The 72089-nt window shown below is 42.5% G+C and overlaps 1 pseudogene; it reads left to right on the top strand.

The window, feature by feature from the left end:
* The first annotated feature begins 31802 nt into the window (after positions 1 to 31802).
* On the top strand, positions 31803 to 64984 carry LOC147722681 (uncharacterized; annotated as a pseudogene).
* The last annotated feature ends 7105 nt before the right edge of the window (positions 64985 to 72089 follow it).

The raw sequence follows: 72089 nt of genomic DNA, 5'->3' as shown, positions 1-72089 counted from the left end.
ATTTATTTACATTTATTACCTCCTTACTACCTGTTAGGTTTGGAGTGCTTTGCTTTTGAGACTGGCCATTGGGTACTTCACTAGGTGTCATAGGTCCACCCTCATTTGATTTGAGTACTACTTTTTCCTTTTGCGCATCTCTAGCATCTAAGGTTTTTACAGGAATAGCTGTTATCAATGTTGGTTGCGAGTCAGTACTGGACTTTCTCAGTTGAATATCTATTTTCTCCTTTATGTCCCTCTCTATACGTTTAAAAAATACCTCTATTTTACTTAATCTCTCCTCTAATGGGTGGAGCATGTAACGTAGTGCTTCAAGTATAACAGTGGAGGCAGAGTCTACCCCCTCTGCGCCAATCCCTGTTGGATCCTTGTTTGTACCACCAGCCCCTTCCCGGCTAGTGTTAGGTGAGACAGGATGCTTAGGGCCCTTCCTTCTCTTGCCACTAATATTGTTTGCAGGCCCTTGTTTATTCTTTGGTATGGCCCCTGCGTTCACCCCCTTTTGCTGTCTGGTATTGTGAACTTTGGCTTGTTCGACAACTACCGGTGCAGCACGAATAGTAGGTAGATTATTAGGAGATTGTAAAATAGAGTCGGAGACAGTTAGAGAACTACTCTCTGTGACATTTAGTATATCATTAGCAATAGTTATATCCACATTAGTACCATTACTTTGAGGACCATTAGAACTCCCAACTATTTCAGTTCTGTCTTTAGTAATAGGTGTTTGTACATGTGCCAATGGCCCAAGAGAGGATCTTCTCGCAATGTCCAATTCCTGCGAGACCCTCCTTTCCATGATGTTTATGCTTTCGTCCACCACACAGTTCATTCTTTTAAGAAATTGGTCCATTGCTCCCGTAAAGGCAACAGTATCACTCTTCCCTTTGCTTTCCTTTGGCGGCATTATACCAATGGCAGTGGGGTTGGGGTGGCCCGCCCGGCCACTGCTGTCCACTGACGGCCACAGACGGCCCTGCCCTTGTCCCGGGCTTCTCCCGGTTGCTCCCGCGCGCGACTCGCGGGGCGATAGGGGTTGTCAGCCTTTTAACAGGCGCCTCCGGGCGCTCTCAGGCCGTCAGCGTCGTCGTGCCCCGCCCCAGGGGCTGCTGGGGATTGTAGTGCGCGGTCGCGCTATCTCCCGGTGGTCCTTGGCGCTGCTCCGCCGTTCCCCTCACGGCTCCTGGACACTCAGGTGAGTTCTGGTGCTTTGGTGTTCCCCCACTGGGCTCCCGGGGGGTCAGCCTTTTAACAGGCGCCTCCGGGCGCTCTCAGGCCGTCAGCGTCATCGTGCCCCGCCCCAGGGGCTGCTGGGGATTGTAGTGCGCGGTCGCGCTATCTCCCGGTGGTCCTTGGCGCTGCTCCGCCGTTCCCCTCATGGCTCCTGGACACTCAGGTGAGTTCTGGTGCTTTGGTGTTCCCCCACTGGGCTCCCGGGGGGTCAGCCTTTTAACAGGCGCCTCCGGGCGCTCTCAGGCCGTCAGCGTCGTCGTGCCCCGCCCCAGGGGCTGCTGGGGATTGTAGTGCGCGGTCGCGCTATCTCCCGGTGGTCCTTGGCGCTGCTCCGCCGTTCCCCTCACGGCTCCTGGACACTCAGGTGAGTTCTGGTGCTTTGGTGTTCCCCCACTGGGCTCCCGGGGGGTCAGCCTTTTAACAGGCGCCTCCGGGCGCTCTCAGGCCGTCAGCGTCGTCGTGCCCCGCCCCAGGGGCTGCTGGGGATTGTAGTGCGCGGTCGCGCTATCTCCCGGTGGTCCTTGGCGCTGCTCCGCCGTTCCCCTCACGGCTCCTGGACACTCAGGTGAGTTCTGGTGCTTTGGTGTTCCCCCCATTTGGATGGTATGTATCCAACATGTTTGTCTTCAAAATATCTGTACTATTTGGTTCTTTCTCCGCCAAATACTCAATTTCTTGTACAGATTTCAAAACTCGGTTTTGTGTTGCAGCAAGACCTAGACTCACCCAAATGATTGTTCTCGATTTGGCATAGAGACTTGCTGATGATAACTGATCAGAACATTCATATGCTCCAATTTCTCGATGCGACAACATCTTCAGACTGTAACTGTATAATTTTTTGCTTAGACTCTCTTCATGTGAAATGTCCTCCCACATTTCCTTTAGTTCTGTCTTTTCTTTTTTTGTGATGTAAGATGTCACATATCGAGCCACAGCAATAGAGTTGTCAGCAATGAACTGAATATCCATGTTAGCATTCCACATGGACAAAATCAATGGGTTGTAGTCTTTGATGTACTTGGACTCTTCATTTCTTTTTAAATTGTATGTATTTTTGGGTGATTTCCTCGTCACAGTATGTCATAGAGATGACATCAAATTCTTTACTCTGCCCTTAGAAATCACTGGTCGTGGAAAAGCAAAACAACATTTTATGTAGAACTTTTCCTTGTTTTTGAATTTTCGACGACAGTACTTCCCACAACGATGGGATTGGAAGCGTAAAACTTGTTGCATTACATTGTTTTCTTCAGTACTTTTAGGAACAGCACATGTTGCATAATCTTCAATGAAACTCATCACTGTTTCATCCGAATCTGATCCAAATTTGGGTGCATCTTTAATCCACATTAACATATGTATATGAGGAGCACCTCTCGCTTGATACTCCTTTCTCCAGAAGAAATCCAAAACCTCTCCAAGAGGAGGATTTTTTTTATTGGTAATAACAGACATCATAGCTACAAATCTATGATTGAAATATCTGCATACATTCACTGGATCCAAAGAACACAGTTCTCCTGGTATTTTCAATTCTATATTTTGTATATTAGCATTTGCCTCGCGTAGAAATTCAAGTAAGTCGTCCCATGCATACTCAGCACAGCTAAGAGTGAGGAACCATGAAGGAGTTCCTAAGTTTCTTAGCATACATTTCAATTCCCCATGACAACGGTACCAATACTCGTTTGTACCACGCTGACATGCCATGAGATTGATCAGATGAGATTCAAAAATATTATCTTGCAGATTGACTTTTTCCATAAAGTCCCTTGCCGAAACATTTTGCAGATGTGCTCCACTTCTTAGTATATGATTTACTGCATATGAAAGTCCAGACAAGTCACTTTCATAAAGTAGATGAAACAAATATGGAATGCATTGACGAAACCTTGAATCTTCAGCATATAATCTTAAAGTCCGGTATTCAGAAGCAGGAATTTGAACTGGTCGATTGTCATATCGTCCACCTCGACCTGTTGGAAATAGCTGTGAAAAACAACGAGCTTCCAAACTTTCTTCCCATACACTAATGGGACTTCCTTTTGCTGCTTTCATTTGAAACAAGTCAATTGCATTCCCCATTACTTCTTTGGGATGCAAAGGATGAACAGTATAATGTTCATATATTTCCTCACCTCTAGACACATCAACTTTTTCAATTTGGCCGAGTGAACAATCACTGTCTTCTTCGGCAGCTATTTCCTCTGCTTCAACACATACATGTTTGTAGTACTCATTGTTATTGACCAAATACAACGTTGCCTTTTTGACTTTCCTAACATCCACTAAATCTTGCCAGATTTTCTTTCTCTTTGTTGGAACCCCATTAACTAGAATAACTAAAGGTTCCTCTTCCACTTTTTCTACACCAATAATATCAATATTTTTCTTGAAATCTAGAGGCAAATAAACAACTCTTCTCTTTAATCCTCTCTGTAAATCTGAAGGAGGCAATTTCCCTGTTTTAGGCTCCGTGTGAACAATTGCCTGAAAAGGATGGACACATTGAATCCAAATAGATTCATATGTATTTAAATCCATAAATTCAGAAGGAATGTCTACCAACTCCAGATTATTATAAACAGCTCTAGCAGGCATTCTGTTTTCATTTAATTTATTATAACAATATTTACAAATATGCTGATCAAAACTTAAATCAAAACAATTCTCCACCAACAAATAAGTTGCAAAATTCCTCCATTCACTATTATTTTCCATTTCACTTTTTGCATATAAATCAACTAACCTAGTCTGAATCTTATAATGAGTCCGTCGACAACACACACAAGTAAAAATAGGCCTTTCACTTGATTTCAACTGAAACTTGCTAATTTCCTGGTCAAACTTTTCTGTACTTGAAATCTGTACATTGTCTACCACATTATCTTGTATTACTGTGTCAATTTCTACACTGTCCTCTTTTTCACAAAAATAAAAAATCTCAATTTCTTCACAAATCTTCTTCACATCTAATTCAGTTCCATGCAAAAGAGCACTGTTTAACTGTTTAAGCTTAAGTGCTGGACTTTTTGCAAAATACAACCTTCTCACTAATTCCCTCATTTTGTTATGATGCACTGCTAACATCCTAAAATGATAAAAAACACTCTGACACACTTTTCAAGAAAGACAAGCCAATGAATGTCCATGCAAACCTGTGTTTTCTCTCACTCTGCAAGCATCTAAGTCTTGCAATATCTTAATTTTTTGTTTTAGACTTTTCTTACTATATGTACGTAAGAAATTACGAAGCACATAGATAGAATCCTGTCACACACTACAAATACTACTACATTTCCAATTGTGCACTGGACCCTTAGTACGTCTTCCTACAACTTCATCACTTAATACCTCTTCTACATCTCTAGACACAAGTTTCTCTTTTTCAATCGGACAACCAACTTTCACCTCATATGCTCGACCACTGGTGTCAACTGCATGCACTGAATCATTCTCCTGGAAATAACTCTCCTCATTAAAAAATGGCTCACAACTTGAACTATGCATCCATTCTCCAGAAAAAACTTTACAAAAATTAGTTCCATTAATTACTCTTTTGAATCTACTGTTTGATTTGAAAATATCAATTGTCTTGTTAAGTGTCCTAATTCTATTGATTACTAAAATAAATAATTTGTTCTTAACTTCAAAAGCTTGATCAACAATCTTCTCTACATTTTTCTTTTTCTTATAAAAAGCAGCTCTCTGTGTACCTTTCTTAATGTTTTTTAATAAATTTAAAACTACCCTATTGCTAAACATTCGTTTACGTATGTCCCTAAATTCATTTAGTCTTCTATTCCTATAAATATTATTTTCTCCTGCTGCAGTAGTAAGATTTTGGGGAGACCTCTCCTTTCTCTTCAAATTTCCTGTCTCCTTCTGTAAACTTACATGTATATTTACATCTTTTTTTAATCTATAAATATTCTGAAGAAAGGACTTTGTTGTCTTACCAGAAGATTTTTTCGCATTTTTTGTAGTATTTGTTGTAGGACACTGTTTTAATTGCGTTGCTGTTTTTTTTTCGCATAGCATCTTTCCTTTTCCTCTGGCTTGTGGGCATTTTGCCTTAATATTGAAATGTTGATTTTAATCTGTGGTAAAAAAACAAAAAAAACACATTATAGACCACAATTATCAAACAATAAAGCAATGACAATAAGTAAACAATATAAACACTGTAATACTTATACATATAACCTTATCTCTGTTTTTTAAATGTTATTCTAAAAAAATATTTGGAGCACATGAATTGGTTTTACATTATTGACAAGGATTAGACAGTACCATTGATTTGCCCCCAAAATTGTTTTGTTGAATAACATTTTACCAACACAGCGCAGGTCCTATGTACAAGCATTCAATTTCAGTAGTGAAACCTCAGTGTTTCACAAAATGCAAATCCTCTATCTTGCAAATGTTGATAGCAAACATTATCAAAAAGCAAGACACAAACCTACAACAAAGAAACTCAGGGCCTTATTTAGGAAGGCCTTGTGCCACGGGTGAGTCATTTTTTTCCCATGTTAAAAGTGACGCACCTGCGGCACAAGGCAATCATAAATAAGGCCCAAATGTAAATACCTTTGATTTGCCACCAAAATCATTTTTTGAATAACATTTTACCAACACAGTGCAGGTCCTATGTACAAGCATTCAATTTCACTAGTGAAACCTCAGTGTTTCACAAAATACAAATCCTCTATCTTGCAAATGTTGATAGCAAGCATTCACAAAAAGAAAGACACAAACCAACAGCAAAGAAACTCGGGGTCATATATATGAAGGCCTTGCGCCACTGGTGCATCATTCTTTTCCCATGTTAAAAGTGACAAACCTGCGACACAAGGCAATCAAAATTAAGGCCCAAATGTAAATACCATTGATTTGCCCCCAAAATCGTTTTTTGAATAACATTTTACGAACACAGCGCTGGTCCTATCTACAAGCATTCAATTTCACTACTAAAACCTCACTGTTTCACAAAATACAAATACTTTATCTTGCAAATAGTGATAGCAAACATCATCAAAAAGCAAGACACAAACCAACAACAAAGATACTCAGGGCCTTATTTAGGAAGGCATTGCGCCACTGGTGCGTAATTTTTTCCCCATGTTAAAAGTGACACACCTGCAGCACAAGCCAATCATAAATATGACCCAAATGTAAATACCATTGATTTGCCACCAAAATCGTTTTTAGAATAACATTTTACCAACACAGCGCAGATCCTATGTACAAGCATTCAATTTCACTCTTGAAAACTCAGTGTTTCACAAATGACAATTCCTCTATCTTGCATATTTTAGTATCAAGCATTTCCAAAAAACATACCACAAACCAACAGCAAAGAAACTCAGGGCCTTATTTTTGAAAGCCTTGCGCCACCAGTGGTCATTTTTTCCCATGTCAAAAGTGATGCACCTGTGGCACAAGCCAATCATTAATATGACCCAAATGTAAATACCATTGATTTGCCCCCAAAATCGTTTTTTGAATAATATACCAACACAGCGCAGGTCCTATGTACAAGCATTAAATTTCACTAGTGAAACCTCACTGTTTCACAAAATACAAATACTTTATCTTGCAAAAGTTGATAGCAAACATTATCAAAAAGCAAGACACAAACCAACAAGAAAGAAACTCAGGGCCCTATTTGGGAAGGCCTTGCGCCACCGGTGCGTCTTTTTTTCCCATGTTAAAAGTGATGCACCTGCTGCACAAGCCAATCATAAATATGACCCAAATGTAAATACCATTGATTTGCCACTAAAATCGTTTTTGGAATAACATTTTACAAACACAGCGCAGATCCTATGTACAAGCGTTCAATTTCACTCTGAAACCTCACTGTTTCACAAAAGACAATTCCTCTATCTTGCATATTTTAATATCAAGCATTTCCAAAAAACATACCACAAACCAACAGCAAAAAAACTCACGCCTTATTTTTGAAAGCCTTGCGCCACCGGTGCGTCATTTTTTTTCCATGTTAAAAGTGACGCACCTGTGGCACAAGCCAATCAAAAATAAGGCCCAAATGTAAATACCATTGATTTGCCCCCAAAATCGTTTTTTGAATAACATTTTACCAACACAGCGCAGGTCCTATATACAAGCATTCAATTTCACTCCTGAAACCTCACTGTTTCACAAAAGACAAATCCTCTATCTTGCATATTTTAATATCAAGCATTTCCAAAAAACATGCCACAAACCAACAGCAAAGAAACTCAGGGCCTTATTTTTGAAAGCCTTGCGCCAACGGTGCGTCATTTTTTTCCCATGTTAAAAGTGCTGCACCTGCGGCACAAGCCAATCATAAATATGACCCAAATGTAAATACCATTGATTTGCCACCAAAATCGTTTTTGGAATAACATTTTACCAACACAGCGCAGGTCCTATGTACAAGCATTCAATTTCACTCCTGAAACCTCACTGTTTCACAAAAGACAATTCCTCTATCTTGCATATTTTAATATCAAGCATTTCCAAAAAACATACCACAAACCAACAGCAAAGAAACTCAGGACCTTATTATTGAAAGCCTTGCGCCACCGGTGTGTCATTTTTTCCCATGTTTAAAGTGATGCACCTGCGGCACAAGCCAATCATAAATATGACCCAAATGTAAATACCATTGATTTGCCACCAAAATCATTTTTGGAATAACATTTTACCAACACAGCGCAGGTCCTATGTACAAGCATTCAATTTCACTCCTGAAACCTCACTGTTTCACAAAAGACAATTCCTCTATCTTGCATATTTTAATATCAAGCATTTCCAAAAAACATACCACAAACCAACAGCAAAGAAACTCAGGGCCTTATTTTTGAAAGCCTTGTTCCACCGGTGCGTCATTTTCTTCCCATGTTAAAAGTGACACACCTGCGGCACAAGCCAATCATAAATATGACCCAAATGTAAATACCATTGATTTGCCCCCAAAATCGTTTTTTGAATAACATTTTACGAACACAGCGCATGTCCTATGTACAAGCATTCAATTTCACTACTAAAACCTCACTGTTTCACAAAATACAAATACTCTATCTTGCATATTTTAATATCAAACATTTCCAAAAAACATACCAAAAACCAACAAGAAATAATCTCAATCTGCTTCCTAATTTGAGTTAACGCAGGTAACTTAATTCTAAAACATTCAAATATATTTCTTTACAGAGGCAGACACTATTAATTGCTTCTCAAAAAAATAAAAGCCATTCTTTTACCCCAAAATCGTTTTTTAAATAACTTTTTACAAACACTGCACAAGTCCTATGTACAAGCATTCAATTTTACTACTGAAACCTCACTGTCTACTTCCAAATCTTCTCCATAGAGCAAATAAGTCTCTATCTAAATTAAATAAATCATTACTTACCTTTACAAATGTTTTTGGAGATTGAGAACAGTGTCAGACACACACACCAATTTTTCTTTAGCAGAGCAAAAGGTATGCATTCAATACACTGAAACCAAGACTGGCACAGAAAAGCTCTAAATTAACACACATATGCCTCATTTCAACCAATCAAAACTCTTCCCTCACTATTTTCAAACCAACACCCATCCCCCTCTGAGACCTTTCTACCTGTTACCATAGCAACTCCCTCTAACTGAACTCTCATGTTCAAAAGTTTATTCTACAATGTTGCAAATTAAGTCAGCAAGGATGTTTGAGCTCTCAAAACACCAGCTTATCCAGAACATTATTGCTTTAATTGACTTTTTTTTAACCATTCAAAATGCTTCTTTCACACAACACAACCATGCACCCTAACTTTCAGTTTTCAACTATCTGAATCCATCAATCATTGCTTGTGATTCAAGAGCAGGAAAACTCCACAATTTGTTTGGGGGTAAACTCCTATTGTTCCAACTGCCATTTCATTCCCACACTTCATCTGACTGCACCAGAACCTTCTCTCAGCATGTATTCTGTGTGGATTATTGGACATAGCTACATCCACTGGGTTCAAAGGTATGCTGCTAGCAGAAATTTTCACAACCTTGATTTATCAAATGTGGAAATCAAGTGGAGTGGCCAGAGAGGATTGAGATGTCACCAATTGATACCATTGGTGAAAACATTTATGCATCTGCCAGAACCTGACCTTATAATTGTGCACTGTGGTGGGAACGATCTAGGCACATTGACTGGGTAGGTCTGAAAATGCTTTTAAAGGACACCTTTGATCAATTGATGACACTTTTTCCACAAACTGCCTTGGTATATTCCAATATATGCCAAAGGCAGAAATGGAACTGGTCCAACCAATTTTGTCCACAATTTGAGAAAGCACGGAAACATGTGAATAAATGTGTTTCTGCTTACATGAGAGACTATGGAATGGGTTCAATATACAACAATAACTTGTGTTACAACTTGCAAGACATCTACAGAGGAGATTGTGTGCACTTCTCAGATGAGGGGAATAGAATATTCCTCCTGAATTTAAGACCGTGCATTGGAACCTACTTGTAGGTACCTAAATCAGCCACAGAACCCAAAAGCTCTTTACAGAGCTACCCTACCTCTGATCATTCAAAACGTTTATCTTTTTCTAACTTTTTTCACTATTTTTCACCAGGGTACGCTCCCCGGTACGCTCCTCGGTGCGCGTACCGGGCGCTCCCCCCGCGAAATTGAAAACATTTTTTTTTTGTCATATATGCCCCTCCTAAACTCCCCTCAGAAAACCTAGAGGGTCAGGAAGTGTCTACCGTGCCCCCTTCTACCCATTCCCAACGTTGTTTGTCCTCCATCTTGTGTCTCAATTCTACAGAAACACAAAATGGCGGACTCCCGTAGCGCTTACCGGTGCGCGTACCGGGGCGCAGAACCGGGAAGCGCTCCCAAAAAAAATGTGGGAAATGAAATTACATAAAAACCACTTAACAGACTTTCACCAAATATAGAATAGGCCCTACTACATACCAGTCCCTACCATTTTCCCAAATTTGATTAAATTCCATTGACGCATTTAGGCTGTAGCTCTGTCTAAATATCCTGAGGTAAATTACATGACAAAAACACATATGAAAGTGTTGGAATTTACAACCAATTAAAATGTTCCTTACATTTTTTACTTTTATGTGCTGACATTTGATTGGTTATGTACATGAATATATATGAAAAATGAGAGGGAAACACAGCCATTTTGACTAATAGTACCTTAGGGACATTTCAAAAGAATTTTCACAGAAAACTTCAATTGCTTTTAAAAAGGTAAGTTACTATTGTTGAAGGGGAACTATGTTGTGCACTTCAAGTTAATTTGACAAAACGTTTTCAGATAGTTATATACTGTCCCTCTGTAAGAGTTAGAGATTGAGATAGGCTTCACTGTTATAATTATGGATTGAGTTAGGCTTCTCTGATATCATTATGAATTTACTTAGGCTTCATCACAGGCACTTTTTAATAGTTCTACTTCCTGCCTGAAACCATACACTGCCCAAAGATAACTTCACTGTTAAAAACTCACAAGTACCTGTCTGATCTTAAACCCAACAGTGCCCTATCTCTACTGATATATTTATTTTTTATGCAATTTACCGCAAGAAAATGGAAGAACAACAAAATAAAATGAATATTTCATTTGAAATTAATATGCAAAACAATCCTAAGGGAGACAAAGATGAAATAGACTTTTTGGATCACTCTCTGGACAAAGACTTAATTAATTGTGTAGAAGAAATTGAATCATGGAATGAAAATGAGGACATACCTGATGAATGAATGTTGCAAATTCTTTTAGATTTTGAAAAATCACAACAATAAATTTTTATTTAAAAATTATAAATTGTTTGAGACAATATTCTTTTTTATATGTAAATTATGAAATAGTACCAACATAGATATAATATAAAGTGAGACTTAAAATATACTGTGCAACTTTTTTATGTTACAAAGTAATTTTGCTCATAGTTACTTCCATTCTCCCACTATATTATCTCCAATGTGTATTTAACATCTCTTTATCATCTCCTGCCTCCATGTTGTCTCTGCTTTCCTGACAGACTATGGTATGAATTCCATATACCACAATACCTTCTGTAACAACATGCAAGATATCTACAGAGGAGACGGTGTATATTACATTTTAGACTCTGTATTGGTACCTACATGTTGGTACTGAATAATAAAAACAAAAACAACAAAAAGAACAATTAATAAACATACAGTGTTTGAAGAGTCTGTCATTCTTTTTTCTCCATGGTACGCTCCCGGGTGCGCTCCCCGGTGCGCGTACCGGGCGCACCCCGCGAAAATCGTTTTTTTTTTACCCCGCGGGCCTTTTTATGGCTCCCACATCAAACTTAGGGGGTCAGGGGGGGTGTACCCTGCCCCCTTATGGTCAATTCCCCCCTTTGTTTTTGCCACCTCTTGTGTCTCGATTTTACCGAGAGACAAGATGGTGACCGCTCCGGACTGTTTCGAATGTTTTCAGACACCCAAAAACCAATCAGCTTTCCCCACGCTAGTCGCGTAGTGCGCCCGGTGTGCGCACCAGGGCGCGTATCGGAGCGCTGCCATAGATATATATATATTTTTTTAACCTAAATTACTCAAAATCCACTGGAGCACATATCTTGAGACATAGCAAAGGCACATCAGGCTACCAGTCCCTACAATTTTGCCAAGTTTGGTTCAAATCCATTCAGCCGTTCGAGCCAAAAGTGTCACTGACCGACCTATGGAAACTAACATGGGGAAAACACGTTTTGGGACTCCCCTTTTATCTCGGCCCCCACTTGACAAATCCCCCCCAAACTTTCAGGGAAGTAGTGGAGCGGATCGGGCAATTTTCTTGGAGAAATTCGCGAAGATTCGTCCACCGGCGCCAAAGTTATTCCCAATAGAATGTTGCGGATTTCCTATGGAACGTAGATCTTAACTATAACTACCTACTGGCGACTGTATTTCGTATAATCTTATTCTATTGAGGCTCCAAAATCCTGTAATTGAACTTCTTTTATTCTTTGGAAACTTTACTGCAAATAACTCTTGTGACATGTGTATTTACTATGCAAGACGCTATGGTTCGGGTATTTACACCGACATTTAAAAAATTGTAACATATGTGTCTGCCACACAAAAATGTTATGGCTCGGGTATTTATACCGAAATATGTGTGACTCTTACTGCGCATCATATGCAACCAATTTTGGGCTCAAAATTGTAGAAACTCTTGTAAACATCATAGCGCACCTACTAATTTTATCCTGTCTTTTGCACTTGCACGAGCACTTTTTCAAACAAGGTAAATCAAGTTTTTAACCTTGTTTATATATATTACTGCACTTTATCACGTTTTTTTAAACCAGGGTTTTATGTATCGTTTTAAATTGACATATTTGATCAAGCAATGATATGAATTGTGGTTTTTGTTCCATTGGAACTCTTTTATGTCTATGGTACTATGTTGATGTCATCATTGCCAACAAAGCATTTAAACCCATGTGATCTATTACACTGTGTCATGTGATCAAGGTCCAAGGTGGGACCGAAACGCGTCGTGACGCTTGAGCACCGAAAATAAAACTTAAGCACTGAATTGAGGACCGTGTCTGTATCTTCCTCACCATGGGGATTGTGGTTTTGTGTCTTTCGATACGGAATCTGCACAAATATATATATATATATATATATATATATATATATATATATATATATATATATATATTACCTACTGGCGATAGCCAGTAGGTATATATAGTTAGGATTTTTTCTCTATGGGACTTTTGAAAATTCTATGCCTAATAACTTTGGCGTTTGTGGACGGAATCGGCTGAAATTTTCAGGAAAATGGCACATTTTGTTTCTGAGCAGCTCCTGGAAATTTGGGGGGGGTTCGTCAAGGGGGGGCTGAGAAAAAAGGGGGGTCCCAAAACGCGATTTTCCCATGTTAATTTCCATAGGGCGGTTGGACTCACTTTTAGCCCGAACGGCTGAATGGATTTACACGAAACTTGGCAAAATTGTAGGGACTGTTAGCCCGATGTGCCTTTGCTAGGTCTCAATATATGTGCTTCAGTGGATTTTGAGAAATTAACGTTTAAATCAAGATATATATCTGTAACAGCGCTCCGGGCAGCGATCCGGTTCGCGAACTTTTCGCGTATCGGAACTTTGCGATGCGAAGCTGATTGGCTCTCCGGTGTCTGTCAACATTCTAAACAGTCCGTAGCGGCCGCCATCTTGTCTCTCGGTAGGATCGAGAGACAAGAGGAGGCCAAAACAAAGGGGGAAATGTAGGAAAGGGGGCAATGTAGACCCCTTCTGACCCCCTAGGATTGATGAGGGGGATATTATAGAGCCACGCGGGGCAAAAAAAAAAAATCCGATTTTTTCGCCGTAAAGACGCGTCTTGGTTCGCGAACCGGGCAGCTAACCGGGCAGCTAACCGGGCAGCTAACCGGCAGCGTAACGTGAGTCGGAGGAGTAGCTGATTGGCTGTCAACATTGTAAACAGTCCGGAGCGGCTGCCATCTTGTCTCTCGAGAGACAAGATGTGGTGAAAAACGAAGGGGGAAATGAAGGAAAGGGGGCAAGGTAGACCCCTCCTGACCCCCTAGGATTGATGAGGGGGATATTATAGAGCCACGCGGGGCAAAAAAAAAAAATCCGATTTTTTCGCCGTAAAGACGCGTCTTGGTTCGCGAACCGGGCAGCTAACCGGGCAGCTAACCGGGCAGCTAACCGGGCAGCTAACCAGGCAGCTAACCGGCAGCTAAGCTAAAAAAAAAAAAAAAAAAGATTCGATTTTTTCGCCGTAGAGACGCGTCTTGGTACGCGAACCGGGCAGCTAACCGGGCAGCTAACCAGGCAGCTAACCGGCAGCTAACCGGGCAGCTATATCTGTAACAGCGCTCCGGGTAGCGCTCCGGTTCGCGAACTTTTCGCGTATCGGAACTTTGCGAAGCGGAGCTGATTGGCTCTCCGGTGTCTGTCAACATTCTAAACAGTCCAGAGCGGTAGGGATTGTTTGTTTGATGTGCCTTTGCAAGGCCTCAAGATATGTGCATGTGTGGATTTTGTCTAATTAAGGTTAAAAAAATATATATATCTGTAAGCGTGCTCCGGCGCGCTTACGTTACGGGTTTGGTTTGCGCTGCAGAGGCGACGCGTCATGAGGCGTCTCACGTGGCTACGTGATACGTCACGTAATAAAGAGTATATTTTACAGCTACAGATATTAGCTTTTAAAAAACCAATGAAATTCAATGAAAAAACCACAGGTTATAGACTATATATAGTTAGGAATTAGCATTTACAAAACCTTGAAAATTCACTGAAAAAACCATAGGTTATAGACCATATATAGTTAGGAATTAGCATTTACAAAACCTTATTTTACTCGCACAAAACCATTGAAATTCCATATATAGTTAGTTGCACTAACTATATATCGCGCACCCGCAATCCACTGCTGATGATGTCACATATTACATCATTCATGACATGGTCAGTGACATCACTGATGACATCACTGATGACATCTCAAATGACATCACTGATGACATCACTGATGACAACATCCAGTGACTGTATGTTTCTGTAAAGTTAAAATATGTCTTATATTTTGAAGAATGAGTGGATGTATAAGTGTCTGGATGAAGGATTTAGTAGGTGCATGACTGACTGATTGAGTGAGTGATTAAATGTGTCTCACTGAGTGCATGGGTTAGTGACTAAACTGTTTTAATTTGTGCATCATTATATCTGTTGTTCTACAAACTGCTGCATATGTTGATCAGTAGCTATATGAGTAACTGTATGGGTTGATTGGTTGTCCAAGTATTTGTATGGGAAACTGAGTGTGTGTGTATGGGTGGCTGGAAGGTGTGTGACTCTGTACATAGATGTGTGAGTAGTTGATTCACTATATGTATAGATTCAAAAGTGCATGTGCAAACAGCTGTATGGGCGGTTGACTGTGCATGAGTGTATTAGTGAGTGAATGGATATCTCAGTGCTACATGTCAAAATAAGTACATATGTAAAACACAGTACATGTGAGAGTTGACATCTATAAATAACTGTGCATAAGAGCCAGTGAATGTGTGAGTGGCTGTATGGATCATTGTGAACATGTATCAGAGATTGTATAAGAGAGTAAAGTAAATATGTGTTAGTATATGTTTGAATAAGTAAGGTGTGTATAACTGTATAGTTGAGAAAATGGAGGTGTGATTGATTTTTGGCATAACTGACTAGGTGTGTGAGTAACTCCATGGATGAGTGACAGTCTGTGACTGTCTGTTTACACTGATTGTATCTAAGGTTATATTAGAGTCTGAAGAGGTTCATGGTATTATCACATGAATGATATCATCAGTGATGTTATCAGTCATGTCAAATGAGATGTTTTCAGTGATGTCATCAGTGATGTCATTTGAGATGTCATCAGTGATGTCATCAGTGATGTCACTGACCATGTCATGAATGATGTAATATGTGACATCATCAGCAGTGGATTGCGGGTGCGCGATATATAGTTAGTGCAACTAACTATATATGGAATTTCAATGGTTTTGTGCGAGTAAAATAAGGTTTTGTAAATGCTAATTCCTAACTATATATGGTCTATAACCTATGGTTTTTTCAGTGAATATATATATATATATAACATTTCTATGGCAAAATGAAACCCCTCATTTTGTTCCTTTTCAAATTAAATGTATTAAGTGTTACCACTTTATTCCAATCAAGATGACTTCAGGTGTGCCATACTTTTGTCATAAGTAAGACTGTTAGCGTTCTAGTTGTTCTTTAGAACACTCTGGGACATTCTGTCATTGGGCTATAGTTGGGCTACATCTAGCTGATATTTGGGCTACATTTGGGCTCTTTTGTCTCTGGTGGCCATCTTGGGAGACTGCATATCAGAATTTTTTTAATGAAATATAAGAGGATTTGAGAAGTCCCTAAATTTTCTTTCTTCAGCACTAATCATAATTTCTATGGCAAAATGAACCCCCTCATTTTGTTCCTTTGCAAATTAAATGTTTTAAGTGTTAACACTTTATTCCAATCAAGATGACTTGAGGTGTGCCATACTTTTGTCATAAGTAAGACTGTTAGCGCTCTAGTTGTTCTTTAGAACACTCTAGGACATTCTGTCATTGGGCTATAGTTGGGCTACATCTGGCTGATATTTGGGCTACATTTGTTTTTTTTGTCTCTGGTGGCCATCTTTGGGCTACATTGGGCTACATTGGGCTACATTTGGGCTCTAACATATATATAGCCCAATGTAGCCCAATATATATTTTTTCAAAGTTAATTTTCGTAAAAACCACTGGAGCATATATCTTGAGACATAGCAAAGGCACATTGGGGTACCAGTCCCTACAATTTTGCCAAGTTTGGTGGAAATCCATTCAGCCGTTCGGGCTAAAAGTGAGGTCGACCGCCCTATGGAAATTAACATGGGGAAAACACTTTTTGGGACCCCCCTTTTATCTCGGCCCCTGCTTGACGAATCCCCCCAAACTTTCAAGGAAGGACCGGAGCTCCGCGAGGCAAATTTGAGGAAATTTTCAGGCAGATTCATCAACCGGTGCCAAAGTTATTCCAAATAGAATTTTGAGATTTTGCATTGAAAAAAATCCTATCTATAACTACCTACTGGCGACCGCCAGTAGGTAATATATATATATATATATATTCACTGAAAAAACCATAGGTTATAGACCATGTATAGTTAGGAATTCGCATTTACAAAACCTTATTTTACTCACACAAAACCATTGAAATTCCATATATAGTTAGTTGCACTAACTATATATCGCGCACCCGCAATCCACTGCTGATGATGTCACATATTACATCATTCATGACATGGTCAGTGACATCACTGATGACATCACTGATGACATCTCAAATGACATCACTGATGACATCACTGATGACAACATCCAGTGACTGTATGTTTCTGTAAAGTTAAAATATGTCTTACATATTGAAGAATGAGTGGATGTATAAGTGTCTGGATGAAGGATTTAGTAGGTGCATGACTGACTGTATGAGTGAGTGATTAAATGTGTCTCACTGAGTGCATGGCTTAGTGAATAAACTGTCTTAATTTGTGCATCATTATGTCTGTTGTTCTGTAAACTGTTGCATGTGTTGATAAGTAGCTATATGAGTAACTATATGGGTTATTGATTGGTTGCACAAGTATTTGTATGGGAGACTGAGTGTGTGTGTGGGTGGCTGAGAGGTGTATGACTCTGCATAGATGTGTGAGCAGTTGAATCACTAGATGTATGGTTTCAAAAGTGCATGTGGAAACAGCTGTATGGGCGGTTGACTGTGTGCATGAGTATATTGGTGAGTGAATGGATATCTCAGTGCTACATGTCAATGTAAGTACATATGTAAAACACAGTACATGTGAGAGTTGACATATATAAATAACTGTGCATAAGAGCCAGTGAATGTGTGAGTGGCTGTATGGATCATTGTGAACTTGTATCAGGTATTGTATAAGAGAGTAAATATGTGTTAGTATATGTTTGAATAAGTAAAGTTTGTATAACTGTATAGTTGAGGAAATGGAGGTGTGATTGATTCTTTGCATGACTGACTAGGTGTGTGAGTAACTCCATGGATGAGTGACAGTCTGTGAGTGTCTGTTTACACTGATTGTATCTAAGGTTATATTAGAGTCTGAAGAGGTTCATCGTATTATCACATGAATGATATCATCAGTGATGTGATCAGTAATGTCAAATGAGATGTCATCAGTGATGTCATCAGTGATGTCATTTGAGATGTCATCAGTGATGTCATTTGAGATGTCATCAGTGATGTCATCAGTGATGTCACTGACCATGTCATGAATGATGTAATATGTGACATCATCAGCAGTGGATTGCGGGTGCGCGACATATAGTTAGTGCAACTAACTATATATGGAATTTCAATGGTTTTGTGTGAGTAAAATAAGGTTTTGTAAATGCGAATTCCTAACTATATATGGTCTATAACCTATGGTTTTTTCAGTGAATTTTCAAGGTTTTGTAAATGCTAATTCCTAACTATATATGGTCTATAACCTATGGTTTTTTCAGTGAATTTTCAAGGTTTTGTAAATGCTAATTCCTAACTATATATGGTCTATAGCCCATGGTTTTTTCAGTGAATATATATATATACATACATATATAAACATATATCATCTGTATATCTATATAAATACAAACATAAATGCATGCATACATATACTTATATGCATACAGATGCATGTTATTTACATGAAAGTTGAAAAAACACTAATAAAAGCAAAGCTAAAAAGCCACCTCATTACAAACAGAATGGCTTTAACTTAAACGAGGGCGAGATCTATTGCATTTTCAATGCTTGTTTACTTTGGTTCCATCAAGAAGGCATTCAGATGTGTCACACATTTGCCATAAATTCTGAATGTTAGCACTCTAGTTGCACATTAGATCACTGTAGTAAAGCTACTGCTCACCAGGGACGTCTGCTGCTGGTATTCAAAGTGCATGTTTCAGTATGCATGTCAGAATTTTTTTAATGAAATAGAAGAGGATTTGAGAAGTCACTCAAAATGATCCCTAATTTTTCTTTCTGAAGCACTAATCATACTTTCTATGGCAAAATTAACCCCCTCATGTTGTTCCTTTTTAAATTGAGTGTTTTCAGACTTACCACTTCATTCCAATCAAGATGGCTTCTGGTGTGCCATACTTTTGTCATAAGTAAGACTGTTAGCGCTCTAGTTGTTCTTTAGAACACTCTGGGACATTCTGTCATTGGGCTATACTTGGGGTACATCTGGGTGATATTTGGGCTACATTTAGGCTCTTTTGTCTCTGGTGGCCATCTTGGGAGACTGTATGTCAGAATTTTTTAATGAAATTGAAGAGGGTTTGAGAAGTCACTCAAAATGTGCCCTAATTTTTCTTTCTGCAGCACTAATCATAATTCATATGCCAAAATATACCCCCTCATTTTGTTCCTTTTTAAATTAAATGTTTTAAGAGTTACCACTTTATTCCAATCAAGATGGCTTCAGGTGTGCCATACCTTTGTAATATGTAGGACTGTTAGCGCTCTAGTTGTTCTTTAGAACACTCTGGGACATTCTGTCATTGGGCTATACTTGGGCTACATCTGGGTGATATTTGGGCTACATTTGGGCTCTTTTGTCTCTGGTGGCCATTTTGGGAGACTGCATGTCCGAATTTTTTAATGAAATAGAAGAGGATTTGAAAAGTCACTCAAAATGTGCCCTAATTTTTCTTTCTGCAGCACTAATAATACCTTCTATTGCATAATATACCCCCTCATTTTGTTCCTTTTTAAATTAAATGTTTTAAGAGTTACCATTTTATTCCCATCACAATGGCTCCAGGTGTGCCATACCTTTGTAATAAGTAGGACTGTTAGCGCTCTAGTTGTTCTTTAGAACACTCTGGGACATTCTGTCATTGGGCTATACTTGGGCTACATCTGGGTGATATTTGGGCTACATTTGGGCTCTTTTGTCTCTGGTGACCATTTTGGGAGACTGCATGTCAGAATTTTTTAATGAAATAGAAGAGGATTTGAAAAGTCACTCAAAATGTGCCCTAATTTTTCTTTCTGCAGCACTAATAATACCTTCTATTGCATAATATACCCCCTCATTTTGTTCCTTTTTAAATTAAATGTTTTAAGAGTTACCACTTTATTCCCATCACGATGGCTCCAGGTGTGCTATACCTTTGTAATAAGTAGGACTGTTAGCGCTCTAGTTGTTCTTTAGAACACTCTGGGACATTCTGTCATTGGGCTATACTTGGGCTACATCTGGGTGATATTTGGGCTACATTTGGGCTCTTTTGTCTCTGGTGGCCATTTTGGGAGACTGCATGTCAGAATGTTTTAATGAAATAGAAAAGGATTTGAGAAGTCACTCAAAATGTGCCCTAATTTTTCATTCTGCAGCACTAATCATACTTTCTATGGCAAAATATACCCCCTCATGTTGTTTCTTTTTAAATTAAATGTTTTAAGAGTTACCACTTTACTCCAATCAAGATGGCTTCAGGAGTGCCATACCTTTGTAATAAGTAGGACTGTTAGTGCTCTAGTTGTTCTTTAGAACACTCTAGGAGGCTGCAGTAGAACACAAAGGAATCAACTGACAGTCTCTGTCCTTGTTGGATGTACATGTTTTACTGAGAATGTCAGACTTCATTTTCACATGACTGAGAAAGATAATGTGAATTTACAGAAAATATGCTTTCAGTTTAGCTTATAGATCCCCTTCCAAACCACTGTGGGAAAATCATGAGATATTAGTTTTCTTTCAAACAATATTCATGATATCACAGCAGAAGGTTTTTTCACATGGTAAAATCACCTTAGAACCCACCACAATTCCTAAAACGAGTATGGTACCATCAACAAATGATTTATAATGTAACTAAAGTCCTAAAACCCTCTATTAACTACAATGCTTTTTAATGAGGTGCTATCATGTATATTGGTCCCAAGATGGCTGCCAACACTTCTTGGATGAAGTGCTGACAGCCAATCAGATCAGATGTGTGGTTAGGCTCCGCCCAGATATATATCTTTTTTTGAACCTAAATTACTCAAAATCCACTGGAGCACATATATTGAGACCTAGCAAAGGCACATCGGGCTAACAGTCCCTACAATTTTGCTAAGTTTCGTGCAAATCCATTCAGCCGTTCGAGCTAAAAGTGAGGCCAACCGCCCTATGGAAATTAACATGGGAAAAACGCGTTTTGGGACCCCCCTTTTTTCTCGGCCCCCCCTTGATGAAACCCCCCCAAATTGTCAGGGGCTGCTCAGAAACAAAATGTTCAATTTTCCTGAAAATTTCAGCCAATTCCATCCACAAACGCCAAAGTTATTAGACATAGAATTTTCAAAAATCCCATAGAGAAAAAATCCTAACTATATATACCTACTGGCGACCGCCAGTAGGTATATATAGTTAGGATTTTTTCTCTATGGGATTTTTGAAAATTCTATGTCTAATAACTTTGGCGTTTGTGGACGGAATTGGCTGACATTTTCAGGAAAATGGAACATTTTGTTTCTGAGCAGCCCCTGACAATTTGGGGGGGTTTCATCAAGGGGGGGCCGAGAAAAAAGGGGGGTCCCAAAACGCGTTTTTCCCATGTTAATTTCCATAGGGCGGTTGGCCTCACTTTTAGCTCGAACGGCTGAATGGATTTGCACGAAACTTGGCAAAATTGTAGGGACTGTTAGCCCGATGTGCCTTTGCTAGGTCTCAATATATGTGCTCCAGTGGATTTTGAGTAATTTAGGTTCAAAAAAAGATATATATCTGGGCGGAGCCTAACCACACATCTGATCTGATTGGCTGTCAGCACTTCATCCAAGAAGTGTTGGCAGCCATCTTGGGACCAATATACATGATAGCACCTCATTAAAAAGCATTGTAGTTAATAGAGGGTTTTAGGACTTTAGTTACATTATAAATCATTTGTTGATAGTACCACACTCGTTTTAGGAATTGTGGTGGGTTCTAAGGTGATTTTACCATGTGAAAAAACCTTCTGCTGTGATATCATGAATATTGTTTGAAAGAAAACTAATATCTCATGATTTTCCCACAGTGGTTTGGAAGGGGATCTATAAGCTAAACTGAAAGCATATTTTCTGTAAATTCACATTATCTTTCTCAGTCATGTGAAAATGAAGTCTGACATTCTCAGTAAAACATGTACATCCAACAAGGACAGAGACTGTCAGTTGATTCCTTTGTGTTCTACTGCAGCCTCCTAGAGTGTTCTAAAGAACAACTAGAGCGCTAACAGTCCTACTTATTACAAAGGTATAGCACACCTGGAGCCATCGTGATGGGAATAAAGTGGTAACTCTTAAAACATTTAATTTAAAAAGGAACAAAATGAGGGGGTATATTATGCAATAGAAGGTATTATTAGTGCTGCAGAAAGAAAAATTAGGGCACATTTTGAGTGACTTTTCAAATCCTCTTCTATTTCATTAAAAAATTCTGACATGCAGTCTCCCAAAATGGTCACCAGAGACAAAAGAGCCCAAATGTAGCCCAAATATCACCCAGATGTAGCCCAAGTATAGCCCAATGACAGAATGTCCCAGAGTGTTCTAAAGAACAACTAGAGCGCTAACAGTCCTACTTATTACAAAGGTATGGCACACCTGGAGCCATCGTGATGGGAATAAAGTGGTAACTCTTAAAACATTTAATTTAAAAAGGAACAAAATGAGGGGGTATATTATGCAATAGAAGGTATTATTAGTGCTGCAGAAAGAAAAATTAGGGCACATTTTGAGTGACTTCTCAAATCCTCTTCTATTTCATTAAAAAAATTCTGACATGCAGACTGAAACATGCACTTTGAATACCAGCAGCAGACGTCCCTGGTGAGCAGTAGCTTTACTACAGTGATCTAATGTGCAACTAGAGTGCTAACATTCAGAATTTATGGCAAATGTGTGACACATCTGAATGCCTTCTTGATGGAACCAAAGTAAACAAGCATTGAAAATGCAATAGATCTCGCCCTCGTTTAAGTTAAAGCCATTCTGTTTGTAATGAGGTGGCTTTTTAGCTTTGCTTTTATTAGTGTTTTTTCAACTTTTATGTAAATAACATGCATCTGTATGCATATAAGTATATGTATGCATGCATTTATGTTTGTGTTTATATAGATATACAGATGATATATGTTTATATATGTATGTATATATATATATTCACTGAAAAAACCATAGGCTATAGACCATATATAGTTAGGAATTAGCATTTACAAAACCTTGAAAATTCACTGAAAAAACCATAGGTTATAGACCATATATAGTTAGGAATTAGCATTTACAAAACCTTGAAAATTCACTGAAAAAACCATAGGTTATAGACCATATATAGTTAGGAATTCGCATTTACAAAACCTTATTTTACTCACACAAAACCATTGAAATTCCATATATAGTTAGTTGCACTAACTATATATCGCGCACCCGCAATCCACTGCTGATGATGTCACATATTACATCATTCATGACATGGTCAGTGACATCACTGATGACATCACTGATGACATCTCAAATGACATCACTGATGACATCTCAAATGACATCACTGATGACATCACTGATGACATCTCATTTGACATTACTGATCACATCACTGATGATATCATTCATGTGATAATATATGCAGTCATTTACCCATATTTTATCGTAAATGACTGCACCCGGCTCACTGGAGCATGATTATGCAGGACTTCCGTTCCCACAATGCAACTTGAATGTATACTCACCTGTGCGTGATTGTAAGTTAAATAAAAGGAGGGTTATTAACGCAAGCCTGATGGAAGCAGTCTTTTCGATAGCAGAAACACCTCTGACGAAGGGCGCATGCCTGAAACGCGTTAGGTCTCTGCTGACGCTGAGTGACCTGGCCTCTTCCTTGACCTGATGCAAGCCGGAGGGAGAGTGAGCCCCGAGCTGTGAGCACAGTGTGATTTTTGGATATATATATATATATATAAAAAAATATATATATATATAAAAATATATATATGAACATAATATTAACAAAAAATATAAAATATTTTTACCGTAGGATAGCGAGAGGGTTACATTTACTATTACCACTCCAGTGAGTGCAACAGTAGAGAAAACATTGGATAGCGTAGGGATAAAAATTACTATTCACACTCCAGAGAGTTCAACAGTAGGGAAAGCGTTGGTTAACGTAGGGGTAAAAATTACTATTCCCACTCCAGTGAGTGCAACAGTAGGGAAAGCGTTGGATAGCGTACGCATACAATTTACTATTCCCACTCCAGTGAGTGCAACAGTAGGGAAAGCATTGGATAGCGGGAGGGTAAAATTCCCTATTCCCACTCCAGAGAGTGCAACAGTAGGGAAAGCATTGGATAGCGTAAAGGTAAAAATTACTAATCCCACTCCAGACAATGCAAAAGTAGGGAAAGCGTTGGATAGCGTAGGGGTAAAAATTACTATTCCCACTCCAGTGAGTGCAACAGTAGGAAAATCATTGGATAGCATAGGGGTAAAATTTACTATTCCCACTCCAGTGAGTGCAACAATAGGGAAAACGTTGGATAGCGTAGGGGTAAAAATTACTATTCCCACTCCAGTAAGTGCAACAGTAGGGAAAGCGTTGGATAGCGTAGGGGTAAAAATTACTATTCCCACTCCAGAGAGTGCAACAGAAGTGAAAGCGCTGAATAGCGTAGGGGAAAAAAATACTATTCCCACTCCAGTGAGTGCAACAGTAGGGAAAGCGTTGGATAGCGTAGGGGTAAAAATAACTATTCCCACTCCAATGAGTGCAACAGTAGGGAAAGCGTTGGATAGCGGGAAAGTAAAATAATAATAAGATCATTTTTACCTGAACAGCAACTTCTGTCCTCTAGTAACTTCCAAAATTCGTATTCAGAAAAAAAACGTAAGCGATATTTTAACCCCTTCGGTGCTCATGAAGGAATGGGTCCATCATGAGCATCTGTTCTCCTGTGCTCATGACGGGACCATTCTGTCATGTGCACAGATACACAAAATCCTTCTACTGCAGACAGCATAGGGATTGCCCTTTTTTAAAATTGTTTCCTCTGGAGGTGGGAAAGAGCTTCCCTAACCTCCTGAGGCTTTTATTTTTCAATGTAATGATGATCGCTTGCTGACGTCATTACATTGAAAATGAAACTAAAGCTTAGTTTCAGTTTCATTGTTTTGGTGCTCAGCCGAGCACCAAATTGCATGTGAGAGGTATTGTTGGAAAGGGGAGAATCCCCCTTTCAAATGATAGCCTACATAGTGGATCCCTGCTTGGGGATCGCCCCAGGAGGCGATCCCCAAGCAGGGATCCACCCACTAGGCACCAGTTAGGAAGAGGGCTTCCCCTTGGGCAAGTGCCTTTGCTCCCCCATAAGGAAGTTGCATGTTCAGTCTTTCTGCCTACCCTGGGGAAAGATGGGGGCACTAGCCCAAGGGGCAGAAAGCACCCTAGATGCCAAGGATTGTTTTTTTAGGTCAGGGATGAGGGCTGCCCAGAATGGGCATGCAATGCCCCAACCTTTCCCTCCCAAAAAGGGCAAAGTCTTTCTGACCCCTCTAGGAGGCAGATGGGGGAAAAAGTCCCTGATCTTCCCCCGAGGGGGGAAGAAAACCCACTAGGTATCAGGGATTAGTTTTTGTAATTTATTCCTAGGGGTGGGGGCTGCCCACAAAGGGCCTGCCAATGCCCACACCACAAAAAAATTGCCACAGTCTTCCTGCCCCACAGAAGGCATATGGGGCAATAGCCCTTTATCTGCCCCCCCGAGAGGGCAGAAATCCCACTAGGCACTAGTGATATTTTTCTCCAATGTTCAGGTGTGGTGAATGCCCCCCGGGAAGGCAGAAAGCCTACTAGGCACCAGGGATTATGTTTTTTACAAAGTTCAGTGGTGGACACTACCCAGAATGGTCATGACAATACCCCCACCCCCCCCCAAAGAAAATACTACAGACTTTCTGCCCAGAATAGGCATGCCAATGCCACCACCCAAAAGGAATGGCACAGCCTTTCTGCCCTCCGGAGACAGACGAGGACAATAGGCCCTTATCTGCCCCAACGGGGGGGCAGAAAGCCCACTAGGCACCAGGGATTATTTTTTTTTACAAAGTTCAGTGGTGGACACTACCCAGAAAGGTCATGACAATACCCCCACCCCCCAAAAAAATACTACAGACTTTCTGCCCTCCCAAGGAGCAGATGGGGACTGGGGGGGCAGAGAGCCCACTGAGCACCACGGATTACGCTGGCGTTTTTTATATGTAGGGGTGGAGGCTGTCCAGAATAGGCATACCCATTACCCAGCACCCTAAAATATCAAAATAATAGCCACAGTATTTCTGCTCACTCCACCCCCCTTCGGGGCATAACAGGGCAATAGCCCTTGATCTCTACCCTCAGGGCAGCAGTAAGCCCACTCCGTACTGACTTTTTTTTAACAATTTGCCATTTTGGGCTCTAGCGCAGCCGGCACCTAAGGGAAACCTAGCAAACCTGTACATTTTTTAAAAGTAGATGCCAAGGGGAATCCAGGATGGGGGGACTAGTGTCCCTCTCACCAGGTTCTGTTATCCAGAATCCCTTGCTAACTTCAAACTTAGTTTTAAAAAAACACATTTAACTCACATTTCTGTGATGAAAAGTTCTGGAATCCAACAGGAGTACTCACTTCCACCAATCCAGCATTCCCCCAAGTCTCCCGACAAACATTGCACCTCACTTGTGTAGGTAGGCTTAGTGCCAGCCACAGGAAATGGCCCAAAATGCAACGTAGACATATACCATTTTTCCATTGAAAACTGACCCTTTTTTGCAATGTGACTAGCTGTGGATTTTGAACCCTTACTCTGCCAGCACCTAGGGAAACCTATATATTTTTTAAATCTAGACACCCAGGGAAATCCAGAATGTGGTGAACTGAGTGGCTCTGTTATGTTATGTTATGTTAGACAATTTGTAGAGCGCATGGCTGTCCCAGCAAAGGGACGTCCCACCGCTAAGGTAAAGAGGGAGGGTGCATACAAGGCATCTGCTACTGTAGTATGTCTTTACTGCCTTTCTAAAGGCCAGGTGATTGGGGATGATCCTGATGAAGAGAGACAGCGAGTTCCAAAGGGTAGGTGCTTGTACCTTAAATGAATGACCCCCCGTTCTTGCTCTGTGGAAACATGGCACCAGCAGCAGGTGGTGGCCTGCAGATCGCAGAGCACGGGTAGGAATGTATGGAAGACATAGATACTGAGAATCTTAGGACCGACGTCTGCCAATATTTAATGCGTGACACAGAGTGCTTTGAACCTGATCCTCTGCTAAATAGGCAGCCAATGGAGATGTCGCAGAACACTAGAAGAGGAACAGTGATTTGGCATAGAGGCGAGTAGAATATGGGCTGCAGCATTCATGGTGCACTGGAACCTATTAGTCACCGATTTATTAGCGCCAAGCAGAAGACTATTGCAATAATCCAGTCTGGCCAGAATTGTGGCTTGAACTGCCAACTGGCGGGTGTGGGGGTTGAATAATCCCAAGATAGGTTTAAGGCCATGCAGAATGCCAAAACAGGTTCCTGCCACTGAGGTTCTTTACAGTGGTTTTTGTCACAGAAAGGGGACCCAGCTCCCGAGGCCACCATCTGTTTCCCCATATATGGGAGTATCTGCCCAACAAGAGGCTCTCTGTTTTAGACACGTTAAGCTGGAAAAAATTAGCCTCCATCCAGCCTACTATAGCGGACAGGTCCTCCGGGAAATTAACCAACCTCCAGGCTGGGAACCTTTTTGCAAGAAAAGACTAGCTGCGTATCATCCGCATAAGATACCAAAGACATTTTACTGACTTTGACCAGCAGGGCCAATGGTCAAACATAAATATTGAACAGGGTCGTGCTCAATTCTGACCCCTGAGGGACCCCACAGCACAAAGGGTGACTCTGGGAGTGGAAGGGAGGAGAGATAATCTGAAAATACCTATTCTGCAGGAAGCACACAAACCAATCAAGGGCACTACCCTTGATACCAATCTTCTGCAACCGACTGATCAGGATTTTGTGTGAGACCATATCTAAGGTGGCGGTAAGGTCCAGCAGGATGAGTGCCGTCATATTGCTTTCATCCATGGACCATCTTAGTTGTTCTGTAACAGCTAATAGAGTTGACTCTGTGCTATGCCTGGTGCTGAAGCCGTTTTGAGATGGATCCAGTAAGGAGTTGGACCCCAGGTACTGCATCAGAAGGCCGTTCACAAAGGATTCAATGACTTTCGCCAGGAAAGGTAGCAGAGAGATTTGGCGATAGTTCTCCGGTCTGGAAGTATAGAGAGGACTTCTTCAATAGGAGAATAACCTTGGCGTGTTTCCAGGCTAGAGGGATCTCAGCATCATCGCCCTAAGGCCTTCTATCTAGGTTCTGTTACCCAGAATCCCTTGCAAACCTCAAACATTGTAAAACAAAAACACATTTTACTCACATTTCTGTTATGGAATCTGTGCAGATCCACAAACTTCCAACCACTCTACAATCCCCCTAGTCTCCCGATAAAAATGAAATCTCACTTGTGTGGGACCCACAACAGGAAACGGCCCAAAACGCAATGTGGACACATCACATTTTTTCACTGAAAACTGACACTTTTTTCCTAATGTGTCTGGCTGTGGATTTTATGCTCTAGCTCTGCCGGCACCTAAGGAAACTTAGCAAACGTATACATTTAAGAACTGGACACCCAGGGAAATTCAGAATGTGGTGACTTCTGTGTCTCTTACCAGGTTCTGTTACCCAGAATTACTTGCAAGTCTCAAGTTTTGTCAAACAAACCACATTTTCCTCACATTTCTGTGATGGAAGGTTCTGGAATCTGCGCAGATCTACAAACTTCCACCCACCCAGCATTCCCCAATAAAAATGGTACCTCACGTATGCGGGTAGGCCTAGTACCAGCAACAGGAAACAGCCCAAAACGCAATGTGGACATATCACATTTTTCCAGTAAAAACTGACCCTTTTTGTTCCATGTGTCTAGGTGTGGATTTATATATTTATTGTAAAGGTTAATGGATTTTGTGGCCAACATTATTATCGACGACAGAGACTCTTCCATATTTGAATGTTAAAATGTTTTTTGCTAACATTTTGTCAGACATTTATATACAAGAATGTTGTGTGGCATATTGGTACACCTGGGCACTTTTGACAGATTTATCCCCAAACATTTTGCCTCCTATTTTTCTGATCCTGTTTTTGTTGGCTATAGGATTAAGGGCACTCAACCACTGCTGATCAGTGCTAAAGTGCATATGCTTTCTGTATAAATTATGACAATTTATCCATGATTGGCATATCTGATTTACTGGTAAGTCCCTAGTAAAGTGCACGGTGTGTGCCAGGTCCTGTAAATCAAATGTCACTGGTAGGCTTGCAGCACTGGTTTTGCCACCCACATGAGTAGCCCTGCTATGTGTCCGAGACCTACCACTGTAGTGTCTGTGAGCACAGTTGTAAACTGCTGTGTTGTCTTAGCAAATGAACCCACTTGGTACCCCCGTGGGCAGGGTGCAGTGTATGTGAAAGGTAGGACATGTACTGGTATGTGTGACATGTCCTGATAGTGAAATACTGTGTATTTAGTTTTTCACTATTTAAAGGCTGTTTGTCCCATAGGCTTATCATTGGGATTGCACTGTAACATTTTTACATGTGTAACTTGTAATAGGAACAAGATAAAAAAACTTGAGTTTAGGCTCTTTTGATGAAGGTAGTGTTTAAATTCTGTTTTTGAAAATACCACTTTTAGAAAGTAAACACAAAGAGATGATTGACAAAACGCAGAAACTTTTCAGACACTCACCCCCAGTCACATATCTGGGTTAAATCCATCATCATTCTTTAGCTCACTTCATGACCTAAATGTATGACATTGTTCTGCATTCTGTCCATCAATTATTCTTTTTGCATTTGTCACCCCAAGTGGGACAGGTATGCCCAGACGTGGGTCCCATGCTCTCTGCCACTGGAGTCAAGCTATTCTGGCTGATAAGGGCTGAAAGCCCGAAACCGGTCCAAGGATGCTTGTTTTTAGTCCAGGGAGGACCTGGCGGGTCAGTTTGGGCTGCACTGTTCGAATTGAGTGCAGGGTCAAGACTGATTTGCATATGGCTGGGTACAAACCGGAATGGCATGGTGAGCAAAAAAACGATGGATTTAGGCCTAGATCTATGTACTGGGGTGAATGCATTCTGTCCATAAATTGTTCTTTTTGCATTTTTCACCCCGAGTGGGACGGGTATGCCCAGACACGGGTCCTGTGCTCTCCATGCCAGTGGAGTCAAGCTCTCCTGGATGATGAAAGCTGAAAGCCCAAAACTGGTCCTAGGATTCTTCTTTCCAGTCCTGGGAGGACCTGGCCTGGCAGTTTGAACTGGACTGTTCCCATTGAGTGCAGGGTCAAGACTGATTTCCATGTGGCTGGGCCCAAACTGGAATTGCATGGTGAGCAAAAAAACTATGGATTCAGGGCCAGATCTCTGTACTGGGGTGAATGTATGACATTGTTCTGCATTCTGTCCCTCAATTGTTCTTTTTACATTTGTCACCCTAAGTGGGACGGGTATGCCCAGACGTGGGTCCCGTGCTCTCCATGCAACCGGAGTCAAGCTATCCTGGCTGATGAGGGCTGAAAGCCGGAAACCAGTCCTAGGATGCTTGTTTTCATTCCAGGGATGACCTGGCCTGGCAGTTCTGGCTGGACTGTTCCCATTGGGCGCAGGGTCAAGACTGATTTGCATATCATTGGGTCCAAACTGGAATGGCATGGTAAGCAAACAACTATGGATTTAGGCCCAGATCTCAGTACTGGGGTGAATGTATGACATTGTTCTGCATTCTGTCCATTAATTGTTATTTTTGCACTTTTAGAAAGTGGCCATTTTCTTACTTTACCATTTTGTGTGCCTCTGGCTGTTTGTGTATTCAGCGTCCTGGGTTTCTGTGACAGGAGCTGAGATGTGCATTCACTCTGGACAGTCACTAGGGTGGTTGAGGTGTGCCATGCCTTGCCTAGGTGACTCATCACAGGGCTGAATAGACCTGGTCTGCATTTAGAGAGGTAGGAGGAGTTTCGCTTGCACCTGAAGAGACTGTGCCTCCTTTTTCACAATGCTGTCTCGGCCCCCTTGTGGTCATGCTGCACCAGGGAGCACAAGAAGACTGGTTTGGACTAGGTTCAGAGACCCTTACAGCAAAGAGAACAATGACAATTTGGGGTATATGTATTACACCTAAAACCCCAGGACATTAGATTACTTCAAGAAACAAGAGGACCCAGCCAAGAAGAAAAGTGGAAGGACTGTACGAGAAGTTCTGCGTTTTTTGTGTGAGGGGATTGTGGCCTACAGATACTGCTTCTGTCAATGGTGGAAGAAAAGGAATTACTTGTTTGCCCTGCTGTGGTATCCTGCTTGTGAGAATCTCTAACGGTTTCTGTGTGCTGGCCTTCTTTTGGTCAGATAAAGGTCTATACTATATCTGAAAAGAGTACCCTGCCTAGTAGGAGAGCTGGAGGAGCTCTGTCAGGACTGCTGCCCCTAACTTTAATAGGACGGTCTGCAGTGGTTCCTCCTGCCTGGGGCAGGGGAAGGACTGCACAGTCCTTGTGACTTTTTGTTGGGGTGAAGGAAAGAGTGAGGGGAGCACTTTTGTTTTTCAGCCCAGAGCCTTCAAGTACTGCACTGGCCTCATGTTGAAAGGAGTGTGAGGAGCGCTTTGCTTCTTTGTACACATGAAGTTAGATGGTTAAAGGCCCTTTATCCTGGTCTTGGAGCCACCGGACAGGAGAGCATCAGCAATTTGCATTGGCCACCGGGGCTCTGCTTAGTGGCCCCAGCCTGCCAATCATTGCGGCACCCCAGCAGAGAGGAAACCTGGCCAAGAGTTCCTCTGCATTGCCAGAGCAATGCCGACGACAGATGGGGGTCGGGCCAAACCTCAAGAGGATGCTCTCACTAGGCACCTCGGGCCGCACCCACAGGGACAGACGAGGCACCATTCACCACAAGACACCTGGGGGCTCCAGGCACTGCTGCAGTTCCGTGTCATTGGGGAAGGTACAGCGACGGCCAGCTCAACCCCATGTGCTCGGGGAGTGGGGATGAGCCAGACCAGGTACAGCGCAGCTGCCCCACGCAGTCATGGGCAGCTGCTGGGTGCATTACATGTGGGGGACCTAAGGGTTGTCCTCTTGCTGAAGGCACTCAGGTGTATGCCGGTCCCAATTCATGCTGCCTTGGTGAGGCAAGAGGCCCTGAGAGGTCTCCCCCCCAGCCTAAGCTGAGGGCAAGGTCCCCGTGGGGACTTGGGTAGGAGGGCAGATCTTTGGAAGGGGATTAAGTCCCTGCAAGAGTTAACAGCTTTACCGCATGACTACAGGCTGCTGCAATATTACATATTGGTTGGGTCATTGTTTTTTCATAGCTGCATTAAATGTGGTTACCTTGGGGGTCTTTTGTTTCTTGTTGACCTTATGGGGAAGTATCTTGACGGAGGTCCCTGCTGCATTTAGTTTTTACTGTACTAACTGTAGTAGGCACACAGGCGCTCTTGTGGCCTACAGTGGGTGCTCTTATTACTGCATAACAGGTAACAGAGGCGCAGGTGCACTGAATCTATGTATTTCCTCTAATGGTAGGTGACCTACCATGTGTTGATGATGGTAATTAGTAAACTATGCCCTAATATGGTTATTTCGGTACAGTGATATTTTGGGATTAATATGTGATCTAACTGCTGCATTTCCATGCATCACAGTAACTTTTCAGGAACTGCATATTATGTACAGTAATGATATTTTATGACCGGTGCAAGTTAGAGTATTTAATCATGTGCACTACCTACACTGGTATGACCATTAACTTATGGCAACGTGATACATGACCTAAGTAGTGTCATGACAATTGCCTGGTTAGTGAAGTGATTTATGTGAATGTGGTCTAATATGATTGATTCATAATACAAATGATATTTTTATATAATCTGGAGTGAAGTCTCTATTGTGGTATGTCTAGTGTGTCACTGGTGTGTGTGTGTGTGGTATGCAAATGCTTTACACATTGCCTCTGGGATAAGCCTGACTGCTCTGCCAAGCTACCAAGGAGGTAAGCAGGGGTTATCTTGGGTGTGTAACTCCCTTACCATGACTAGAGTGGTGGATTCTGCCTGGCTTAAGCGCATACCCTAGCCAATCAGAAACCCCAGTTCTAACACATATTCTTTGACATGTTAATCAAGTGACTTGGCTGAATATCAATAGCTTCTGACACCCCATTATTCAACTGAATGCGTCTGTGCTGTGAGTGTACTTACTCAGAAACTGTTAACCTGAAATCTCTGTCTGTGCTTGTGATGTATAGATTTTACTTACCTGCTATTCTATTGTGTGAGTTACTCCTTATAGCCTTGCCATGTTGTTTTAAAGGTAGTTTATATGAATCTAACAAGTATGTTGACAACAAAGAGTGTGAATACAAAAGATAAATGATAGCCTGATTTAGGAGACTCCTGGGCCTATCTTCAACAGAATTGTGAGTCAAATATATAAGATTGTCTAGGAAGGGTCGGAATTGTCATGTAGAGCCACCATAGAGGCATTTCTAGAAATGTAATTAGAATTTTCTCAAGTTAAGGACACATGTCAAGTTTGCACTGGACCTTCTTAAAACCCTGATGTTGGCTTCAGCTGTAACTATTGGTCTCCTCTAAGTGAGCTCATATGGATAATATGGCCCTCAGACAATTGTTATAAGTTTTCCTTGTGGCTAACCCTTAAAGGTTGCTTTTCCATATTGGGTTATTGGTTGAAGTGGGTGAGAAACCACCTCAGATATTATTCACAATTATTGTCAGGGTGAACCACAAAAGTAACTAAATTAACCTGTGCTTAACCCTCTGGTGCTTGTCACATAAGCAGTCAGGCTTTACTTAGTGCGATGTATGAAATCTCTTTGCAAGTCGCAAACAGTAATAAAATGAAAAAGTAACACAAAGCAAACCCCAAAACAATAAAAAGAAAAAAGGGAATATTTTAAGAAATAAAATGACAAACAAAAATAAACAAATCCTGAAGATATGATTTTTTAAACGCAAAGCACCAACCAGCATCATCTGGTTGTGCTAGATTGGGGCATAGTCAAATGTTACAGCCAACCATGAAGGAGTGCGGGTTGGATACTGGTGCCAGGTTGAGTTCAGTCAAAAGTTACCTTCTGATAATTTTTTGGTAGTCATAGTTCTTCAACGAAACGGGTCTGCAGGCTGTCAATGATGAGGCCCAACATATGTTTTGGGCGAAGTAGTCCAATTCAGATCCTCACCAAGGGTTCAGGACCTGGGGTGGATCACATAGGGGGAAGGGAATGGGACTTACTTCCGGTGAGGCATGAAAAGAGTCCAGTGCAGGCCCAGTTGGAACTGGTCAGCTGGGCATGTCACAGGACAGGCTTGAAGTTGACATAGTAGCATGAATGTTAACCATATGTTTGCAAATGTTTTGGCCCTATAGACTTTTGCTGTCCCTGTAGCTCACACAGGAGTCAGTCAGCTGACCCTTTGGAGAACCTCCTGAACACAAGGCAGGCAGGTCTATTCTTCCTTCTAGGTTTCAGACAGCATGGCCTTCCTTCTTCTTGTCTTCACACAGGGCCGGACTGTGATCGCAACCCAGCCCTGGCAATTACGTCCAAACAGCCAGGGAGGGTTTGGGGCTGGTGGGAACACTGCTGCTGCACTGTTACAAGGGGCCATTTTTTGCAGCACTGCTGCCAAACATGCCCACAGTAACAAAAAGAATGTCCTGCACTGGTTTAAAACTGCCCCCACCCTTTAGGCACACAAGGGAAACGCCCTGTGCCTGCATCAGCCAGTCCGACCCTGTCTTCACATGTCCAGTAGTGTTCTGAGTTCAGTTTCTGAGGGTGTAATCTTTATACCCAGTGGCAGCCTAGTTGTGGGGGAGATGCCTCTTTGTCCCCACAAAACTTGTCTGGTGAGGTCTGTTCTCCTTTCTAGATGTATCTGTAGCCTGTCTAGTGAGACTCAGAGGAGCATCCTGATGCAGGGCAACATAGTCCTCAAAAATAGGGAGTCAGCCCCAGCAACTTAAGGTAGCAGGAGAGGGAGAGGGACCCAATATTGAAACACACAAGGATCCCAGGCGTTTTAATTATTTGCACTCTCCATGTAATGCTATAAGGCCAGTGCAGCATCTTCAACATAAGAGTGAGAAAAAAGTGCTTGCTTCTTTTAGTCTTAGCAACTTTAGTTAGTTGCAAAGGTGCACAATCATGATTTCAGGAGATGTTAATTTTAGCAGCTTCTGCTTAGACATCATTTTGCAATATATCAATTTAGAAATGTGTCTTAAGTTAGGATTTTTTCCTAAATTAAGATTTTGTCTTAAGTTAGGATTTTGCCTTAAATTAGGATTTTGTCTTAAGTTAAACTTAGGTTTAACTTCAGTTTGTCTTAAGTTTAAATTAAGACAAAATCCTAATTTAAGACAACATCTTAATTTAAGACAAAATCCTAATTTATGACAAAATCCTAATTTAACACAAAATCCTAATTTAGGACAAAATCCTAATTTAGGAAAAAATCCTAATTTAAGACAAAATCCTAATTGAGGACAAAATCCTAATTTAGGACAAAATAAATAAATCAATCAATCAATACATTTGTAGAGCGCGCTACTCACCGGTGAGGGTCTCAAGGCGCTGAAGGGAAAGGGGGTGGGGCCGCTACTGTTCGAATAGCCAGGTCTTGAGGTGTTTCCTGAAGGTGAGATGGTCCTGGGTCAGTCGTAGGTGTGCGGGGAGGGAGTTCCATGTCTTGGCAGCCGAGTAAGAGAACGATCTTCCTCCGGTGGTGGCTCTGCAAATCCGTGGGACGATTGCGAGGCTGGCGGAGCGGAGCTGGCAGGTAGGGGTGTAGAACGAGAGGCGGTTGTTGAGGTATTTGGGGCTCATGTTGTGGAGCGCTTTGTGTGCATGGGTGAAAAGCCCAAACGTGATCCTTTTGCTGACGGGGAGCCAGTGCAGGTTTCTCAGGTGGGCAGATATGTGGCTGTGGCAAAGGGATGTCGAGGTTGAGTCGTGCGGAGGCGTTCTGTATGCGCTGAAGTCGTTTCTCAAGTTTGGCTGTGGTTCCTCCGTAAAGGGTGTTCCCGTAGTCCAGGTGGCTGGTGACGAGGGCCTGGGTGACCGTCTTTCTGGTTTCTGTGGGGATCCACCGGAAGATCTTTCGGAGCATGTGCAGGGTGTTGAAGCATGAGGATGAGATGGCGTTGACTTGAATCCCAGGTTGCGTGCCTGGTCCGTGGGTGTTGGTGCGGTGCTCAGCGCTGTGGGCCACCAGGAGTCGTCCCAGGCGGATGGGGATTGTCCGAGGATGAGGACCTCCGTCTTGTCTGAGTTCATAATTTAATTTAAGACAAAATCCTAACTTAAGACAAAATCCTAATTTAAGACAAAATCCTAATTTAGGACAAAATCCCAATTTAAAACAAATTCCTAGCTTAAAACTACTAAATGCCTTCTGTGAATACCAAAAGTAGTACGTTTAGGATTTTGTCGTAAATTAGTTCTGTGAATCGGCCGCAAAGAGTTTTATTTTCATTAAACATGTTGTATATTTTCTTTGTTCAGTTAGTTCAATATTTCAGTAATATAACAGAACTGATGATAAAAAATATGGTTAGATCAATCATAGTGAACAATGCATGATGTGTGTTCCATAAAGGAAAGAATCTCTATTCTAGGAATGGGGCAAATATGGTGTTAAAAAGAACCCATAAAGGGTTCAAGTTTGAAAGGAAAGAGTGAAATAGAGCATGAAGCTCAAATTCAATCAATAATCAATGTCAGCAAAACTTACCATAAAGAGAAGTTAACGAAACTCAGCAGAATCCCAGAAAATAAGGATAAATAATTATGCAGTAGTAAACTGAAATAAGCAATAGATTTGGAGGAAGATAGTAAGTCAGCAGTCAGTCTTCAGCATTAAACCGGTAGCATTCAGCTTCTGTGGGGAAAAAGCGTAAGGGTTAAGGGTCTGGAAAAATGTATTAACCTACTCTAGGAACAGATGCTAATATAAACAGTCAAAAAGAAATGTTCAGTCCAAGTGTATCTTCTTTTTCTATCGTCCAATCAGGTTTCAGGATTCTCCTAAGAACAGGCTCTCCTTTTCATTTCCAAAATTTTGAACAATGGATTATAGACACTTATCATGAGTTGGGAAACAACATTTGCAATTGTAGATACATATGAGGCTTTTGATTTCAAACCTGCTTACCTATGAGAATGTCAACATTTCTGACCTTATAATAATGCAAGTTGTATTTAGCTAGGCAATGTATTAAGTGAAATAGTAACATCAGCTGCAAATAAATATTATTCAGCACCACATCTTTTCCTTATCAATTGAGAAAAATACGCTAAAAGATTCAACTTTTCTTATTTATGCATTGTATTCTTGTGTAAACTGCTTTCATTATTTCACCTAACCATAAAGGTTTTCTAGCAAACACTTTCAAAGTGTGATTATTATTCAAAAACATTCTGCATTGTTATATAATGCTTTCATTCAAGGCATGTCAGGGTAAGGTTAACTTTTAAAAATGTATGGTCTCATTATGATGTTGGATGGAATCACTTCCGCCCGACACCTACTCGGTCACAGGACCGATCAACACCCATCGGCGGTCCTGACTGCCCTATTAGGATGCCACCAAACACTGTTTGGTCGCATTACTATATTTCACTATAGGAGCATGCATTCTGGCTGTAAACGGACTGTAATGCATGCTCCCTTAGTGAAATGGGAGTTGCACTTCTTCCCTGCACCCCACGGTAGGCATTATAAGATGCTTGCCCCAAGGTGCAGGGATCAACTGTGCCCCCTCGGCCTCCAACCAGAGTCGTACACCAAAGGGGACCCTGCTGGGGGACCCATACATGCTTTCTGACATGGTTTCCATGTCGTACAGACCAGCATGGAAACCATGTTGGAAACCTTGATCGTAATCTAAAGGGGGGAAAGACCCACCCTTGAGATTACAGGCCTGCTTCCGACTGGCGGATGGGCTCTCTGAGCCCGTCGGAAGCAGGCTGAAATGGCCGGCTGGTTTCCTTTCCGATGGCCTCCATCATAATTAGGCGGTCGGAAAGGAAACCGACCTGCCCATTACGATGCGGCCCTAAAGGCCCCGACCAAAGGTCAGACCCTTTACGGGCCATGTCTTAATTGGCTCCTAAATGCACATCATTGCACATTCGATTAAGCCACCTGTAAAGCTGAGCAGCTTTTGGCATTTTGAGGCTTAGTACTAACAGGTATAGCTACAAGCACATTTTAAATGTTGTGCAGTTGAATAAATATTTTGCATATATGACTTTAACCATTTTATTTTTGTATTTAAAAAAATCTCTCTTTCAATCCCCAGCTGATGGATATCTAAACCATCACACTTTTCACTTGTAATTTAATACTAATTCTTTTTCTATTCTAATATTCATCTTCCTGCTCTTCCTTCAGTTTATGAAGTATCTAAAGCCCTCTGATTATTATTGGCATAAAAATAGCTCTGAGAATTACTCCTCCTGCAGTTACGAACCAATTTAAAATTACGTGTATTGCCTGAAGCGGTGGGAGGACCTATGATGCAGGAAAGGCCTTCCTGAAGAAGAAGTGGGTGCAGCGCACCCTGAACCCCTTAATGGCTCACATCCTGGTCGTGCCCTGCCCACTGCTAAATAGGGAGCTGGAGGCCAGGGAGCAGCAACAAGGGTGTAAGTGTATGTTTTATTTAATGTTCTTTTTAGACAAAAAAAAGATGACAGAGTATTACAAATTACACAACTCTAATCATGTAATGAGCATCTTTATTCGATTCACAGAATCATCAAAGCAGTCAAAAAGAACACATCATTTCCATTAAAAATAATACATAAATAGAATAAAAGAGATATATCAAATGCAATATTTAGCAAGGTATACATTGGTTAATAAGATACAATTCTCTAACATTCACATACAAGAGTGCTACTCTATTATTTATACCAGCATATGAATAAAAGTTTATGTAGTCATGCAATCTCTTGATGATTGTAACACTTTAAGTTCACAATTCCGCGGGAAAACACTCTTCAACATCAGGGAAAAAATAAGTAACAGAGGTATATAAATATAAAGTGCAAAAGCCTTACAGTGTTTCATCATATATAGTTTTAACCTTTTCACTATAGCTTATTTAATGTGAAAGTATACAAGTACAGTTAAATAAAATAGCAATTCCTAACCAAGACCCTAGCAACATATGTATACACATTATTTCGGTTATTAAAATTTAAACCTCGCTTTAGTCTAATGAAGTTGGCTGACAATAGAAATCTGCTTATTCCAAAGACAACCAAACTAGAGGTGTCCGTTTTCAGGATGCGTAACATTTCGATGTACCCTCTAATTCCGAGGTTCCTACCCAATAGTCGTATCCACCTTTTCCTTGGAGTTTCATAAAGTGTGCAAAAGAATAAGACATGGGCAATTTCTTCTTCTTTTCCAAGGGAACACTCAGTACAAATAAAGTCATTGCCCTCACCAGCCTTTTTACCCCACCTAGATGTAAATGTATTTATTTGTAACGTGCCATATCTAAATTTTAGGTAGAGTATTTTGGCTACTATGGGCTCAATCTCATCCAGAAATGGTTCAAAGGAGGGGCTTGTTTTAAAACTTAAGAACTGGCTAATCAGTGAATCATGTCTAAGGCTTAGAACAACACTCTGGTCAATGAAGTTTCAGAAAATGGTCTTACATTCCTGTTTTGAGTCAGGGTAAGCTGGTCCGGGTGTACCCAATACCTGGTCAAACCCAGGCTCAGAAACCACCTACGGATGTGGATCAGCCATGGGAATGTAACAAAAGTATCTAGGGCAATCAATTCCCTTAGTGCCTGCTTATATGTATGTAACTCTTCCATTGTCCATATTGTAATCCAATATGAAAGAGACATCCATATTGCCCTATGCTCAATCCGCTTAATGCCTAAATCCAACATCAAAGGGATCACCGGAGTATTTTGTGGAAGGGCAGTAAATCGCCTCATAATTTTATTCTCCCCTAGAATTAGAGGCAAGAGAACCCCCCTCCCCATAGCTCGGAGCCGTATAGTGCAGCTGATTGGACCCCTGATTTATAGACTAATAATGCAGGAGTGATTTCCTTTGATGCTGTTGAAAAGAGTTTTTTTTTTTACGATTGGAGCTGCTTTTTGACTAAGGATGGATTTTGATTTCGCAATCTGAGGATTCCACGAAAGTTTAGAGTCAATGGTCACCCCCAAATATACTAAATTTGAAACACGCTCCAGGCTGACTCCATTTAACTGCATCTTATTTTTAAAACATTTGTGGGGTATGATGGTCATGTACTTTGTTTTTATTGGGTTAATTTCCAGCACCTTTTGACTACAATACCTGTCCAGCGCATTTTTAGGAGATTTTGGAGACCCCTTGGGGTTTGAGAAAGAAGGATGGTATCATCTGGAAAGGTTAGTGCGCAGATGTGTTCGTCGCCCAATTTAGTGGAATCATGGTTGCATTTTTTAAGAGCCATAACCATATCATTGACGTACAGGAGGAACAGGGTTGGCGCCAGGACACAGCCCTGGAACACAAACCTTTTTATGGGAATCTCTTCTGTTAGTCCTCCCGCTTTCCCCCAACTTACTTTAGCATATGTGTTCTCGTGTAACCTGACTAACTGGCATACAATGTTACTCGGAACCCCTTGGTGTAGGAGATTGGCCCAAAGTCGATCACTAGGAATTGAATCAAATGCTGCCTTCAAATCTATGAAGGCTACCTACAAGTGACCATCACGCAAATTTGTGTACTTCCATGAGATGATTATTAATTTCAGAATTTGGTCTATGGTGCTTATTTTCTTCCTGAAGCCAGCTTGGCAGGAAGAGAGCACATTGGTATCCATAATCCAGTCATGTAGCCTATCTAGAATGTGTTTTGCGTAAACCTTTTGTAGTATATCTAAAAGGCTGATAGGTCTATAATTTGCGGGATTGTCCTTTCTTGTAAATTGGGACGATCACCGCTTCTTTCCATGAGTCAGGGATGGGCTGACTAGTGGCAATACCATTACAGAGGAGATTTATGTAAGGAGCCCAAACATTGAACTCATGCTTAAATAGATCCCCTGGGACCTTGTCAGGACTAGGTGCTTTTGAAGGTTTTATAGCAGCAATTGCCCTCAATGTCTCTGCCATACTAAATTGGAGAGGGTGGAAGCCTGGTTACGTAGCATAGATGTATCAACAGTAGCTAAGGGGGCTTAATTTATTTTGATTGGCACATCATAAAGGCGAGCGAAATGGATATACCAGGACTTGGGATCCAGGTTATAATCTTGGGCCGGGATGTTTGCCTTAGTGCCATTCGCTATAATTTTCCAAAACAAGAATTGGTCATTTCTTTTGGAAGCTAATAGCAATTCCTCCCAGTTATCATCATCTCATCTCTGCGTGCAGCTTTCTGGGCATTATTATATGCACCCCTCGCTTCCCTAATAAAAAAAAAAAACATTTGTATCCAGGGCTTTTCGTTTTGCAAGGGCACAATCAGAATCAAACCAAGAATTGGAGTGCCCCAGTTTGGTTTTCTATTTGGTGTTTTCAACGATAGGTTTAGTTGAGGGAGGTTTATACTCTCCATCAAAATTTGGTGAGTTTGAGTTATCATTTGGCCACTCGAGCGCCTTTCTATATAGTGTGTTACTAAGTCAGCAAAGATGTTTTAGACATGTGTTAAAAGGTCGATATTACCCAGAATAGATGGCCACTTTAATGCCCTCCTATTATTAGAGACCAGAGGTTGGATCACATCTGGAGCCCTAGCCAGTTGGGGGGGAGAATAGAACATAAATGAGCTCCCCATAAGATCCAAGCACAGAGGGAAGTGGTCACTATCCTTCCTGCTACAATCTACCTTAAATCCCTGGATAAGGTCCCAATAGCCAATACTTATCATTATGTATTCGATTCGTGAGGAGCATAACCCTCTTGAAAAGGTATGTGAGCATTTGGAGTCTAATTGGCTTCTGCCATAGCATGATCTTAGGCCCCACTCAATGGTAAAAGTGAACAGTTGGAGTGTGCAGAAGCAGAAGGTCTCAACATTTCATCTGTCTCCAATAAAGGGATACCCATTGCTGAGTCCTGCTCTTCAGTAATCATACTTACTCCCTGCAATGGCTCATAGCAAAAATTGAAGTCACCTCCAAGTATAACAAGATCTTTAGGATGAAGAGTATCAAGAACATCCCCTAATAGGGTGCCAATTATTGACAACTGTGAGGATTCCCTCGGTCTTATATATATATATTAAAGAAATATATACGGTACATGTTTGGAAATTTAAGACTAAGACCCAGGATATCATCGAAACCAATGGGAACAATATCTACAGATACATTAATGTCAATTTTTATCCAGACTATTAGGCCTCCAGAGGGTCTCCCTCTGGCAGATTGGAGAGCTCCCTGGCTGAAAGTCCTGTAGCCAATTTTAAAAAGAGGTTCTCTGGCCCATGATTCTTGGAAATGGCAGATATCAAAAAGGTCAATATATGTCTGCCAATCTGGATCATGCATTTTCCTTGCAAGTCCGGCTATATTCCAGGATATCATCTTAAGACTACATTGGGATACGTTGTATGCTGGAGGATCAAATCTATTTTGGTTGGTTAAGAAATCACTGCGTAGTTCGATTTTGGGGCAGATACTAGTGGAAACTATTGACTCCTCCAAGAACTCGCCAACAGCCAGTAGGTTGCTCTCTGTCCGGTTATCTTCACAAAGTAGAGACACTTTAGGATAATCAATAGATGGTAAATAGTATTTTGCTTTTGGGGAAGATTCGACTATTTCATTTGCTTCGGGTCTTGTACTTGGGGCTTTTAATAGTTAATCAATTGCTTCTAAATCGCTATAACACTGTCTGTCTGTCAATACATCAGTTAGAATCAGTGTTTCCCCCTGTTCTACACTGTCTGATACTAATTTTTGATTTGAAAAGGAAATAGGATCTTAAATTCATGATAATTAGATTCTCAGGAATATCTTTGGACCAGAAAGATACCATTATGTCATCTATATTGCCTGATTCCTGAGGAATCCTTGCCACATTTTTTATATCTGATCTAATGACTGACCGACATTGCCTTTCCTTCCTGAGCCAGTGTATAACTTTATTCACTAGGGACTCCCGGGCTAATCTTGGTACATTGGTTAAAAATACACTATGCAGATTCTGCTCATCACTATATGGAGTAAGGTGGGTATAATTCGATCTTCGATTTCCCTCATCGGCACCAGGTTGCCTTCCCGTGTATAATGCCCCCATTCCTGGAGCCAATGGATATTGGGTATCCAAGTACCTATTTGCATGTCTGTTTTGGTCCCCAGTAACTACTGGCCTCATTTGAGTCGCTCTATGTAAGGAGTGAGGGGGTTCTGGCAGATTTTGTCTTTCAAGGAGCCCTCCATTTTCAGAAGGTCTCTTATTCAAACTTTGTGCTAGCTGAGCGCTTTCATTGGCAGTCTAACTAGTATGATGATGTTCAATGGTTCTAACAGATGGATTAAGTGCCCGCTTCCCTATATTAGGGGGATTGGATTTCTTTCCTATGAGGATTTTCCACCCGTGTTCAGCAGGAGGTATTACTTGGGCTGGTGATAAGCGGGACATAAGTCACTTAATCATTCTTTTAATTGCGGTGACCTCATCCTAAACGGTATTGAGTCTTTCAAAAAGGGCCTGCACCAGATTGTGGGTAGGATTCATAGCACTCTGCAAGGCTTCATAAAAACAGATAAACCAGTAGGACCCGTCACAGCTTTGCTTACTGGGCAGTCAACATGGGTTACCCCCTCATCAACCTCTAGTGGGTGGTATCTATTAGAGCACTCTATAGTTATTACCTCATTACCATGTAAGCTATTCAGATCCCTTCCCATACTTCCGCAATTACTTGTGGCAGGCGAGGGAGGTAGGCCTGTACCCAGGCGATTCTTTAATGGGGACACATCTGGGGTCTGGCTTAACTCTTCCCTATGGGATTGGTGCGCAATAACTGGAGGAGTAGTTGGCCTTAACCTGCCAGCCTTTTCTTTCACAATATAATTAGAGGAGATTTTACCCTTTCCCTTAGCATTATTCGCTTTCCCTGATGTTCGCATGCTTTCTACCTCCTCCATTAGTTCGTCAATAGCATCAAGGGTACAGTTCTCTGCCTGTGATTTCGCAGGCTTTTGTATTTTTGTTATCTTTTTCCTCCCTGTGATCAATTCAGCTGCTTTCCTTTTCCCCATTTTCGCCTTCTCAAGTGTGCAAAAGAGAACTTGCTCAGCTATGTGAATAAAGTGGGGATATGGAAGGGGATATAATTAAAATATCAGGATGCAAAAAAGAACTACCCAGTTCAGAATTACATTATTTGTGCAAATACAATATTAATAATAACAAATGCTACTCCCACAATTAAATCAAGTTATAGGAGAAAACAAATTTCAAATAAAATAAGAATATATATTTAAAAAGTGAATCGCAGATGCTTTCACAACAGGGAAAACCCCACTTTCAGTATCCATCATTGAGGTTTATAAGCAGTCCAATTATGCCCTTCCCTATACAGGGGCTTATATCAATTCAGTCTTACCGGAAATATAGAAGAAGTCCATAAAATTAATTAAATAGCAAAGCCAAGAGATATAGCCCAGCCTGGCATTTCAAGGGCTTTGACGGGGGCGGATGGGCCCGCCCTTGTCCCGGGCATGCCCGCACACGTCTCGTGCTGTGGGAGCCCTGGTCCTGATTTAAGCGCCTCCTGGCGCGAAGTAGTGACGCTTACTGCTGACGCCGCTGGGGACTCTGGGAGCTGGAGTCCCTGGCGCTAAGATGGTCATTGCAGTCCTCCGGGACTGTTAGGAAGGGACAGGGCAAGGCAGCGAGGAAGCGTTCAGGGCAGCTGGGGGACCTGCGCTGCGGGAGCCCTGGTCCTAATTTAGGCGCCACCTGGCGCGAAGTAGTGACGCTTACTGCTGGTGCTGCTGGGGACTCTGGGAGCTGGTGTCCCTAGCGCTAAGATGGTCATTGCAGTCCTCCGGGACTGTTAGGAAGCGGTAGGGCAAGGCAGCGAGGAAGCGTGTAGGGCAGCTGGGGGACCCGCGCTGCGGGAGCCCTTGTTCTGATTTAAGCGCCTCCTGGAGGGAAGTAGTGACGCTTACTGCTGGTGCTGCTGGGGACTCTGGGAGCTGGTGTCCCTAGCGCTAAGATGGTCATTGCAGTCCTCCGGGACTGTTAGGAAGCGGTAGGGCAAGGCAGCGAGGAAGCGTGTAGGGCAGCTGGGGGACCCGTACTGCGAGAGCCCTGGTCCTGATTTACGCGCCTTCTGGCACGAAGTAGTGACGCTTACTGCTGGCGCGGCTGGGGACTCTGGGAGCTTCGGTCCCTGGTGCTAAGATGGTCGTTGCAGTCCTCCGGGACTGTTAGGAAGTGGCAGGGCAAGACAGCGAGGAAGCGTTCAGGGCAGTTAGGGGACACGCGCTGCGGGAGCCCTGGTCCTGATTTTAGCGCCTCCTGGCACGAAGTAGTGACGCTTACTGCTGGCACCGCTGGGGACTCTGGGAGCAGGAATCCCTGGCGCTAAGATGGTTGTTGCAGCGAGGGAGCGAGGGCAGCTGGGGGACCCACGCATACACCCTTCCACCATGCCCCTAAATATATCTTTCATGCACCCTCCCCTCTTGTCTTGGAAGGCAAGGGGTGACCTATAATTAATAAAAATGTATGTGTAGGTTTAAGTGTAATTGCTGAGGAGAGAATGCTCCCTTACCACCATGATGAAAGATATAGCATCTGCCATAATACAAGCTGTATAGTACAAAATGCTCTTGCAATATGACTATATTAAAGGTAGCCTATATGAGTCTAATTCTCATGTTTGCAACACAGAGTGTGAATACAAACATAAAGGGGAATCACCATCACTTTTATGCCATCATCAATATCTGCTAAAAATCTTGAAATTTACATACAAATATTATAAAACTACAGTGCACCACTAAGCTAATATTGTTTTTTTCTGATTTAAGCATCTTCCAGAGCAAGCGAAGGGGCCATTAGTCAAGTAGCTGGGGAACAGGATGCCCACTGGGAATCAAAGGTGGTAAGACCAACACAGAAGGACCCAGAGGCATGGAGGGTGATGGGCCTGGACAGGAGGCCCACATTTCTACAGATTCAGATGCCTTTACAGCACATCACCCCTAAGTAGTGGATAACCACATACCATCTGCATAACTTACCAATTAGATCTCCCCCTCCTGCTACATCAGCACCCTTCCTCCTGCTTCCCCCGTGTGGGAAATCATCTAGCACCCAATACGGCTGGGGTCTTCTTCGCCCCAGGCCCTTCCACCCAGCAGTGCTTTCTGAGAAGGCTGCTGATCTGTTGTGAATCCTCTCTGTAGGGCAGACTGCACTGTTGCATACCATCCAGGGTATAAGCCAGCAACTCACATACTTAGTTGTATTCCTATATGGCATATGCTCTGCTGTGTCTGCAATACAGAGAGGCTTGGGCTAGAGCAGAAACTCCTCTGATAACATTACTTCCCACCCAACACCACCTGCCACTCCACCTCTGAGTCCTTCCTCTTCTAAAACCAATGCTCTAACCACCATTCCCTCACCAGCCTCCTCATCCCAAACAATCACAACCACAGAACCCAGCACAAAACCCACACACATACACTAAAACACAAACACAAAATCCCACCCACAGCATTACCCACCCACACAATTAAACACACACAAAGCAAAACACACCAACACACCCCAAAGCTCCACTACCACCACTAGTACAGACCCTTGCACCACACACACAGCCATACCGACACCACAGCACCAACCACCACCACAGATCCCAGCAACACACACATACTTACCTAGACCCCAATACTCACCACAATGCACCACTACCACCACCACAAAGCCTAACACAACAAACACACATGCACACACACACTGATACCCCAACACCCCTAAAACAACACCCTCAAGCAAGCACCCATCCTAATTCGGACCTTCAGTAACACCCAAGCACCCAGCCACAAGCGCTCCCTCACCCAAACCACCCCCACAAATCAAACCTCACATAAGTAGCCACCCTAAAAAAGATGTACACCCATACTTAAACACCTGCCTAAAATCAAAACCTCACCTACACCCAAACGCATACACAAAACCAAACCATCACCTAAAGAACTACCTAAAACCACGCCCTAACCAAAGCACCCACCCAAAAACACCCTCACTCACACCCAAACACCCATCCAAAACCACAATCTCTCCCACACCCAAACACCCACCACAAAGCACCACCACCCTAATCCCAGCACCACACATATACATGCACACAAACACGCACACACACACACCAGGTCAGGTACAGAGGGTCAGCCTAAATGGATACACCAACGGTAAGCCAAGTCGTAATTGGGCAGGCAGATTTATGAGTGAAACAGCTCCATCAGCTGCTTGTAGCCCAGTAATTAATTGGCGGAGTACCCAGAGAGGGACAAAGGCAGAGGAAGTTTGAACTTCTGACATCTCACTCGGGCGGACAGTCACAACGGCGGACAGGTACACGGATGATTTTTGATGGTCAGTGTGCATCTTCCAAGATCTGAAACAGCTCCTTAGTTTAATCAAAATGTTATTATTTGTTTTAATATGTGTTAAAATGTTTTTTGATTTGTAAGGGCCCGATTCACAGAACTAACTTAAGACAAAATCCTAAACTTACTACTTTTGGTATTCACAGAAGGCATTTAGTAGTAGTAACGTTAGGATTTTGTCTTAAGACAGACTTAGGACAAACTTAAGACAGACTTAAGACAAACTTAGGACAGACTTAAGACAGACTTAAGACAAACTTAAGACAAACTTATCTTATCTTATCTTATCTTATCTTAAGGGAGACTTATATAGCGCTCTGTCACCATAGGTTTCCTGGCGCTGGGTGGTGCTGAGAGATGTAGAGAGGGGGAGCTAGCCAGACTGTGTAAAAAGATTGGTTTTAAGGAGTTTTCTAAATTCCAGCAAAGACAAGGAAGATTTGAGCGATAGCGGCAGCTGGTTCCAAAGTTTGGGAGACAGATGAGCAAATCTGCAGCGACCATATTTTTTGAGTTTAATTGGGACTGCAGTCAGAAGTTGAAGATGGGAGGACCGAAGGTTGCGTGCTGGACGGTAAGGAGTCACCAGGGACCTTAGAAAAACGGAAGACGTACCAGTCACTGCTTTGTAGGTCAGGCAGCCGATCTTAAATGCGGCTCTCTGTTCAACCGGCAGCCACTGGAGTCTGCAGAGCAGTGGTTTTGCAGACTGCCACTTCGGGGTCCTATAGGCTAGAAAGGCCGCCTGATTCTGCACAACTTGCAGCCTATGAAGCAGGTATTTCGGAAGGCCATGATACAAGGAGTTGGAAAAATCCAGGCGGGAGAGCACAAGGGCGATCAGAACTTGCATCAGGTCTTCAGGCGAAAGTAGATGGGAGACTTTCCTGATTCTCCGAAGCTGAAACATACACGAGGATACGACTGCACCAACCTGAGGCTTGAGGGAGAGCTCTGAGTCAATGATGACCCCCAGGCTCTTTGCCGACTTAGCCGGGATGGGCGGGGGGCCCAACTCTGTAGGCCAGAACTGCGGGCCCCAATGAATGGAACTACTGCCCGGCAGAATTAGCTCTGTCTTCCCTGGGTTCAGCTTAAGCTTAAGCGTAAGACAGACTTAAGACAAAATCCTAACTTTACTACTACTAAATGCCTTCTGTGAATACCAAAAGTAGAAAAATGTTGTCTTAATTTAGTTCTGTGAATAGGGCCCTAAGAAATTTATTGCAGCATATGGTTTTCCTGTGGTAGTATTATTTTTCAGATATTTAGCCAAATTAATAGTGAATATGGTTCATTGACGGAGAAATGGTTGACCATAAAATCTCTCAAGAGTTTGTTTAGAAAACACCTTTCTTTAATGGAGTGAGCTGGGTTGCTGCTGCACAGGTTGAGTGGATATCATAATATTCTACAGAGAAAGGGTGGTGATTTTTATTGTTTTATCCAAATACGGAATTGTGATTTATTTTATTTTAACTTAACATGCAAAGATCCAGATTAACAATCAGCCAGAAACCCAACTGAGGTTTAAAATATTTTGGGGCTATGTACAATCCGGTTTGCATCACCTGTTCAAAACGCAATTTGTTGCAAGAGTGACGCAAACCGTAACATATAATAATAATAATAATAATACAGAAACTTATTGAGCGCGAACAGCTACCTCTGGGGAGGTGTCCCGGCGCTAGCGAGTCCCACAGCAAGAGTAAGTAGTCAGGAGGGGGGGGCAGAATTATTGCATAAAAAGCCAGGTTTTTAGGAGTTTCCTAAAGCTTGCTTCTGACGTGGCGGATTGGATGGCAGGAGGCAGGGTATTCCAAAGTTTTGCCGTGCCGGCCGAAAAGGACCTGCCTCCAAGTCTAGCTTTCCTTACGCGCGGTACAGTTAGCTTGAGTAGGGAGTTGGAGCGCAGCTCACGTTTTTGGTGGTAGCGGGGGAGTCGGAGTTTCAGATAATTTGGACACGTGCCTTTTAGTGCTCTAAAAGCCAGGGTTAACACTTTGAACTTAATTCTGCTTGCCACTGGTAGCCAATGCAGCTCGTGCAGATGCGGAGAGATGTGCTGCCTAAAAGGGATCCGTTTTATTAATCTCGCAGCCGCATTCTGCACGATTTGTAGGCGTTGCACCGCATATTTAGGTAGACCAAGATAGAGGCCATTAGAGTAATCGAGTCGGGAAGTGATTGTTGCGTGAACAACCGTTTTCCGGCACTCGACTGGTAGCAGAGGCAGAAATTTCCGCAAATTTTTGAGTTTATGCAGGCAGCCCGCGGTGAGCTGTTGTATATGCGGCAAGAAAGACAAATTCTCATCCCATTTTACTCCTAGATTTTTAGCATGGGAGCTGGGAGATGGGGCAGGGCCCATTTCCGTTGGCCACCACAGATCCGGAGGGGGATGTTTGGGGTTTCCAAAGAATAGCACCTCCGTTTTGCTCGCGTTCATTTTGAGTTTGTTGGTATTCATCCATTTGGCCACGTCTATCAGACAGCCCCTGATTTTGCTAAATGCTTCCTCGGACGTGTCTGTGTATGGGAAGACTAATTGCGTGTCGTCCGCGTAGGAAATTGCCTTGACCCCCCATTTGGCAATCAAGGTGAAAAGCGGGGCCAAATAGACATTGAACAGCAGGGGGCTGAGTGCCGACCCCTGTGGGACGCCACACCAGAGATTTTTTGGTCCAGAAGAGAAGGGGCCCAAGGCCACTTTCTGGGAGCGATTAGTGAGGTAGGAGAGTAGCCAGTTGAGAGCTTTGTCTCCAATACCTATGTCCTTAAGTCGGGTCAGCAATCTGCTGTGATCTACAGTATTAAAAGCAGCTGATAGATCCAGGAGCACCAGCATTGCTGATGCCCCTGAATCTAAGGACCACCTGATAGACTCGGCAACCTCAATAAGGGCCGTCTCGGTGCTGAAGCTGGCCCTAAAGCCCGACTGAGTTTCATGTAGGGCGCCGCTGTCTTCAATAAATTTATTAAGCTGCCGCTGAATTATTTTTTCAAGCATTTTGCCGGGGGCTGCAAGGAGAGAGATGGGTCGGAGATTGTTCAGATCATCCGGTGCACCTTGGGGTTTTTTTTTCAGTGGGAGAAGTGTGGCCTGTTTCCAACAATCCGGAAACGTGCCTGTAGCAATGGACGTGTTCCATATGTGTAGGAGGGGAGCTGCAATTGCTTCCGACATTAGTTTCCACAGTTTAGGTGGGCAGGGATCATCCGGGCCTCCCGATTTACATTTTTGTATTTCTTTTACTGCCTCAGAGAGGGTAATCGTCTGAAATTGATTTAAAGGGGTAATGGGGCACTCGGAGACTCTCAGCTCATCCATTAATGTCGGCTCAGGGTCCGTGAAAGTGTCATAGACTTTTAAAATTTTGGTATCAAAAAAGTCTGAAATGGATTCGCAGAGATTTACCGACGGGATGATATCCGTCTCGATAGCTTTGGGCTTGAAAAAGGATTGAACAATCTTGAATACTTCTTTGCTTGATTGTTCCGCCTGTAGGATGGAGGCCTCGAAGAAGTTTTTCTTGGCTTTTTTAATGGATAAGTGTAGAGCATGAAGGGCTTTTTTATAGCTGGATTTGGCTGAGTCGCGATAGTTAGCTCGCCAAAGGCGTTCCAGTTTTTTACATTTACTTTTTTCGGCCTTGAGTTCAGGGGTGAACCACGGTGCAGAGGGAGATTCTCTGCGTGATGTGGCAGTACTGGCCGGCGCTATAGAGTCCACTGTTTTGCTTATCCACACGTTCAGAGAGGCAGCATCGGAGTTTGCATCCGTGGTAAGGGGTATAGGGGTTGCGCGAAGTGCTGGACACAGTTTGTCCGCTGTTAGATTGTCCCATTTTCTCCGCACATAGGATCGTTTTCCAGTGCTCTGAGATTGGGGAGGGATTGAGATGGCCATGGTAGTTAAGTAGTGGTCCGTCCAGAGCAGTGGTAGCGGAGAGGAGGCTGTTGTGTTAAGTATGTTAGAAAAGAAAAGATCGAGCATATGCCCTGCCCGATGCGTGGGGCCTGCAATAGCTTGAATCAGATTGGCCGATTGCAGGGTAGAGATAAGATGGGAAGCCTGTGGGCAGTCAGGATTGTCGGCGTGGAGATTAAAATCGCCGGCTACGATAAAGTAAGAGTGGTCTAGAGAGTTTAGGACTATAAAGTCCATAAGCTCACTCAGGGCTGATGTCGGACAGTCCGGGGGTCTATAAATAACTAGGCCAGTAAGAGACAGTTGGGGGGTAATTTGGAGGCAAAAGCGTAGCCCCTCAATGCTTGGGAGTGTGGTGGGAGTGGAGGACAGCAGAGTGTATTTCTCGTTGTAAATGAAAGCCACTCCACCTCCTCTTCGGCCCTCCTTTCTATTGGAAAAGCTCATTTTAAAGCCTGGCGGGATTGCTAGCGAAATGGATGCCATGTTGTCTTCATTGAGCCATGTCTCTGTGAGGCATAAAGCGTCCCAGTGTGAGTCCGTTATGAGCAAGCATAGATCATTAGCATGCTTGGGAAGAGATCTGCAGTTAAGTAATCCAATCCTAAGTTGGGTGGAGGAGGTGTTACGAGAAGGCTTGCTAGCTTTTTTGGGAAGTGAGGTTGTTAGAGAAGAGACGGTGCCTAGAGACTTATGGCAGCGTGGGTAATGGGAAGGGAGAACCAGAGTCGCCAGATTGAGTTCAGGCGCCTGACAGATAGTATCAGCATTCAGAGCCCGGAGCTCCGCACTGGGCCAGACTATCCTTTGTTTGTGTGCGTGGGCGCGGGCAGCATGGCTGGCGCTGGTCGCAGGCCGGTCGCGGACGGGCGCAGACGGGCTTGCCTTAGGCACGCCTTCGGCGCGCAAACGGCGCTCCCGCTGCGCTCTTCCGCTGCGCTTCCTCCAATGGCACATTTTATAGTGTGGGGAGGCGAGGGGGGCGTGGCCAGAGAGGGGGCGTGGCGTGACATATGATTTATGAAGCCATGCATGGCCACGGTGCATGGCCGTGAGTTGCTCCATAAATCTGGAGTAAGGCAATGCGGTGTAAACGCTGCGTTGACTTACTCTGACCTGGGAAGGCATTCCAATGAGCTTTGCATGGGTGTTCCCACGCAACTCCCATTGCCAGATTTACCAAGACTGGTAGACCTGGTAATGCGCCAAAAAGATATGCCTTCCCAGTAGAGGTGTAACAAGGATAAATATCTCTATTTCTCCTTGTTATTTCCTTCTTTCTATGTATGCTGCATTATGCACCACACATAGAAAGATAGAAAGATGAATATGCCTCTTAGGATTGTTCTTGAGCAGCACGGCATCCCTTCCTGCACAAAACCAATCCTGCTTGCAACTCAGGCACCCTTGCACCATTGTGCAAGGGTACCTGCAGTAGCGCTAGGCTGCAAAAGGTCGCCAGTGCAGGGGAAAAGACAGGAATATTCCAAATTGCTTTAAATACGGCACATACCTGCCCTTTCTCTGTCACGCAGTGCAGTGCAGCAAGATGACAGACACTGCAGGACTTTTTCATGATTAAGCCCATTAGTGTACAGCACTTTGCCATGTCTTTATGGCCTATCAGACAGATGATGACAGTGCTTTGCATGTGATCCTCAATCAAAGCTTTCCCCTTTCAGAACATTCTGTTAGCCTATCTAGTACAGAAGCCGAGGCCAAAACGAACAACTTGTTTGACAGATTCAGAGGGGTGGTAAGAATCACTGGCCAGCCACGGTGTGCTACCTTACCCAGCATGGAAGACAGTTCCAACATTTCATACACTCTGAATATGCCTTGCAATTGTTTAACTTTAACACATTTAAGAATCTATGGACCAGAACATGTAAAGTGAGCACAGGGCTATATCACAAAACATTTTTCACTTGCGCTATTACATGTTCATGGTGCTTAGCTAAGACAATGCCTTGTGCAAACATCTTTTACCATTGTATTATGAAAGTAGATTTCTGGGTTTGGCAATGTGTGTCAAGGGTTTGATGAATATTTGTGATGCATCTTTTATTTATTTATTTTTATTTATAACGTTTTATATAGCGCGAACTAGACCCAAGAGGGTATAAGAGGTCTTTACATTTAGGATTGTTGCTTTAAGAGTTACATCGTATACAAGAGCATAGTAAGATATAGTACACATAAACAATGATTCACAAATTTGTAGGAGGGAGGGGAGGAAGGAATAATAGCGGGGAGACTATGAGGAACTGTGCCCAATGTCCGGCTGGGTAGGTGATGGTCAAGAGGGAAACCAGGGCCCATCTCCTCATTAGCTGTCTAGCAGCTCCACCGGGCATCAGCCATGTTGCTAAGGTCTCAGCATTCAGGAAAAACAGATTTTACTTTATTTGATTTGAGAAGGTTATATAGCGCTGGCTAGACCCGGAGTTATCAGAGCGCAAAACCAGAGGATTGTTGCGTTACAAGGTATATCTAAAAATGTTTATATAGCGCTGGCTAGACCCGGAGGTATCAGAGCACTATACAAGAGATACATTGCATTACAAATTACATCAGTTACAGTAGCGTAGTAGGGTACAGTCAACAAACCACGAGGTTGAGAGAATATGTAGGAAAGGGGGGGGCGGAAGGAGTCATAACAGGGAGAGGAGGAAGAACTGCGTCCGATGTCCAGCTGGGTAGGTGACCTTCAAGGGGGAAGCCAGGGCCAATCTCCTCATTAGCTGTCTAGCAGCTCCACCGGGCATCAGCGTTGTTGCTCTGGTCTCAGCATTCAGGAAAACCAGATTTTAGTTTATTTGATTTCAGAAAGGGTATATAGCGCTGGCTAGACTCGGAGGTATCAGAGCGCAAATCCAGAGGATTGTTGCATTACAAGGTATATCTAAAAAAAATTGTATAGCGCCTGCTAGACCCAGAGTTATCAGAGCACTATACAAGAGAAACATTGCGTTACAAATTACAACAGTTACAGTAGCGTAGTAGGGTACAGTCAACAAACCACAAGGAAGAGAGAATATGTAGGAAAGGAGGGGAGGAAGGAGCCTATAACAGGGAGATTAGGAGGAACTGTGTCCAATATCTGGCTGGGTAGGTGACGGCCAAGGGGGAAACCAGGGCCAATCTCCTCACTAGCTGTCTAGCAGCTCCACCGGGCATCAGCCATGTTGCTCAGGTCTCAGCATTCAAGAAAACCAGATTTTAGTTTATTTGATTTGAGATAGGTTATATAGCGCTGGCTAGACCCGGAGGTATCAGAACACAAAACCAGAGGATTGTTGCATAACAAGGTATATCCAAAAAGGTTTATATAGCGCTGGCTAGACCCAGAGGTAACAGAGCGCTCTACAAGAGGAACATTGCGTTACAAATTACATCAGTTACAATAGCATAGTAAGGTACAGCCAACAAACAACGAGGATGAGAGAATTTGTAGGAAAGGAGGGGAGGAAGGAGCCATAAAAGGCAGACGAAGAAGAACTGTGTCCGATGTCCAGCTGGGTAGGTGACGGCCAAGGGGGAAACCAGGGCCAACCTCCTCTCTAGCTGTCTAGCAACTCCACCGGGCATCAGCCATGTTGCTCAGGTCTCAACGTTCGGGAAAACCAGTTTTGAATACATACATAGGCTACGATGAAAGAGGTAACAGAAAGAGGCGGGGGGAGGGAGTAAAAACAAGCCAGAGAAGGAGCGGGGCTACCAGATAGGCCGATGGGGGATGTGATCAAGGTCTGGTGGGAGTCTGGTAGTAGGGAGTGTTATTTTGTTTGTTTTTCTGTTGTATTTTTGTGGTACTTTATTTAATTGTGGTATTTTTGTGATGTACTGTTTAGTGTTGTATGGATTCTGTTTTAAGTATTTTTTTGGGTTGTTTCCGGTTAAGTTTTTATTGTGTTGTTATTTTATTTTGTATTGTGTTGTAGTGCTTGCTCTGTCAGTACTTAGTAGAGGTCAACAAATGCTCCTACAGTTGCTGCCCAAAGCAGCACTCTCCTTAAAGTTGTGTTTATACCCAACTACCTAGTACGGTCTCGGTAGCAAAGGACAGCTAATCCACCTTGTCAACTATTCAAGACACTAATCAGCCCAAAACCGTGCCAGAGATGTGTCTTAAAATAACTCTACTTGAACTGAATCACAAAACATTTTTGACTGGCGCCATTTCACGTGCACTCTGGTAAGCTAGGGTGGGGCCTGGCACAAGTACCTTTTACTGCTATGTTATCAAAGCAAATTTCCTGAGATTTTAATGTCTGACTAGAGGATCACTGAAATAATATCGACAGACAGAATATCGAGTTTGTATATACAAACAGGTAAGTACAAAAAAAATATTGAGTACAAAATATTGTTTACAAAAATATAGTTTATAAAAATATCGACTTAATTAAAAACAGTGTTAAATTAAATTAATATTAAAATGTAATTACTAAAATATACTTAAAAATACTTAAATTAACTTATAATAATTAAATAATTAATGAATTTAATAAAAGAAAATTACAATCATATTTGTTAAAACATATATGTATAGTAACATAATATAATTAAATAATATCCAATATTATTACGATAGCAGAAGTGTAAAAAATACTATTCCCACTCCAAAGAGTGCAAGCGTAGGGAAAGCGTTGGATAGCGTAAGGGTAAAAATTACTATTCCCACTCCAAAGAGTGCAACAGTAGGGAAAGCGTTGGATAGCGTAAGGGTAAAAATTACTATTCCCACTCCAAAGAGTGCAACAGTAGGGAAAGCGTTGGATAGCGTAAGGGTAAAAATTACTATTCCCACTCCAAAGAGTGCAACAGTAGGGAAAGGGTTGGATAGCGTAGGGGTTAAAATTACTATTCCCACTCCAGTGGGTGCATCAGTAGGGAAAGCGTTGGATAGCATAGGGGTACAAATTTATATTCCCACTCCAGTGGGTGCAACAGTAGGGAAAGCGTTCGGTACCGTAAGGGTAAAAATTACTATTCCCACTCCAAAGAGTGCAACAGTAGGGAAAGCGTTGGATAGCGTAAGGGTAAAAATTACTATTCCCACTCCAAAGAGTGCAACAGTAGGGAAAGCGTTGGATAGCGTAAGGGTAAAAATTACTATTCCCACTGCAAAGAGTGCAACAGTAGGGAAAGGGTTGGATAGCGTAGGGGTTTAAATTACTATTCCCACTCCAGTGGGTGCAACAGTACGGAAAACGTTGGATAGCGTAGAGGTAAAATTTACTATTCCCACTCCAGTGGGTGCAACAGTAGGGAAAGCGTTGGATAACGTAGGCGTAAAAATTACTATTCCCACTCCAGTGGGTGCAACAGTAGGGAAAGCGTTGGATAGCGTAAGGGTAAAAATTACTGTTCCCACTCCAGTGGGTGCAACAGTAGGGAAAGCGTTGGATAGCGTAGGGGTTAAAATTACTATTCCCACTCCAGTGGGTGCAACAGTAGGGAAAGCGTTGGATAGCGTAGGGGTTAAAATGACTATTCCCACTCCAGTGGGTGCAACAGTAGGGAAAGCATTGGATAGCGTAGGGGTTAAAATTACTATTCACACTCCAGTGGGTGCAATAGGAGGGAAAGCGTTAGATAGCGTAGGGGTTAAAATTACTATTGCCACTCCAGTGGGTGCTACAGTAGGGAAAGCGTTGGATAGCGTAGGGGTTAAAATTACTATTCCCACTCCAAAGAGTGCAACAATAGGGAAAGCGATGGATAGCGTAGGGGTAAAAATTACTATTCCCACTCCAGTGGGTGCAACAGTAGGGAAAGCTGTGGATAGCGTAAGGGTTAAAATTACTATTCCCACTTCAGAGAATACAACATTAGGGAAAATAAATACTTCATATAATACTTAAAAATGTATAAATGAATATCTATTAATAATTAATAAAAAATATTAAAATAATGTATATAATATAATAATTAATATATTAAAATTACTATTTCACAATAATTGTTTCAATTGATCACCTATTAATACGAATTAATTAAAAAATAACAATTAATTATTTATTAATTAAAAAATATTTTACAATTATTTCAAATTTAAATAAATTTAAATATTTAAATAATTATTAATTAATTACTTCCCACCCTATTCCCCTATAAACCCGCAACCCGCTACGGAAAATACATAATTAAAATTAACATAATTACAATTAATCAATTACATTTAATTAATTGGCAAATAACATTTTTATAATTACCCGTAAATAATTAATCAATAATTAATTCTAAATAAATACCAATAAATAATTTTACATATTTAATTAATTATAATTTAATTACTTCCCACCCAATTCCCCTATAAACTCACAACCCGCTACAGAAAATAAATTAGTAAAATTTACATAATTACCAATTAATCAATTAATTAAAATGAATTACCAATTAAAATGTAATTAATTAACAAATATTAATTAACAATTAATCTAAATTTACTATCAATAAATAAATTTACATATTTAATTAAATATAATTAAATTACTTCCCACCCAATTCCCCTATGAACCCACAACCCGCTACTAACTTAAATTACGCAATGATTATAAAAACAAAATTCATTAATAAAAATTAATTATAACATAAATACACACCTTTCACACGTATTATAACATAAAAATACACTATAAAAATTAGATATTATTAAAACATCGATATTTTTAACTATCTATATTATATACTTCGATATTTTAACTTTCTATATTTTTAACAGTCGATATTACATCACTTACCTTAAAAACGATATTTTGGTTATCTATATTCTGTCCTGTCGATATTTTGTCCAGTCTATATTTAAAACTTGATATTATGTCCAGTCGGTATTTTGGAGTCGATATTATGTCTGTGCACCCTGACTAGAATGATTATGCTTATTTGTGTCATTTTTTGTGGCGGCGGTGTGTTCTGTTGTTTTTTTATGCTGCAGTATTTTTGTGCTGCATTATGCAATGTGGTGGTGCAGTGGAGGCTGTTAACCTGTAGTAGTATTGAGGTGGCACATAAACACAGTCACTCCTACTCATCCACATACACACACACTCACAACCATCCATTCATATGCACACCTGCACACACATACTCACATCCATCCATTTCACACACATGAGCACATATACACTCATCCATTCACAAGCTCATTCCACGCTCATACTACCCCATTCCCAAGCACATGCTCTCCCCCACCCATTCACAAGCACATATATGCACACCTATTCACATTACACATGCACAAATACACATACATTCATACATACTCAGATCAGTTAACTAACTCTCTATTCAACCAATTGGGGACAGATGTAGCCTTAGGGCTAGAGCGATCGACCTCGAGGCTGGGAAACTGGGTTCGAGTCTCGGCAACCACGCTCAACATCTTGTCTTTCTGGGCAAATCACTTAATCTCCCTGTGCCTAGCAAAAAAAGAATATGTCCTCATGTAACGAAACTGGTGCTCATATAAAGCGGTCTCATACCAGATGTCTCAGGTCTAGTTCGGCGCTATATAAAACTCCCCCCAAAAAATTACTCTTTAAAAGCACATATAAACCACAAATAAATGTGATCTTGGGAAAAAAGGTTTTTGCATTCGATACATTCTATTAATCAAACATTTCACATTGGGGCATGTTAAACTAAAACTGTACTAATCTCAATAAAAAACTCGGCTTAAATGATGGTTACATTAAATAAACATGGGCGGGTCACCTCGCAGAAACCCAACAAAAACCTCAAAATGTGGGTCCGCTATGTTAACAAGAGATACTCGGGACCTCCTTTCAACCATCAGTCCGTTCATAAACAAACATTAATATAAAGAGCATTTGCGTCAATACAGAACACAAAACTCAATCAGTTCAGTTCAGTTCAAGAAACTATTCGGTTAAAAACAAATAACCATAAAAGTGACAGACATAAAAACAAATTACAATGATTACAGTGATTACAGCTCATAATTGTGAGTTCAGTGAGGGAGATCAATAGAAAATTTAGACCATATCAGTTACCATTTGTTTCCTTAGTTTAAAAACACTTTTTAAATAATTTAAAACCACAGTAACAGTTAAAACCGTATCCATTTTCTGGACTTCTAAAAAAGCTGGGCGGCATCTGGTTAAATTCATTTCTTTTAAAAAAGGGACAATAATTTTTCTACGGGAGGCACTATAAAATCTGCAGAAGAAAAGGATATGGATATCTGATTGTTGTGACATACCATCACACAAGCAAGTGGGCAATATACGCTTCCATGAGTTCATGCTAGGAAAAGACACTAATCTAAAAAATATACAGAATCTCAAGCGAGTTAAAAGAAAGCGATCATAGTTTGTCATGGGCAAGGATAAATATGGCTGTACAGAGTTAATCTCACAGAGAGTAAGGAGGTGGGAATGTACTGAATGTTTCAAGATTTCAACTCTCTTCCTCTTATCCACAAGGTGGTCCAGGCAAAGGGTTTTTAGTGTACTCCTAGAAATGCTATCCATTGAAGATGGGTCAGAATAATAGGAATAGCATCCAATCTCAGTCAGGAAACACTTTACATATCCCAGCCATTCTGCTCTGTCCACGTGATCCAAACTGAGGGTGTCCTGTAACAGGGCTCGATTCATAACGCATTCGTTTGTAGTCCATACCCTGTGCCACAGTAGGATAGGTTGAATTTTAATAATGTCTGTTATGTAAGGTTGGCCAAGTTCAGCGTGACAATTAAATGTGGCAGCACACTGTGGAACTGCAAGGACTCCCCTCAAAAATGTATTCTCCACCACCTGAATTGGATCAACATTTGCATACCCCCACAAACCTGAGCCATACATAGCCACAGACAAGCATGTAGCTTTATATATAGTTAGCATTTCTTTTATCGGCTTCCTGCCCAGTTTTCTAACAAAATTCTTTAGGGCCATGATCGTTTTCATAAATAAAAGGGTTCTAGCCTTAATTGCGCTTGTCCAAGAACCTGACTCATGGAATAAAATACCCAAATAGGAGAAGGTTGGGGTGTTATCCAATGGCACATTGTTTAAAAACATCCGTTTCATCGGTTTACCAGATTTTGGACCACAGTTCATTGTGAAAGTTGTACTACAGTTTACTAATAAGTCTAGATTCAGCATAAATTTCTCAAAACTAACTACTAGTTTTTGCAGGGCCCGAGGAGTACGTGCCATAAGCACGGCATCATCCGCATACATGAGCGCAGGGATTGCCCTCCTCCCCACCCTGGGCATGTCCCTGCACTCCTGCAGCAGGTGATGTTCAAGCCCATTGATGTAAAGAAGAAATAAAAAAGGTGCCAATACGCAACCTTGCCGCACTCCACGGCCCACACTGAATTGTCTGGAGCATTCGCCCCCCCCTACCGTAGCGAACAGAAGCTGTGGCTCCACTATAGAGTTCCCTCAGGAAACAGATGATGGTATTGTCCACTCCCAAACCTTTCATTATTGCCCACAATTTGGAGTGTGATACGCAGTCGAACGCTGATGAAAGGTCCACAAAAGTAAGATACAAGCGTTCCGACTTTATCCTTATATATTTGTGTTGCAGTAGCATTAAATTTAAGCCTTGCTCGATTGTGCCAATCCCTTTTTGAAAACCAAATTGCAAGTCACTCATGATTTCATTTTCCTCCGCCCAGCTTTGGAGTCTTGCCAACACAATACGTCCCAGGATTTTTATTGACGAATCAAGAAGGGAGATTGGTCTGTAACAGGTACAACTGTTTCTGTCCCCTTCTTGTAAATCGGGACAATGACAGAGGTAAACCAGGATTCTTTCAGGCCCCTTGATAGAGCCGCATTAAAAAGTTGTACCAACATTGGTCCCCAGATTTCAGTATTGACTTTAAATAGGTCTGCAGGAATCCCATCAGGCCCAGCTGCCTTGCCGCCTTTGGTGGATCTCAAGGCAAGCAGTACCTCATCAAGCGTTACAACCAAGTTAAAACTTGGTTGTAAATCCAAACTAATATGAGAACCTCCACTATGGATGTCATCCTGTGCCTTATAAAGGTTGGAGAAATGATCTACCCAATTATCCTCATTTATTGCGATCTCAATTCGCGCCGTATGGGTTTCGTAAGGGAAAGGGGTATTAATTACTTTCCAAAATGCGGCGGGATCTTTAGTTTTTGAGGCCTCGCAAAGGGAATCTATTGCCTCCTTATTTAGGACAGTTTTCCTTACTTTCAGGGCCTGATTATATGCGGACCTGCATGCTCTTATTTCACCTATATCCCTGGGGCTTCTGTGTACTGCCTGTTTTAAATTTTTTAACGCCCTGGTACATGCGTTATCAAACCAACTCTTGGGTCCCTTACCTCTACGTTTCGCCTCCACCCGTAGGCTACTTTTTATATTTGTAGCTATTATACCAAAGTGCTCAATTATTTGATCATTATTAGAGTTATCACCCAAACAGATCCTAAAACTATTAGAGCACGCCTCCCAGAGTTCCTTAAAGAAGGTTGCGGGGATTACTTTGCTCCATTTGAGTGTGTACCCATTTTGTCTCCCAATAACAACATCAACCGCTGTCTCAACAAGAGGCGCGGCCGTAGATGGGTCTGGGAACAAATCTGCTACCTTAAGGCATTGGGGAAGATGGTCACTTATGGGCATTTGGATATTTGTAACCCCCAACACTCTATGATTAAGATTACTGGAGGAGATAATAAAGTCAATGGTTGACACTAAGCCTCTACCAACAAAGGTCGGAGCAAAGGGTGTGGGTTTTAGGACTGATTCATTAGCAAACCCTAAATCAAACATAAATAATAATTTGTTAAGCAGGTCCCCCATAAGAGTATGATCGAAGTGAGTCAGATACGTATCTCTCTCTGTCATTAGGCCACATAGGCCCTGACTCCCTTTGGTACATAGTGAACAATTAAAATCCCCCCCCCCATAAAATTACCAGTTCTCTGTCATTTTTATCTACCTCTAACTGAACTTCCTCCTTGAGCTGCTTCATCACAACCACAATTTCTTCCCTCGGGACATTATTGTAGAAGTTAATAATCAGCACCTTAGCTCCTTTATAATTTCTTAAAATATGAGCTGAAAATAACTAGAATATGAGTAGCAGTGAGCTTGTTTGATTTTAAGTTGGTTTGAAACAAACGTAGTCAGACCACCCTTTGCTCTACCAAAATGGCCTCCAACAGCTGGGGTAAAGAAGGTTCTATAACCATTTACATGGATTGAGTACTGAGTCCATGTTTCTTGCAAGGCCACTATATCCTGGCCACTTATTACAGACTCCCAGGCTGGGTTAGTGATTTTTTGCCTCAACCCTGCTACATTCCAAAACAACAGTGCACAAGGGTCACTCTTTACCTGTATCGGGCCATTTCCTGTCTGTTCCCCACTCCAATTTTTATCACCTACGATAGATTGCATCTGCTCCAAGATGTCACTGTCACATGGTGTCAATCTATCGGGAGTGAAGGTCTTATGTAATGTGGGCAATTCTTGGATTAAGTCAATGGAGGCCTCAATACTATTAGGGAGAACCCCACCCTTAGTACGAGCTTGAAGATCTGGGGGAGAGGGATTATTCCCAGCCACATTTTCTTGGGGTATCTGAGCTTGCTGTCAATCTACCCCCTCCAGACCAGAAAAAATCTGGAAGCGATTTTGGATTGGTAGATTGTACATGTGTGGAAGCAATTCTCTATTATTCCATGGTCTACCTTGAATGAGGTTGAATGAGGTTGGACTCCAGATATGAAGGGTATTGATTACTAAGAGGGGGGTATTGATAGACTTGTTGCTGATTTCTGGGATAAAAGACCTCCGACCTCTGCATGTAAATAGGAGGATCTTGGGCATTTGCATAAGAAGAACTACCCAACATTGGTGGTACCCCCCTTAGACCAACCCTATCCCATGGTCTTACATTTCCAAACCCCCGTTGTTGATGGATTGGCTTCTTAAATAGCTGCCTGTCCCAACCCCATTTATTAGAGCCTTTTGGCGGTGCATAGGGATAGAAATAGGATAAGAGATGTGTGGAGATGGAATCGCTGCTACTGGCATCGAACCAATCCCCAATATGCCTCACGGCCCTATAATCCTTAAAGTTAATGATTATAACGTCACCATTTCTATCCTTCGGTCTGGCTCCCACCCAATTGGCACGCCTTACACTTAAAATTTCACCATTGACTGATGCAGGTAACGGTCTGTTATCTCGGAGCCAGAAGGTAACCTGGTTCCGTAATGCTCCATGATCTTCCCATTTACCTGCAGGAAGTTCTGGGACCCCTGCCATTACAATAACATAAGGGGCAGAGTCTGGGGGTAAGTCTATAATATGACTCGTCTTTTCAGGAACAATAACCGGAGCATTCCCATTACTCGACTTAGTCGTTAATAAGTCCTTGCTACCACCTTGGTTTTGAGGTCCCCCTGGTTTAGGTGTTTGCTCCTTAGTTACTGGAGCCACCAGTTGGGTTGTAGCCAATTGTGTTGTGGGAGTTAATAACGTGATCGTAGGGCTACCAGATCTTACCCTCTCTTGCACAGGTTTCTTTTTTAGCACAGGTACTAGTGCTATAGGTGCTGGTGTTATAGGTGCTGGTATTAGAGGGGAAGCTATTACTTTAAATTTAGCAGGTGGATTAGTTTTTGCTGTAGAGTTCATCTTAACTTTTCCTGGTGCCTTTACCAGGTCAAGTAAGAGGAGGGAATTCTGTTCGACCTTTTTCTCTATTTTATCTAGATGTGTGCACATCATGATGGTCTTATCCAGAAGTGGTTGCATCACACCCCTGATAAGTTCTACAATCTTGGCCATCGTGGCCTCCTCACTTACTAGAGTTTAACCAGTTTGTGACTGTGGGGAATGAACTGCCCCTTTCCTTATCTTCTGTGCTCGATTACCCAGTGGCTCACCCCCCCCTTTTTTTACTGTTTCTCGTAGTAAGGGGAGAAGTAGAGGACCTAGAAGATGACTCAATCGGAAGTTTTGGGGAACCTGATAATCTAACACTATCATTCCCTATAGGTGGATCCAATAATGATAAGCTAGTTGGTGTACTAGACAAAAGATGTTTACTTATTGTAATGGGATCAACAGGAAAACTATCAATATTGTCTGTGATCCCTGATTGTGACAAATCAATAAGCATCACAGAATCTCTAAGGCGAGTGGGCAAAGTGGCATCCCCATTTCCCCCTAAGTTGGATTATCTCAATTCTGAGAATAAAGGTAAGGTTCCAGACTCACTCCCCCCTCCTTGTGTAATGTTATGGCTTGTTTTCCTTTGCTTCCCCCTTCGTCTCACTCGGGCTTTCTTAAATCTTCTAGGGGATTCTTTTGTTACAGGCTCGTTTATTTCTGAAGAAGCTATGCCCAACCCTATAGGGGCTTGGACATAAGAGTCTCCATCATGCTGCCCCGCATGGACCATAGCAATTACAGTAGTGACTTTGCCTGCGGGGTTCCTTTGCCAAAGATATATCGGTGGCAGTGACTGGGGGCTCAGGTGTGATAGTAATTGTAGGCGAATGTTCCAATCCTAAAGACGTCCTTCTGTTGCTATTAATTAGCGCAACCTTTTTAATTAGGAAATTGTCCATAGTTACCAGTTTGGAGGACATAATGGGGGATAGTTCCAGGCTCAAGTGGGAGACAGAAGAAACTTTGTAAATAATAGGTTCTCACTCACGTGTTTTTAATCAGCTCAAGCAAACAAGGAGCAATGATGGATGAAAGGGGTATGGCCCCGGCTCCTCGGTCCCCGGAGGGCCACAGAGGGCCCGCCCTTTGCCCGGGCTTAGCCCGGGGCACTCCCGCGACGCGGGTCTGACGCCTCTTTAAAGCGCCGTCTGGCGCGCTCTCCTCGCGTTGTTATCGCCGCAGGGGCTGGTGGGAAATGGAGTTTTCTAGCCCCCGCTGTCCTCCGGTGCCAGACGCCCCCCTCCTCTCGGCGGCCGCTGGGTGGTTGGTGCGGCGGCATGAGGGGGACAAATACGGACCCAGCAACAGCGAAATAAGGGATCCACAGCAGGTAAGGTCACAATGAGTTTTTTGATACTTCCCCCGCTCTGCCGGTCTGACGCCTCTTTAAAGCGCCGCCTGGCTCGCTCTCCTCGCATTGTTCTCGCCGCAGGGGCTGGTGGGAAATGGAGTTTTCTAGCCCCCGCTGTCCTCCGGTGCCAGACGCCCCCCTCCTCTCGGCGGCCGCTGGGTGGTTGGTGCGGCGGCGGGAGGGGGACAAATACGGACCCAGCAACAGCGAAATAAGGGATCCACAGCAGGTAGGGTCACAATGAGTTTTTTGATACTTCCCAAACTCAATCACAAAACCATCCCAAAACCTAACTCTTCATTTGGTTATCCAAAAAAATGTCATAAATGATCAAAGTGCATGTATAAAAATGCTAAAACCGCCCACTTGATAGATAAAAAGAAACCCCCCTCTAGACATTGAATAACTTTTTCCTGCGTCTAATGGCACTTGACAATAAACCTGTAACCCCAGAGCAGACTAAAGCAGAGGAAAGCAATTGTAAAGACAGCAGAGCTTGTCGTCCATACAAGTTGGATACTTCTTACCAGCGAGAGAATGAATCTGCTCCTTAATGTGTGGTAAAAATCACAAGAAAATATATAATGCATAATATATAATGCATAGTGTCTTGCTTAGAAACATTGTCACAAGAACACAGCTTTAGACTTCCCACCTTGTGGAATCCTTTGGGAACAGTGTATTGTATTAAACCTGAACCTTGCCCGTAGGAAACGTGGTAGGCATTATTTACTTTTGACAAATGGGGTTTCCCCGAGGGCATGTTTTCAGCAAAATATACTGTTTGACAGTGGTTTTAAAAAGTTCCTGTAACTCTCTTTCGCATTGCCACTAATATAAAAACAAGTTTTTTAGGTCCTACACCTTCTTCTGGCCATAGTGGTCTAGGGTTGGGGAACAAGTCTATACTTGTTTACATAACCAAGCCGAAAGATATGCAATGCGCACACAATGTATAAGGTAAATATCAGGGGGGGCAAATGCAACCCTGCCTTACGTCGTCTTTACCCACAGAAGGCAGTCAAGAAGACATTCTCATCATATCTCAGCGAGTCAGTGATATTGGAGTGGGAGCTGTGTAAAGAGGCCACTAACTCAGATTCCATACCCAGATCAAGAAGAAAGACCACAGCTTGGATCTATTAACTCAATCAAATGCCGAGGTAAGATCCATAAAAACCATGTGCAGGGCACCCCTCCCCCCAGGCTTACTGTATTTGCTCACAATGAGGAGGTAAATTAATGTGCTGGTCCAAAGTCCCTCTCCCCTGCCTAAAGCCATATTGTAGCTCAATATTACATTAGTGTTTAAGAGCCTGGACGAGAAACACTCCGGAACAACCTTCCCCAAACTTTTTGTGGTCAAACCTAAAAGATGGGAGGATAACAACATGCATAATCACTTTCTTCTTTTTTTGAAAATGGATAAAATATTGGCTCTAGACCAGGTAGAAGAAAGACCACGTGTACATGCCGCATTAAGAGATGGGTCAAAATCTTACCGCAAGTTTGAGAATTGGCTCTGTAAAGATCTGGAGGAACCCCATCCGGGCCGGTTGTTTTTACCCCAGCCGTAGCATAAATAGCTTTGGACACTTGTTCGAAACGAAAGGTTAGCAGTAAGATTTCACTCCCTGGCACCCTTCAGGTATCAGAGAACTTCACACTCTCCCATTATACAACTCCACGAAGTGGGTGACCCATTTGTCAGGGTAAATCATACAATCACTCTAGTTGACAGATCATGCATCAAAAGGTCTATTTACAATCTCCCAGAATTTAGAACTATTGGCCATTAGGCTGAAGTAACTCCTCCCAGGCCAGCATTTTAATTTCCCTTTTAGTTTGTTGCATCGCTAATTTGTATGCTTTCCTGTAAGCCCTAATCTTGTCCTCACCCCTGGGCTGCTGTTTCAAGGTAGCCATCAGAATTCTATGGGTTCTGGAACAACTACTATCAAATCACCTATCTTCTTTGTTGGTCCTGTGCTTGCTATTAGTTGAAAGATTAGTTGCATACTACTCACATACTCTATAGAAGGCATTGAGAGCTACCTCATACCACATACCATCTTCTAAGCATAAGGCAATGTCTCCAGTGTTTGCTGTGTAAAGATTTTCTAAGAATGCCTTCGGTTTTCCCTTACCATCCGTATCTCTGTTCCCAGCCCAGGTCCAGCATTATAGGGTTATTATCACTAAGGTTACTCCAGGTTACTCTTAGGGATTTAACCAAAGAGACCAGGAGAGCCGATAAAATACTAAAATCAATGGTAGAAGAACAGCCCCTACCAATAAAAGAAGGAATAGCTTCACCCTTCTGTGTCTGGTCCAGACAGTAGAAATTACTAGCCGCCAGGAATTCTTCCAGCAGATTACCTGGACCTGACTGTTCGAAATGAGTTACCACAGGTGTTACATCTAATGGTCCTTTTGCAAAGACACTTCCTTGCAAAAATACATGGACGTTAAGGTCACCCAATATTATAGCCTAATAGTTGATGGTCCTTTTCTCCTCGTAGCTTTCCAAAAATCACTTTAATGCAAGGTTGTGGTCTGTTTCTGTGCCCCTGCAAATGGAGTTACAAAAATTCACCACCAACAAAGAGGGGCTATTTTTAAACATCAGCTCAACTGCCAACAAGTTAGGTGAGTTATCTACCACCGAGACAGGAGTGCAAGGGATCTTAAGAAAGACTAAAATAAGAAGCCCACCTTTGGCACTCCTTGCAGAAGAAGAGGACGCAACTTTGAAAGAAGAGGAATCCCGTCGAAATAGAAGTATTTTTCTGTGTCCTGCATGGCCACAATGTGGTTTTCCCAAGAAAATCCAGCCATCTTACCTCATCCATTTTAGACCTTAAGCCAGTGATATTCCAAATCATAATATTTAGTAGGGGGTTGTGAGAACTCATATTTTTGGACAGAATAATGTCATTACCCACTCAGTTGTTCCTATCTAGCCCACTCGAGGGAGCAAACCTGTTATTGAGTGGTAATTCAAGCCTATGGACCTCTCCTTGAGTCATCGTGTGGGTTCTTGGAACAGGCCAGCCTTTGACAACTGAACCGGAGGAAAAAAGGCGGTTAAAGTACTGAAAGGGAACAACCCTGATCCTTGTAGCCTTGTCCTGTGCAAGAAATCGGCTCTGTACAAAGTGAAACTGGGGTGCATTAAATTAACTATGATGCAATACCTCTTAAAATTCTTCTTCACATTTCATCCCACCCAGCCAACTCTTCTTGCCATTATGATATGAGCGGACAGAGGATGCCTGTTCACTAATGTATTGTCGCACCAATCCTTTACATTAAGCTTGAGATCTGCCATAGACTCCCCCCTACCCTGCTTATTGGACATACCCTGTTTAAAATATCAACTAGGGGTGCTGATTCTGGGGTAAGGTGCAATGGTGCGATATTATTGACCTGAGCCATATGCGTTCACACAATAGGAGCTACAGGGGGAAAGGAGAGACCAGGCTGCCCCCCACTCAACGTAATATAAATCAACAAGAGGCCTGATCAGTCAATATTACACCTAACTCTGTGTATCCAGTCATGGAGTGGTCACCTAAACTTTATAGCTCACTACCGGACTTAACTAAGTCCCTCAGCTGTTGTGTATTCAAATTCTAAAAAAAGTATCTATACCATCATAGTCCACCCAATGTGCATGAAAAAAGTGTGCATTGGAAAGGAGGCACCTCACGGTAGTAACACCAAGGGGACTGTCTAGGTTTTTACAGGCTTTTGATTTCATGGTTTTGATTTGTTAAGACACATACGCACTTTCTTATTTTCAAAGGAAGGGTGGTAACCGATGATGATAAGTGGACTTGCTGACGAGTATCAGCTAGCAGTCCCCTTGGTGTTACTACCGTGAGGTGCCTCCTTTCCACTCCACACTTTTTTCATGCACATTGGGTGGACTATGATGGTATAGATACTTTTTCTGAGCCATATGCGACCAATGAGACACAGTCATAGCTGAGGCATTATGATTGCTGCTTCTGTGCACTCCCATAATAGGATAACAGCTCATTCATGCCCCCTGATACAGTATGGTAGGGCCCCTCTGATGCCCCCCCCCGGAGTCAGCACTACCAAAGTCTATGGAACCACCCAGGCCTATTGGAGTGATTATTGGAGCATTGTCAATGATACCACCAGTGCCTGGGCTGGAGTATTGACATAGCTTGGCCTCAATCCCCTCTAAATGTGACAGAATGGATGCAAACAAGCCTTTCACCAGTACCTCAAACTGTGAGAGCAACTTATCTACAGGAAAATCCATAATAAAGTCAGAACCCATTTCGGGGGAAACACACAAACCTTTTTGCCCTGAGGTTGCTCCCTTACCCCCTCTTGTTTTTGCTCTTGGGTTTTACAGGTGGTGTAATGTCTCCATTGAAGGAGTCCTCTACACTAGCTCTGAGATTGACAGCCAGCAGAGTCAGTGCCCCTGGTGATTTACTCACCACCGGTACAAAAGGGGGTGGTGATGAACGGAGCATCTGAATCAATCAAACACTCACACCCAGTCAAAAGATCTGGGTTTAATCCATCACCGTTCTTTAGCCCACTCTGCCACCCCAGTTCAGACATGGCTATATGCAAATCAGTCTGACCCTGTGCCTCATGGGAACAGTCCAGCCCGAAATGCCAAGCCAGGTCTTCCCTGGACCGGAAACAAGCTTCCGAGGACGGGTTTCTGGCATTCCAGCCGTCTTCAGCCCGGCTTGCTTGAATCCAGTGGCAAAGTGAGCAAGGGACTCACGTCTGAGCATACCCTGCCACACTTATGGCGGCCCAAAGTGGTACAAAAGGGGGTGGTGATGGACGGAGCATCTGAATCAATCAAACACTCACACCCAGTCAAAATATCTGGGTTTAATCCATCACCGTTCTTTAGCCCACTCTGCCACCCCAGTTCAGACATGGCTATTTGCAAATCAGTGTGACCCTGTGCCTCATAGGAACAGTCCAGCCCGAACTGCCAAGCCATGTCTTCCCTGGACCGGAAACAAGCTTCCGAGGACCGGTTTCTGTCATTCTAGCCATCTTCAGCCCAGCTTGCTTGAATCCAGTGGCAAAGTGAGCACGGGACTCACGTCTGAGCATACCCTGCCACACTTATGGCGGCCAAAAGCGGTACAAAAGGAGGTGGTGATGGACGGAGCATCTGAATCAATCAAACACTCACACCCAGTCAAAAGATCTGGGTTTAATCCATCACCGTTCTTTAGCCCACTCTGCCACCCCAGTTCAGACATGTCTATATGCAAATCAGTCTGACCCTTTGCCTCATGGGAACAGTCCAGCCCGAACTGCCAAGCCATGTCCTCCCTGGACCGGAAACAAGCTTCCGTGGACCGGTTTCTTGCTTTCCAGCCGTCTCCAGCCCGGCTTGCTTGAATCCAGTGGCAAAGTGAGCAAGGGACTCACGTCTGAGCATACCCTGCCACACCTATGGCGGCCAAAAGCGGTACAAAAGGGGGTGGTGATGGACGGAGCATCTGAATCAATCAAACACTCACACCCAGTCAAAAGATCTGGGTTTAATCCATCACCGTTCTTTAGCCCACTCTGCCACCCCGGTTCAGACATGGCTATATGCAAATCAGTCTGACCCTGTGCCTCATGGGAACAGTCCAGCCTGAACTGCCATGCCATGTCTTCCCTGGACCGGAAATAAGCTTGTGAGGACCGGTTTCTGGCATTCCAGCCGTCTTCAGCCCGGCTTGCTTGAATCCAGTGACAAAGTGAGCAAGGGACTCACGTCTGAGTATACCCTGCCACACTTATAGAGGCCAAAAGCGGTACAAAAGACGGTGGTGATGGACGGAGCATCTGAATCAATCAAACACTCATACCCAGTCAAAAGATCTGGGTTTAATCAATCACCGTTCTTTAGCCCACTCTGCCACCCCAGTTCAGACATGGCTATATGCAAATCAGTCTGACCCTGTGCCTCATGGGAACAGTCCAGCCCGAACTGCCAAGCCATGTCTTTCCTGGACCGGAAACAAGCTTGTGAGGACCGGTTTCTGGCATTCCAGCCGTCTTCAGCCCGGCTTGCTTGAATCCAGTGACAAAGTGAGCAAGGGACTCACGTCTGAGTATACCCTGCCACACTTATGGCGGCCAAAAGCGGTACAAAGGGGGTGGTGATGGACAGAGCATCTGAATCAATCAAACACTCACACCCAGTCAAAAGATCTGGGTTTAATCAATCACCGTTCTTTAGCCCACTCTGCCACCCCAGTTCAGACATGGCTATATGCAAATCAGTCTGACCCTGTGCCTCATTGGAACAGTCCAGCCGGAACTGCCAAGCCATGTCTTCCCTGGCCCGGAAACAAGCTTCCGAAGACCGGTTTCTGGCATTCCAGCCGTCTTCAGCCCGGCTTGCTTGAATCCAGTGGCAAAGTGAGCAAGGGACTCACGTC

This window comes from Lissotriton vulgaris, chromosome 4_1 (genome assembly GCF_964263255.1).
Source record: "Lissotriton vulgaris chromosome 4_1, aLisVul1.2, whole genome shotgun sequence".
Lineage (NCBI taxonomy): Eukaryota > Metazoa > Chordata > Amphibia > Caudata > Salamandridae > Lissotriton > Lissotriton vulgaris.
The sequence above is the reverse complement of the archived record's forward strand: the minus strand, read 5'-3'. Positions and strand labels throughout refer to the sequence as shown.